This window comes from Pseudocercospora fijiensis (genome assembly GCF_000340215.1).
Source record: "Pseudocercospora fijiensis CIRAD86 unplaced genomic scaffold MYCFIscaffold_17, whole genome shotgun sequence".
Lineage (NCBI taxonomy): Eukaryota > Fungi > Ascomycota > Dothideomycetes > Mycosphaerellales > Mycosphaerellaceae > Pseudocercospora > Pseudocercospora fijiensis.
In genome coordinates this window covers 540,155-611,603 of record NW_006921548.1, presented here as the reverse complement: position 1 = coordinate 611,603, position 71,449 = coordinate 540,155, and the positions used below count along the sequence as shown (strand labels likewise).

Genomic DNA, 71,449 nt, shown 5'->3' with positions numbered 1-71,449 from the left:
CTGCAGTATAGCATTAGTGCATTGTTCGCTTGAACCACGACAAACAACACCGACAGCCCCTTTGAGTGATAGTCGCTCTGCGTAGTTGGCTCATGCTTCCTGCAGTTGAGCACACAAAGAGCTGCTGGGAACTACCCCCTCGCGAGATACTGCTTTTTGGTTCTTGACAATGGAATCTCAGGCTCATCGCCACAAGCTGTCGCAAGTCGAGTACACAGGTCAATGACTTCAGATACACTGAAACTATTGCAACCACCTGCGAATATGGCCCTGAGGAAGTTGCGCTCGATTGGCTCTGCTGATCCTGGCCCTAGCGACGATGAAGAGCGGTGCCACCTACAACTCCCCGTCGAATCATGTCCTGCTCAAGCTATTCTCATTCCTGTAGCCGACACCCAATGATACATATTGCGAAACATGTAGGCGCATGCCCAATTCAAAGGCTCATACTCTTGAACGGCCACAGATTTTCCCCAAGGAACGCAACAGCGCAATCATACCGGCATAACGCTCGCTTCCGAACATGTCAACCAGCACTAGTGAGAGCTTACCGAGCAAGTCCTTCTGCTTAGTGCAATCGATCTCAAAATTTGGGTCCACTTGCCGAAGAATGCACTTGACGCATCATTTCTGTAGTACGAGTCGGAGTCAGAGAGGCTGAACCACTTTGTAGCTGACAAGGAATCTAAGGTCCATACACTCATAAGCTGCGGATGTCGACGGCGGATGATACCAAATGATCTATCAGGGAGTAAAAAGGGTTGCTGACTCGCACACACAGGATTGGACAGAAGTGCCACCGCGCGCAGCAATCACCATTGCTAATGGAATCAACGGACGTCACATCTGCAGCACATACATGGAAGTAGTCGCACCAAGCACGCAAGCGGAACCGCAAACCACCGCAGCGAAGGCGAGAATGATGCCACGAACGCGGACAATCCGGTAAAAGATGTTTCCGGAATAATTTTAGAATCGGTTAGGGTACTTAGATAGTAAGATTCTATTAGGGAGAATAGTATAAGTGCTCTAATAGTATACTAAAATTAAGGTTTTAAAACTTATCCCTAACCCTATCGCCCTTAGTAAGCGGTCTAGGTCGCTCGGGCGGACAATCCGGTAAAAGATATTTCCGGAATAATTTTAGAATCGTTTAGGGTACTTAGATAGTAAGTTTCTATTAAGGAAAATAGTATAAGTGCCCTAGTAGTATACTAGATTAAACTTTTAGTACTTAGCCTTAACCCTATACGACTAATTCCGCCGTTCTAATATCGTAGATACTTTAAATAAATCTCTCCGGTCCTACCCTATCTATTAACCTTACTAGATAGTAAGGACTAATATCCTAGAATTTCCGACTTATTTCTATAGGCACTTAGTACTAGATCTAGTAGTAGAACTATACCCTACTACCCGATTGCGTACTTAGAACGTAGAAATAATACTATCGTCTCCGAGAGCCTTCATTTCTTTACCTAGAGATTTTAATCGAATTACTTAGAACCCCTAGCTAATTTAGATAAAAGCTAAGTACTAAATATAGTACTAGGGTACTTAGAACCTTAGTATTACTAGTATAATACTCCTAGGTCGTAGTAGAACGCGTAGTACCCCGAGTCGGCTTCTAGAACTCTAAATACTATATCGGCCGTAATACCCCCGATATCTACGTAAGGCTTATACTTATTTATACTTTTTATATAAATTCGACCTAATAGAATCTAATACGACCTAGAATAGTCGAGAAAACTAGCTAATACTAGCTAGAACCTCAAATATTCTAATGCAAATATTTTAATGTCCCTGTTTAAGATTTAAGTAACGTACGGCCGCGCCTACGCTATATACGCGAACATTGTAATACTAGAATGTTTAGCTCTAGGGTCTAGAACGCGTAGTACCCCGAGTCGGCTTCTAGAACTCTAAATACTATATCGGCCGTAATACCCCCGATATCTACGTAAGCCTTATACTTATTTATACTTTTTATATAAATTCAACCTAATAGAATCTAATACGACCTAGAATAGTCGAGAAAACTAGCTAATACTAGCTAGAACCTTAAACATTCTAATATAAATATTTTGATGTCCCTATTTAAGATTTAAGTAACGCACGGCCGCGCCTACGCTATATACGCGAACATTGTAATTTGTAATACTAGAATATTTGGCTCTAGGGTCTAGGTCGCTCGGGCAGACAATCCGGTAAAAGATGTTTCTAGAATAATTTTAGAATCGACTTGCTAGGCCTAGATCGTAGGTTACTAGTAAGTAAAATAATAGGATAGCTCTAATAGTATACTCGATTATAGTTTCTAAATCTATCCCTAACCCTATCGCCCTTATTAAGCCGTCTAGGTCGCTCGGGCGGACAATCCGGTAAAAGATGTTTCCGGAATAATTTTAGAATCGGTTAGGGTACTTAGATAGTAAGTTTCTATTAGGGAGAATAGTATAAGTGCTCTAATAGTATACTAAAATTAAGGTTTTAAAACTTATCCCTAACCCTATCGCCCTTAGTAAGCGGTCTAGGTCGCTCGGGCGGACAATCCGGTAAAAGATATTTCCGGAATAATTTTAGAATCGTTTAGGGTACTATTGGCTGGTAACCGGCCCCACACCTATAGGGCAGTTTTAAGCCTATATAAGAGGCCTCCTTCTACAGAGTAGACAGATTATTAACCTCGTATAGCACATTGTTTATATTACACTTCTACAATGCCTATATTGTAGGGCTCTAGTTATTAGCCTAAGCGACAGTCTCGTTATCCTATCTTACTAAATATAGCTGCCTATATTGCTATGGGTTATGTTACCCTCGGTAGCCTATACTATTGCTATAAGTAGTAGTAGTAGTATTAGTTTCCGTCCTTTATTAGAGCCGAAGGTAGGGCTATCTCTTTATATCTAACAGGTTCGGGTATATTAAAGGTGGTCTCTAGGCACGAATAGCTATAACCGAAGCGAGGGCACGATAAGAGCCTACGATACGGACGATACTAAAGTATCTTAAGGGGCCGTTACGACAAGCAGAGAAACCTCTTAACGAGGGCATCGCTTTAACCCCGAAAAGCTGCAAACCCTTAGGACTATTACAGCTTAGGGCCTAGTCTATAACTATAGCTAGCTTCTAAGGACTCGGCTCCGGGTCGAAGACCCATTTAGCACCGCTTGCTCGAGATAAGCCCCGCCTAAGGAGGAGATAGATTAATTACCTATCGGCCTTACTTGGTTTGCTAAGACTATCTATACGATAGCAATTTCTAGATTACAGGTCGGATGCCTAGACAGTTCCCCTATTAACCGGGTAGATTACTTCGGGATTCGCTGCCTCGTTCGGATAGTACTTAGCCTTCTACTAGAAAAAGAAGGTCCCCGCCCCCTCCGCCTAGCTAAAGGAGATAACGATAGTTAGTAAAGTAGCTAGTTTCTAGGATCTAGGTGTGAATAGAGATTGCAGTTCCTTCCTCCGAGCGGCTTTTATCTAAATTTACTAAATTAAAGCTCCTAGGGGTATCTAGGCGACCCCTAGGAGGCTAAACTCTAATACTACCCTAGGGGTAACATTAGAGTAAAAACAGCCTAGTATACTATTTTCTCGTATAGCAATATCGAACCAAACCTACAATATATACTAAAAACACTTTCCTATAGCATTTCATTTTAACTACTTTATAACAATCGAATAAGCTCTAGCGAAAGCGAGTATTACGAATTAGCGGAATCTTCGGAATCTAATAACCTACCGGACCCTATTAACGAAGAAATTAGGCGACGACTAGTTGTTATAAGCGCCGTCGACCTAGGGGCTATCGAGCCTTCTACGCCCGAGGCTCTCTATAATATCGTTATAAAGATAATTTAAGGGCAAACTAACCTTCTCCGTTAGAACAGGCGTCGCCCGCTAGAGCTAGGAAGCAGTAGGAACCCTTTGTTCGAAGGGTAGAACGCTACGGCGCACGTAGAACGCTTTAAGGACAACTTAGCCGAGTATAGACTCGAAGAGGAGTCGGACTAGTATAAGGTCCGGTCCCTTACGAGGACTACTATTACTAAGCTTTACCGAACCCTTAGAACCCTAGTTAGCTACCTAGAAAAGGACGACAAGTCTAATGCCGACTAGGAGGTCTTTAAGCAGGCCTTTATAAGGGAGTATCGGGATCGCGATAGCCGTCGTATTAAAGGTAGTCGTACGTAGCTTAAGAACCTCTATATAGAGAGGCGCACCAAAGATAACGACCTAAAGGAGTACGTCCGCGAGTTTGTTAAGTTAGCGGACAGTATCGACTAGTAGGACTTCGAGAATTCTTAGAGAACGAGGCTGCTCCTTAAAGGGTTGCCGTAGTCTACGGCTAAGCGTGTCTTCCGTCGCTATAAGCTTAGCGAAGCTAATCCCGAGACCTTTAGGAAGTATAAAGAGGTTCTAGAGGCTATTAAGGACGACATTAACAGCTCCGCCGATGCGAAGAAGTTTATTTACGGCGAGGATAGGAATAACCTAGCCTAGGTAAGGAACGATACCTCGGGAACTAGAGGGCCTAAGTTTCTTCCTAAATCGCAAAGTAGTCCTAGTACCGTAACTCCTACTATTACTAAGTATTCTTAGGACGTTACGGACTTAGCTAAATCCCTAGCCTAGCTCAACCTTAATACGAAAGCACTATAGCGAGTTAGGGAGGTCCTTAATACTAGTATACTAAAGGATATACTACTAGTCTACTAGGTCTCCGATCCTAACTACCCTAAGGCCCCTTTAGTTAACGTCTACGCTATACGGAAGATCTATTCGAACTTGGATAGCAAGTGCTAGATATACGGCGGTTTTAAATATATTCAATTAGACTGCCCTATCTAGAAGGAGCTTCTTAAGAGGAAGCTCGTTATATAAGTAAATAGTCGGTTCTACTATACCGATACTAGCGATAAGATTAACTTCGAGTAGGATCGTAGAGCCCCGAAGCTGCCTTAACTTAGGAGTCTTCTAGAGAAGAAGTATAGTAGTAAGATCGAGTTTAAGGACACTAAGAACAGTACCCTCGCCGCTATTGCTAAACGAGAGACTTAGAAGGTTAGGGCAAAACAGGTTAAGGAGCGGAGTAGTAACGGTACTACTAAGCCTATTAAAGTCAACTTTGTATCTTAGGACCCGGACGCAGTTACTAATGTTTACGCGGTTACTAAGAATAGTATAGATGTCTACGCTGCTATAAGGTCCCAAACTCAGTCGTCCTAAACCTAGTCCTAGGGCAAGGGTAAGAGCCCGTAGAACCCTACCCGCCCTAGTGCGGCAGCCCCTACTAGGATACTTAAGAAGCAGGTAGCTAATAAGGCTAAGAAACAGCGAGAATTAGTCGCTAAGACTAAGACACTCTAGACAGCCGAAGACCGTGTAACCCGAGCTAGTATAGCCTCTTTAGAGGTCCTAGAGACTCCGGATATCGATATAGAGGATACTACTACCGACCTTAGTAGTACCCTAGGCCTAGCTAACCCGCCGGCCTATAAACGAAAGTTAGCCGACCTAAAGAGCTTTCGCTTTAATAGGTATATAAAGAAGTATAGTGCCGGGCCTACTAACTCTTACGATATAAAGGCAAATGCTCTCTTCTAGGCTTTATAGTTCCTAGACCTTAAGTCTAACGTATCTATAGGGGAGCTTCTAGCATACGGTTTGCCTACTAACCTATTCTAGAGCCGGATTCCTAACGATACTACCTTTATAAAAGACCTTATAGCCCTCCGACGTAAATAGGGGCGAGAGGACTATATCGACGTCTCTTCCCTATAGTTCCTTCCTAAATTTTTAGGGGCCTAGGAGTTAGTAGAAGGCGAATTAGTAACCTACGAGAGCTAGGAGACTATCGATAATGCTAACGAAGAGGGGATTAAGGAGATAGGCCGAGGGGATAATAATAATGCCGACCCTACTTCGGTTTTAGTTTCTATTAAGGCTGTCCGATTTACTAGCTAACAAATCGGTCGAGTAGGACCTCCTCGACCTAAGGAACTTTACTCTATCCCTAATAATATAGACCTTTCCGTAGTCACCCGTTCCTTTATAATCGTTCCCGCTATCTATATTTAAGTTACTATCGGAAGCTATAGTTAGTAGTTGCTAGCAATGCTTAATAATAGTTTAGAGTTACTTATTATAAGTAAGCGCTAGGCTAAACAGCTCCGACTGCCAATAAACAGAGATATTTCCCTTAGTATACAGGGAGTAAATAGGGAGGTTACGCTAGTAGGTGCCTGCTATAATGTTATAGTAGACGCTTTCGGCATATGCTTTTCCTTTACCTTCTAGATTGCCGCTAACCCGAACACGCTAATTATTCTAGGTCGTCTATAGTCTCGCATAACCCGGGGTGTCTAGCGCAACTGCGACGATAGCTCCTAGGAAGGAACTATCGCTAACTAGAAGGGTAACCGAGTCGTGTTTACTAGTTATATCGGAAACACTAGCTACAAGTCCTACGAGGATATCCTTACTGCTTCTAAGCGCTCTTCGGGAAACGCTATAGCGCGGTTATAAGACCGGCAATCTGCGTTATAAGTTAGTATAGCTTAAATAGGTTATATCTAGAGGTACGCCGCTCCGTACGTTAAGGCAAGTTTCTAGGCTCTATACTAAGGAGGCGAATACTCGAAGCGATAGCGAGTATAACAACCCGGCAACGACAACCTAGTATACGAATCTCGGTAATAATGCTGTCGTAGGTATCGCCGCCGGAAGCGGATCTACCCGAGCCCGAATCCGAACTAACTAATTAGAGCGCCGAGCTAATGCTACCCCGGGGGTATTATTAGGAATCTAACGTTTTCGCTAGAATTATAAATTAGGATTACTAGCTATATACCTACCGACTTAAGGAGACTTCTAATAAAGTTTACGCGCTATTCTATTGCGCTAATCTCCGGGCCTAACGTTAAAGAGAGAGGGCTCGGGTATTACGAGCGGTTAGTATATATGCCCTATATAAGAGGGTAGCTAACAAGATTAAGCCTATAAAGGGCAGCGTATATATAACCGATAGGTCTAATCCTAGCGGAAATCCTAACTAGCGATAAAAGTGCCTTAACCGCGAAGCGATATTAATACCTAGGGATAGCCTATACGACTAGAGGTACATTACTAAAAAGTTCTCCGCTATTCCTAGGGGATCGCGGCTAACGCCGGAGAGACTAGCGAACATTAAACCTAGCATCGAGCTTTCGGATCTTGAACTAGATTTACTATACGAGCTTCTATACAACCGCGAAGCCGTATTAGCATATAACTTTACGTATCTAGGCAGGATCAACCCGGAGGTTGCCCCTCTATAGAGGATCCGAACGATCGAGTATAAGCCTTAGGCTTACCTAGGGTTTAAGCTAAACCCGAGCCTAAGAGGTATAGTTAAGGACATAATACGGTAGCGTATAAAGGCTGGCACCTTAGAGCCTTCCTATGCCTCGTATCGCAACCTATACTTCCTAGTTTAGAAGAAGACAGCTCCTAGGGAACTAAAGAAGTACCGTCTAATTAACGCTATATAAAAGTTTAACGCAGTTACGATTAGAGATGCTAACCTCCCTCCGGAGACTAATAGGTTCTCGGAAGCTTTTGCTAACTATGTTATAGCCTTACTAGTTAATGTTTTCTCGGGCTACGACTAGATCCCTCTCTATCCTAATAGCCGCGACCTTACTAGTTTTAAGACACCTCTTAGGCTATACAGACAAACCACCCTTCTATAAGGGGCAACTAACTCCGTAGCCTAGTTCGTTCGTATTATAAACCAAGTCCTCGCGGCCTATATCTCCTATATAGCGATGCCCTTCCTTAACGACATCGGCATTAAGGGCCCTAAGACTAGGTACGATAATAAAGAAGTAGAGCCTAGTATCCGTAGGTTCTTTCTCGAATATATTTAGAATCTCGATAGTGTCCTCTACGACCTAGAGCGAGCTAACCTAACGGTATATAGGGAGAAGCTTTAGCTCCTATATAAACGAATAAACATTGTCGGGTTTGTAACTAATAAGAACGGCCGCTATCCTAATAATGTACGGGTCCTAAAGATTGTGTCCTAGCCCGACCCTACCTATTAGAAAGATGTCCGGATCTAGCTTAGAGTAGTCTCCTACTTCCGTATCTAGGTCGAAAACTTTGCGTTAGTATACAAGCCTCTATACGCCTTACTTAAGAAGGATACAGAGTTTAAATAGACCTCCGTTTACTAGGCCGCTAAGGACAAGGTTACTAAGGCACTTATTAGCGCGCCTACGCTTACCTCTATTAACTACTCGGAAGGCGCAGGTCTGCTAATTATTGCTGTCGACTCGAGCGGGGAAGGCTACGGCGAGATACTAATATAGTATAATCGTAAGGAGCCCTCCTTACGTTACCCTATCCGGTACGAGTCCGGTCTATAGAAATCTATCGAGGCCCGATACGATACTAGCAAGCGAGAGTGCCTTAGTGTCTATAAGGCTCTTAAGAAGTTCCGACCTTAGCTCTTTAGAGTGTTCTTTCGCCTAGAAGTCGACGCTTAGACGCTAGTCTATTAACTTAACCGTATAGCCTCCGACCTGCCTAACTCTATAATAGCTCGGTAGGTTGCCTAAATCTATTTGTTTGATTTCGACGTCTTCTATGTTCCTAGTAAGAAGCATACTAGACCGGATAGCCTTTCTAGAAGGCCTGCTATAGAAGAAGACATCGCCGAGATAATAGAAGAAGAGGATGTCGACGCGGTTATTAACCGTACCTTCTTTACTGCCTTCTATATTAACGCTATACCGGTAATTACTAGGTCCACTGCCGACGAGTAACCTAGTAACTAGCCTAACGAAGACCCTACTGCTAACGGCGAGGACTAGGACGATGCTAAGGCGAGCGAACTAGGTAGGGATAATATCCTTAATAGGGTCTACTCCGACGATTCCTATAATATCGCCTACTTCCTTACCTATACGAAGAGAGCTCCTAGTCTATTAAAGAGTTAATACCGTCGTGTTATTCGCTATTCTCGGAGGTTCCTTATTAAGGATCGCATCCTTTAGCGATAGGCTATAGTTAATGCACCGCTCTAGTGTATTATTAACGATCTAGTAGCCTGATAAGAAATCCTTCGTTCCGTTTACGATAAGCTCGGCTACCGGGCGGCGGAGGGCACCTTCGATATCCTTCGTCGACGCTACTAGTAGGACGGCGTATAGGCTAATGTCTCTCGCTACTATAAGAGCTGTCCTAAGTGCAACTTTAGGAACAGCTACCGGCGTCTAGGAGAGCTACGTATCCCTACTACCTAGTTAGTTAGGGAGCGGTAGTATAGCGATAGGGTCTATCTTAGCCGCAATAATAGCCTATATATTATTCGAGAGGGTCTTTCTCGATAGCCGGAGGCCTATTATTTCTATAAAGGTTGCGGTGCTATTAATGCCCGTAATATAGCTACCTTCCTGTTTAAGGATCTGTTTTACCGCTAGGGAATACCTTACGAGGTTATCTTAGACAACGCTACGAACAATATAGCTAAGGAGGTTTAAGCGCTGCTTGTTTCGTACGGGGCGAAGAACGTTCGTATCTCCCCGTACTATCCCTAGTCGAATACTATTGTTAAGCGCGGCTATCGGTCGTTAATTAATGCCCTATCTAAGATAACTAATAGTAGCGATAGATTAGTTCCTATTTCTACCCGCGTCCTAGCCCTTCTCTAGGCGGACCGAACTACTATTATCGATACGACTAGACTCACACTAGCGGAACTTATAATTAGGAGGGACGCCGTTCTTCCTATTGAGTTGTCCTATCGCACGTACGGCGTTTACGATTAGGGGTCTGTTCGTACTAGGGTAGACCTTCTTGCCCTACGGGCTAAGGCTCTTAAGGATATAACTACGACTTCTTAAGAGGGTCTTGCTCGACAACGTCGGCTTCGGGAAGAGGCTAAGCAGTATTTTAATGACTATAATACTATTAATTGGGAGCCTCTAAAGGTTAGCGATATAGTCCTTCTATACCGGTCCGAACTAGAGTATAGTTACTCCTATAAGCTAGCCTTTAAGTAGAAGGGTCCTTATAGAGTGAAGGAGGTCCTTTACTCGGGTTCCGTATACCTTCTTTAGGAGCTAGATAGTGCCACCTTAAAGCACTCTTACCCTCGGGCTAATCTAAAGAAGATCGTTAAGTTACGCGAACCTACCCGCCCTCCGCCGACCGAGGAGGAAGTTAGTGCCTCTATAGACCCTCTACCGTCCTTAGATACCTATCGGGAGGAGGATCCTACCGCTATTATAGATCCTGTTCTGCCTAAGAACTATACCTATCCCTAGATTCGTCTTAGTAAGCTATTAGGAATAACTTAAGAACAAAGGGAGGGTTATATACGGATTAACTATATATAGAGCGTTTCCGATATTGATTCCGATTCTAATAGTAAACTAGACTTCTAGCTATCTAACTCTAACTCCGAGGAACCTAACTAGTCTAGCGATAAAGACCGCCTAGAATTATAGCTAGACGACCCCGAGACTAAATAATCGTATATCCTTTCCTACCTCTACTACGTTGCTTTCCTTGCCTCTATTAACTATTCTCCGCGCTGTTAATATAGCGCTACCCTTTACCTTTAGTCCTTACTACCTGTTCCTAGTTCCTACGGATGTTAATGCTCTTAGTTGTTGCCCTCCTTTGCTTCTACCTTGTCTATTGTTTTGCTCTTTTGTCTTTTGCCTTCGATTAATATTGCTATAGCTTTACTCTTTTTATGTTTCCTTAGAAAAGAACTATACGAGGTATAACTTCCGAATAACACCCTAGGGGTAGCATTCGGAAGCTAGCCGAACCTAACCTCCCGCCCTTCTAGGACTACTTCCCTCTAGTTTCCTAGTCTCTAGCAACCGCCCTTAGGTAGCAACGACAACAAGATACTCCGCTAGAGAAGATTGTTCCTGCCCTAATTAGCATTAGTTACGTAGGACACTAAGAAAGGGAGGATCCCTCTCCCTTCCTAGCTCTTAGATAGACGTAGCAACCTAGGCCTATAGCCTCTAAGAATAGGGACCTTAGGCCGCTAAGCTTAGTGTCTAGAAGAAAGAAGAACGCACGGGCTACGTTTATATACCTGCTACTATAAAAGGTAATGCTATATCTATAACGATAGTGCTATAGGCTAATACAAGCTACGCTAGGCCTAGGCGATTTGCTCCTAGTTGCCGAGCATCTCTAGAGAAAAGCTAATACTACCCCGGGGGTGTTATTAGTCCCGCTAGCCTTACTACTATAGATTACTACTAGGTACTCGAACTGACTAGTTACATTTCGAGTACGCGGGAATCTACGAAAGCTAGAGGTTAACAAAGGCGCGTAGTCGCTACTAGCAATTAGCTAGATCGATTGTTAAACTTTAGCCGCCCTACTAATAAAGGAGTCTCGTATATAGCTTTACTTTTTAGGGTCTATATATAATCGTTAGCCGTTTGCTTTACCGGAATATACGGACTACGCTACCTTCGTACCCTATTTAAGGCGAGCCTTCTAAGCTCTTTCTTCCACTCGAATACTAACTAACTTACTACCGCCTACCTCCCCCCCTCTCTTCTATTTAAATCCTTTAATTATTATTAACAAGCTACGAACGTTTTTGCAAGCTCGTTACTAACTCCTTTCCGCTCCGGTCGACTAAGATGTCTTCCGGCGCCCTAAATCCGCTAGGCGCTAGTAGTAGTAGCAACCTACTAGCCCTAAACCTAGGCGTACTAGTCCCGATCGAAGCCCCCTCCGACAGCGCCTTAGCTACTGCAACTAGCCTCGAGTACTGCTTCTAGATCGTTACCGCCCTTAAAGACCCTTAAGAGAAGATCTAGAACGCTCGCACCCTACTACGCGTTATTAATAGGAATATTAAGAAGGCTGCTATCTTAGTTACGTACGGTATAAACAACTTGCATTAGTCTATCGGTAAGCGTATCTTTAAGCGCGAGGTTCTTAACGATATAGATATCGAACAAGCCTTTCCTATCGTCTATAGCCTCGAGACGGCCGGTACCTAGATTCGTTTGCGCTTTAAGACCCTCGACTAGGCCTTCGAACATTAGGGAGGACTAAGTAGTCTTCCTAAGAGCCTTATTAACTTCGCCTATAGTAGATAAGAGCGTGCTAAGCAGGTCTCTTCGTTCGTTAACAAGTATAAGGTCCGTCGTTAAGGCGCCGAGTATCTTTCCCGCACTATAATCTATCGTATATCTACCGCTAGTAAGAAGGTAGGCAAGTAGTTACTTAACTTGTCCTTTACGCTTAACGACTTTACGACGGCCTACTAGAAGAAACACTACGATGCGATTGTCTAGGTCGATCTTAACGTACAGACAACTAAGAATCTACTAAAAGAGAAGGGCTATCGCATCGATAGTATAGGCTTTATTATTGAAGGTTAAGAGGCTCCTATCGTTAATGTCCTTAAGCGTAAGGCTCTTTGCCTAGAAACCGAGGCCGATACGGCTACTAGTCTTGCGCTCGCTATAGAAATACAGGCTAAAGATCGTCGCTCGACCCGTAACCGCAAGGTCTCTTAAGAAGTTTAAGACGAGCGCGCTAAGGCCGAAGCAGCGCGTAAGAAGGTATTGCATGCTCGCTAGGCCCTCCGTAAGGCTACTAAGAAGTATAGCACTCCTTCTAGTACCGACTATAGTACTAACTATAGTACTAACTATAGTAACTCGGATGTTAATATACTAGATATACTACTAGAAGATGTCTCCTCCGAAGGCTCCTTTAGCGAGCGTAGAGATAGAGGCCTCTCGCCGATCCTATTAACTAAGAATATCTGTAGTTCTTGTAAGGGCGACTCTATTACGCACCTTATTACCGAGATCGATATAGTTCCTAAAGCCGATATAGGCAAAGCTCCTACCGCCCTGTCTATCTATTAATAGCTCGACGACCTTAGTAAGCTAGGTAAAGAGCGGTTTACTATATATACTAACTATATTAAGAAGGCTGCTAAGGTCTATAGTCTCTATGCTAGTGCTAAGACGAGTATCCTTATTAGCCGCCTATTAAAGATTAGACGTAATGTCGCTAATTAAGATGCCTTCGCTGCCCTTAAGGCTAATTAGGCCTATACGGACTAGTTTCCTAGACGCCCTGTTACCGCCCCGACCTCTCTAGGACTCTACGCGTTCAAACCTACTAGTACTGTTACTCGCGCCCTTACGCCGACGGATCGCTAGAGCAAGTTCGTTACCGGCATCCTTAGCTAAGGCACCTCCTTCGACCGCTTTCGCTAGACTAGTAATGCTATCTTCCCTTAAGTCTTTAGTTAGTTATAAGAGCCTCGTAGAGTACATCTTCCTTTCCTTATCGATCTAATATAGGAGGAGTTTAAAATATACCTTTAGTATATACGTACGATGCCTAAGTCTAAGCAAGAAGGCCGCAATGCCCTCTAAACTTATAGTGTAAGCAACTAAATCGTCCGCTAGTACCCTGCCCTATAGCTCTTAGCTGTCGCCCTTCGACCTAATTACGTATACGAGCTTATCTCCGTCCCTAAGCCTGCTAAGTTCTTTAAGGTTAGCGGTACTTATAAAAACTGTCCTTCTAAGGAGTCTGCTCGTCTCGGATAAGATATAGTTAAGCTCGCAGCTAGCGAGGGTGCTAGTTACCTACGTATTAAGGTCTGCCTTATATCTAAGGATAAGACTAGCTACTCTACTATTGTCGAAGGTATATATTAGCCCGAGGTCTTTGCGAACTAGGTTGAGAAGCTTAAGGCTCGTAGCCTAGTCCTACTAAGCAAGATCGGCAAGCTTACTAATAAGCACCTTACCGACAACGACCTCGACTATATGTTCGATAGTTAGCCTAATAGTAAGAGGCGTAAAGCGGAGTAGATCCTTAACCCTCTAAAGGAGTGCGAGGTCTCTATTTAGATGCTATACCTACTATACAATAATCTAAAGACTAAGAGCAACCGTATATTAATTAACCTAGGCTACTCTCGCGTTATTAACGGCACTAAGGTTAAGGGCTACGAGAACTTAATAGTCTCTTAGGTTGCTAAAGCGCACCGCAATCTAACCGCCCTCCCGGCCTTTAACTCCTTCGTACTATTCGCTTTCCCTACGGCGATCTCGGTCGAAGGCCTCGGCTATATCTCCGACGCTCTAGTTAGTAGGATTCCTTAGTTAAGTTACGTTGTTTAGAACGAAGTTGAATAGATCCTCTAGCTTAATAACGAGGGACTTAAGGAATATCTATATAATTAGGAGAATGCTGCGACGGAAAAGGCTACTAACCTCCTCGTTAATTAAGCTTTCTACGAGGGACAGTACTTCGGTACTAATAGCTTTAACGTATGCGGAGGAGATTTCGAGAGCCGACTAGCAGATAAGGTTATTGCTAGTAAGGATTACGGCGCGTTGAAGCAATAGTAGGTCTATATAGTATTGCTTAGGAAGTTGTTTTTGTATAATTATAGTATCTAGGATTAATGCTACCCCGGGGGTATTATTGCGGAGTTCTAAAAATAGCCTTAGCTAAGAACGCTAAGGATGCATATATGTTTGTTTTAAGCGCGCAATGTAAAGCGTATCTAGTTAGACACGAAGAAAGGGAGGGATATTGGCTAGTAACCGGCCCTATACCTATAGGGCAGTTTTAAGCCTATATAAGAGGCCTCCTTCTATAGAGTAGACAGATTATTAACCTCGTATAGCACATTGTTTATATCACACTTCTACAATGCCTATGTTGTAGGGCTCTAGTTATTAGCCTAAGCGATAGTCTCGTTATCCTATCTTGCTAAATATAGCTACCTATATTGCTATAGGTCATATTACCCTCGGTAGCCTATACTATTGCTACAAGTAGTAGTAGTAGTGTTGGTTTCCGTCCTTCAGTACTTAGATAGTAAGTTGCTATTAAGGAAAATAGTATAAGTGCCCTAGTAGTATACTAGATTAAACTTTTAGTACTTAGCCTTAACCCTATACGACTAATTCCGCCGTTCTAATATCGTAGATACTTTAAATAAATCTCTCCGGTCCTACCCTATCTATTAACCTTACTAGATAGTAAGGACTAATATCCTAGAATTTCCGACTTATTTCTATAGGCACTTAGTACTAGATCTAGTAGTAGAACTATACCCCACTACCCGATTGCGTACTTAGAACGTAGAAATAATACTCTCGTCTCTGAGACCCTTTATTTCTTTACCTAGAGATTTTAATCGAATTACTTAGAAACCCTAGCTAATTTAGATAAAAGCTAAGTATTAAATATAGTACTAGGGTACTTAGAACCTTAGTATTACTAGTATAATACTCCTAGGTCGTAGTAGAACGCGGTATCGACGCGCTATTCCGCGCCCTCCTACTTCTTAAGTATATTATAGAGTAGGATATCGACTTGTAAGGATCTATAGATGTCTCTAGTCGAGTGCTTAGTAGTAACAAGCTTACTCTTCGTATTAAGATCCTTATCTAGTTCGTAGGCGGCAAAGTCTCCGGTACTATAACCGAGATCGGTAATTAGAATACTATTACCTTACTTTAGCGGTTTGTCTAGTCGCTCTCTTTTTTGTTACTACTTATCGACTTAGAAGGATAGGGCGTATTATTACTCGTAGGCGAGTACTACGAATTTTAGTCTAGTATTCTTTATAGTAGCCTATATACGTCTTCTTACCTTTAGGCTCTAGCTAGTCCTCTATAAATTCCGCAATCCTAGTTAGCTAGTATTACGATAGCCCCTCGATCTAGGTAACGCGAAGCCGGTTACGTACCCTTATAAGAGAATGCCTAAGAAGATTCGACCCCTAATCGCCTATATAGTCTAGAGTATTATAGGGAAGGAATCTAATACCTCTTACCCTATCGTAGTTTATATATACGAGGGTTGTCGTCCTAGTCTCTATAAAAGCGTTAAGTAGGGGTAGATTGCTTTCGAACTTAGGTATATTTATCTTATTATAGATGTGTAGCCTCTAAGCCTCCTACTATACCGGGTCCCTATTAATAGCCGTAAGAAGGCTAGGGTCCTATACTAGCGGACGAAGAGCACTAGCCGAAGTAGCCTATTCGAAGAGGTCGTGCCTCCTATATAGGAGAGCTAGCTATCCGAATTAGTAGTACTAAGCGGATGCCTACCGCTTTCTATAAAACATAAACCGAGTAGGGTAGCTAGGGGCAAGATAGCCGCTAGGTTCCTTTAGACTATTAAAGAAGAAGTACCTAGGCGTATAGTCTTCTATAAGGGGGACACTAAGCATTTCTCGCGTAAGGTTGTCGAGCTAGGAGGTAGGGTCGGTTTTAGGGTCTATACAATATATAGTAAGAGTAAAGGCTCGATATTTAGCCTCCTAGGCCTCCGAAACCTACGAGGTTAGGGCGAAAGTACCTCTCCCTTCTACTTCCTTACCGTTAGAACCTTCCGATTCCTCGTAGTCGACGTCCTAATCCCCTCCGTTATTAGAATCCTCTTTAGGTGTCTCCTCCTCTTTAGATTTATTACTATCCTCTAACGATCTATCTAGTCTAAAGGGCGGTATAGGTTTTAGCCTATTACGAGGGTGCGGTATAGTAATACGGGTACTATTAAGCTCTAAAAGGAAGTAGGAGGTCCCTCCGTACGCTACTCGAATAATACGATATAGCCTATTCTACCGGAAGGTAAGTTTCTTTAAGAAGCTCGCTTTATCGTAGCTCCGAGCTACTATTACTAGGGAGCTAACCTCTAAAGGGGTATTCGATATAGTACTACGTATATTATACTACTAGGCGTTCTCTTCCCTCGTCCGTTTAAGCCGAAGTGTCGCTTCTTTATTATCGCGAGGGACTATAGCTAGCTATATAGCCCTATAGGTAAGGAGCGAACTAGTATCCTAAATAGCCTCCTATTCGATCGTTTAAAAGGTCCTATATATCGTCTCGATAGGAAGTATTACATCGGCACTACTATATATAACCTCCGTAGGGGTTCTTCTAGTTATCCTTCGATAGGTAGTTCGGTCGGCCTAAAGAATAGGGTAGAAGTGTTTCCGCTAGCCCTTTATTTTCCCGTTCGTTAATTTCGATAGGGCCGTAAGGATAGGGCGATGTCTAACCTCGATCTGTCTATTAGACTTCGGGTAATAGGGGGAAATTATAATCCGGTACGTAGTTATTCGCTCTAGGAGGGTACTAGTATCCTTCCGGTTCTTAGTACTATTATCTATAACGATCTTATCGGGGCATCTATGTCTATAGTAAACCTCCTTATATAGGAATTTCGATATCTATACCGAGTTTACTTTCTTCTTAGCGTAATTAAATATCCTCCCCTTAACCTAGCTACTTACTACCTCCCTAGTAAGGGCGACAGATCCCTTCCTATTAATATATAAAACATTAGCGACCTAACGCCTCCTAACGACTCGAAGGTATATAGGGTAAAGCACCCTAGCAACCTTATATCCCTCCCTCTATTAACAAACTCGATACGATACTACCTACTAAGCTATATCTCTCTATATTCCCTACTAGTAGTATCTCTTCGAGGCGAGGTAAAATACTAATTCCCTTCCCTTATAGCTATAATTCTTATAAAGGGCCTAGAGGACTTCCTTCTAGACTTTAGGGCTATTAATTACTCGCTAAAGTAGGTAGTTTTTATACCTCTAGAAGAAGAGTAGCCCGTTCTTAACGATATACTTCTAAGATATCTTCCGAATTCGTCGTCCCTCGGAACGAGATACGGTACTCGGAAGCTAAAGAGAGGTCTTAAAGTAGGTAATAAGGAGTAATTCTCGGCTCTAGTATTCCCTCTCGTCTAGGACTCTAGTTTTAAGTAGGGCTTCGATAGAGTTAGATTATAAGGCATAGTAGAAGAACTAGCTATCGATTATCTCGTTGTTATCGACCTAAGCATCTCGTTCGGTAATTTCTAGATTAGTAGGGTCCTTCCGAGACAGGCTATCGGCTACAGAGCGTTTCTTTCTAGGTATATATTTAACCTCGAAGTTAAAGAGTCTAATCTAGGCTACCTAGCGAGCTGTAGCTAGGTTCGGGAGGTTGGAAGCCGGCCGGTTAGGCTAGTAGATAAGAGTGGCCGGCTAAGCTAACAGACAAGAGTAGTAGTATCGACTTCAATCCGGAAGTACTAGCTAATTAGGTACTTCCTAAGTTTCCTAAGGAGCTTAAGTATAGCGAGGCATTCTTTCTTCTTAGTATCGTATCTTGCCTTAGCCTCGGTCTATAGCCTACTCTCGTACCTAATAGGGTGCCTCTTCTTCGTATTGTCTCTTTTATTTTAATTAAGGCATCCTCTATATCCTATTCCGCTTATATTAGAGGTAAGAATAATTAATCCCGCCCCCGGGGTATAATCGATTCTAACTAGGGCTAGGGTAGTAGTAAGAGCACTCTTAAGCTTATCTATAGCCTCCTATTAGGCTAGTCCCTAGACAAAGTCTACCTTATTCTTAAGTAGGTGAAAGAGAGGCCTCGCGATGTTAGTAAAGCCTTCGATCTAGATCCGATAGTAGATATATACTCCGATAAAGGTACGCACTCCTTTCTAGTTAGTAGGTATAGGCTATATAGTAATCTTTACTACCTTATCTTTATCTAGGTGTCGCCTATTAATGTCGACGATATAGCTAACGTACTTTATCCTTTTATAAAGGAACTAAGATTTCAGACCGGATATAGTATAGCCGGCTCGCTCGATATCTTTAAGTACCCCGTCTATCTAGATAATATACTTAGTAATAAACCTTCGGATTCTAGGCTCGATTTCTTTATTACCGTATCTAGTCTTCGGTCCTTTTACCGCGATATTATCTATAAAGGGGCGGTAGCGATAGGAGATATAGTCTATAAGAATCCTTACTATCCCTCGAATAAACTAGGTAATAGAATTCGTAGCTCCTATAGGGAGAGAGGTTTAGCGAACCGCTCTAAGAGGAGTATTAATAGCGGTTATATCCCTATCTACTTTATAGAGAGGGAACTAGTCGTATCTAGAGAAGAAATTAATAAGCGAGGCGATAGTACAGTTAGCGAACTCCTTAGTAAAGCTATCCGTATCTAGGGGTAGGTTTCTATCTCGTATCGTATACCTATTTAGTTTAGTAACCGAGTTAATAAGCCGGTATTTCGTAGTCCCTTTCTTCTAGACGAGGAACTAGAGGTTTCGGTAAGCTCCCTTATAGGGCTTAAGTACACTATTATTTGGCCTTTCCCTAATTATCTCTTCTACTACCGGAATAAGGCTCGAGGGGAGCTTAAAGCTCTGCTTTCGCTATAGCTTGTAGGGCACAGTTCGGATTCGCTAAGGCGGTACTATATCCGGGTCTACCCTTCTAATCTTATCGAAGCTCTAGGCGAGGGCTTTTTCTCGGTTATATAGTATTTCGTGAAAAAGGTTAAGTTCCCTCGGCTAGAGCTCGATCCCGATATATAGCTTCTTTTTCCGTTCCTTAGTAAGTCGGGATCCTCGGGGAATATTAGAGAACTTTTTAATAAGATATCTCTAGTCGTATAGCCTAGTACCTAGAGGAAGGAGAGCTTTACAAGTAAGCCGCTTCTATTTCTACTAAGGATCGAACCCGGTTAGGATACTACCTGTTTTAGCTATACTAGTATCTATAGGTTTAATCTTTACCGCCTTCCTCTTATATATACCGAATACTAAAACAACGCGGCCTTCTTTACCCGTATCTACGATTTTAGGGAGTTCCTTCTTTTCTATAAGTTTGTCGTACGTAAGGAGCTAAGTCGGTAACCTCCTATATCCCTAGAAACTATAGTATCTCTCGAATCGCTCGTATATCTTATTCGCTTCGGATTGTTAAAGGATAGATGCCTAGTCGTCCCGGTTTAAGGGCTCTAGTACTAAATTAGTATACCTAACTCGTATAAGGTTAAACCGTAGTCCCTATCTTATATCCGTATTTTCTAGGTCTCGGAGCTAAGGGTCTTCTACCGGGGCCTAAAGGGCTTAAAGGGAGGACGGGCGCTAAATAGTATATACCGAGGCATAGCTAGGACGTAATTTTATCGGTACCTACGGGTTAGGCTTCGTACTCGGAGCGGGAGTACGTAAAAGTCTAATAATTCTAGGATTTCTAAGGAAGAAGTAAGGTCGAAACGGAAGCGGGAGCGGGCCGCTCGCCGGGCTAATTAGTATATAGTAGCTAGCTAGCTAGTATACCTTCTTCTCCTTCCTAGCTTTACTATCTACTATACTATCCGCTACCCTCTTTAAATAGAACGTCGCGACCGTACGCGCTATCCCTATTCCTAGCTCGATTTTTCCTTAAGCGGACGCGACGCTAGTACCTCGCCCGCTAGCTAGTTTTTTAACGGCTTCGGGACTACCGTATCCTTCTTAAAGAGCTCCTCTACGATAACGTAGTTCTCCGACCTAGTAAGCGTAGTAAAGGTAGTAGAGCGCCCTCTCCGAGTCGAGATCGTTCCTTCTTACGAGCTATCGTCTATATTATAGGTAACAAGCCTATTCTTCCGAGCCTAAGGCCTACTAAGGATAAGAGGGAGATCGTCCTTTCCGCTAGGGGTAATAAGGAAGTTATTGTCGTAGTATATACTAAAGATAGAGATAGGAACACTAGTACTTATACCGATAAACCTATAATCCCCTCTAGTACCTCGTATACTAAGGATAAGGCCCTTAAGGAAACCTAGGCCGGCTTTCTAGAGAAGCGTTACATTTATAATATTTCCCTCCGAGCCTTCGTTAATAAGGCCTCGAATCTTAACCCTATTATTAATAAGTATAGTAATATAGAGGCTAGGTACTAGGGTAAAGGTATCGTCTATCGAAGAAAGCCGCATTTCGGCCGGGTCTAGGTAAAGGAGCTTATTAGGGAGCGATTCTATACTAGCTAAAACGAGCTATACCGCGTAGTAGTTTAAGGTTAATCGCCGCGTTCCTACCTCCTCTATATTCTTAGGAACCTCTCTATCTACCGCTTCCTTAGTATCGCTATTCTTTAAGCTACTTTCCTTAGCCTATCCTTTAAAGAATTTACGGGTACTCGTAAGGATAGTAACCGGTAGGTCCCTCGGGTTAGTACCTTTCGGCTTACCTCTTATAAGAAGGGTTATATTAGCAGGTAGATAGGGTAGTAGTGAATTAGTGTAGTATTCGATAGAGATCTAAGAGGAGAGGGAGGAAGGCAGGCTAGTTAGCCTAACGCTAAGCGCCAAGCCCTGCCTAAGGCACTAAGACCCTAGCTTCACTCGGCCTAATTATATGCTAATCACGTGTAGCCTCTTTGGCTCTAACATACGCTTCCCTTCTAAAGGCCGCGCCCTCGTAGCCTGTCTATATTCCTATCTAATCTCTATTGCCGCTAACTTAGCAGGTCTAGTAAGCTGCTTAGCCCGCGCTAAATTGAACACTTAGCTACCTAATTATATAACTATATTAAACCTCACTTTTAATACAATGTCTAACTCTAACTGCGCTATCCTTGTATATAATAAGGTAATATATATCTATAAGAATTGAGGACTATCGACTAATTACAATACGAGCGCGTCTTCCCTACTATAATAGGTAGACGTACGAGGTATTATAGCCCTACCTCCGTTCTAAGTAATGTCGTACCGAGTTCTTTGCGTCTACTCTTAAAAGACCTAGCAATGTCCGCTTCCGAGGGTTGTTCTTATTGTTACGAGGGCTATTATTGTTCGTGGTTTCGCTAGCCCTAATTAGTTAGGTTTAGTAGCCTTTAATTGTTAATCTTATCTTATCTTTTAAAAAATACAGCTTGTCTAGTTTCTATAGGTAAAGGCTATTGTAAGTGCAGTAGTAGAGGTTCGCCTCGCTTAAAGGGTTAGATAGATCGAGGAGTAACCTATTGTCCGCAAGATCGACCCCGGCTAGCTTAGCTCTATAGTTTTGCCCTTAGTTAGTCTATTAGTCGCTCAATCTTTTGACTTAGTTAAAGTTTTAACTTGGCCTTAAAGTTTTAATCAAACCTTTGATAGGCTTAAAGCTTTGATTAAAGTTTTGATTAAAGGTGCCTTAGGCTCGTAGTGCAGGTAAGGTTGTGTCTACAGGCGTAGCGACAATAGCAAGTAATGTTAACAATAGCAGCGCTAGTCGTCTTAGCGCCAACTTTACCTTCTTTAACTAATAATAACTCGGCAATACCGTTACTAACATAGCGGTGTCCTTCCTTTCTTAAATAGCAATATACCCCGTAATACTGTTACTAATATAGCCGCGCCGGCTACGCCGGCCGCGCCGATTGCCTAGGCCTCGAGGGAGTAAGGGAATAAGAGGGGGACCTATAGGGCGCGTTAGTAAAGAGATAGAATCCTTAAAAGAGTAGGCAATTAGTTGACGCGTCGTAGCGCGCTTGTTAACACTCGGTGCGCGTTTACTATAGTGGTGTGGTCTTATTATCCTTTGTTACTAACAATTGCTTGCTTCTAATTAGTTAGCTAATAGCACCCCGGGGGTAGCATTAATCCTAGGCCTTAGTAGTAACATTATAAGCTTTTAGCCTTCTTCTTGTTCTTTACGCTAGTCTAATACTTATCTAACAACTCGGTTATGTCTTTAAAGGAGTCTTTAGCTTCCTATAAGTCCTATTCTAGTAAATAGCCTTGCTATCTTAACAGGTACTCCTTCTTGCCTTGTCTAGTCCGATAGTTTAGGATACGTTCTATAGACTATAGTTCTTCGCTATTAGCTAAGACTTCTTCTAACTTAGCAGGCGCTTCATCGCCTTCGCGTTAGTAGTACGGTTTAAGGAGGGAGATATAGAAGGTGTTATAGATAGTGTAATAAGGAGGAAGCTATAACTAATAGGCCTATACGGAGGAGCCCTTAACTTCTCGAATGCGGAATGGACTAATGTATCTTAGTGCGAGCTTGGGCCTTGTTTTGCCGTTAGGTAATAGGTGCTTGCGGATGCGGAGGTTCTTAGTACTTAGCATAACTATATCGCCTTGCTTGAAGGTTATCGGTATATAGTATTTGTCGTAATAGGCCTTCTAATAGGCCTAGGCTTTTGCTAGTTTGTTAGCTATCTTAGCGTAAATCTCTCGCATCTTTTGAACTCTCTTAATAGCCGCTAGTATCTTAGGTGTTAGTACTTAACACGCTTCCCTTTCCTTACGCTCGGCCTCGAGCGAGGTAAATAGGTCTTATAGCAGCGCAGGGTTGCTTCCTATTATAGCGAAATAAGGTAACACCTTAGTAGATAAGTAGACACTATTATTGTATACGAATTCGGCTAGTTGTAGGAGATTGACCTAGTTATTAGGGTTCTTATTAATGTAGCTGCGCAGGTACTGCTATAGGGTGGCATTCTGCCTCTCTATTTAACCGTTAGTCTATAGATAGAAGGCTGTTAATAGCCGATGCTTTAGTCTTAGCTGTAGGTATATCTCGCTCTAATAATAGGATATAAATGTCGTGCCCCGGTTAGAGACTATCCCCTTAGGGGTCCCCTAATAGGTATAGAAGATATTGCTCTATAGAGCCTCTGCTATGTTAATAGCAGTCTAATCCTTCCGTGCCGGGATGTATCGAGCGCCTTTAGTAAACCGATCTACTATAATAAGGATAGCATCGAAGATGTCCTTACTGCCCCTACGTTTAGCAGGTAGAAGGCCTATAATGAAGTCTATTGTAAGCTCTGTAAATGGCTTGTAAGGGATTGGTAATAAGGACAACTCGCTAAAAGGCTAATGTTTTGGTGCCTTAATACGTTAATATACGGCACACGTATTGACGTATTCCTTTATATCCCGCTTACTATTTAGCTAGTAGTATGTACGCGATAGTAGCTCGTGCGACCTCTCTATGCTATAGTAACCGGCAAGCTTACTATTATAGTGTCGCTTAAGAAGCTCTTATCGGATCGAATGTTTAGCGGGGATATAGTATCTGCCCTTAAACTTCAAATAACTTTTGTTATCGATCGACTAGTTGTTACTCTTACTAGATCGAGTCTTTCGCCTACTTACAAGCTTGTCTATACGTTTAGCAGCAAAGGCGTCCCTCTACTAAGCCCGTAATAGCTTATCTATAAACGATTGACTATCCCTATTTGCAAGGTTATTTAATAGCACCCTCGCTATTAAACGAGGTACGCATTGTATGCATCTAATAGCACTAGTAGCCGGATTAACTGTATTAGTGCTATCGCTATTACTATATATTGCGATGTCGACTAGGGAGTTATTATAACTTCTCCTATCTATGTCCTTAGCCCTTGTCTTAATACGCACTATTAATATAGTAAGAGCATTAACATGCTTTAAGCCGTCGCGGAGTCCGGTAAGCCGCTCATCCTACGCTTGCTTATTAATAATACGGGCTATAGCGATCTTATGCTACAGGGTTGGAAACAAAGAATTAATATGCTAGGTCTCGCTATTGTAATTAGGCCGCCTCGATAGGCTATTAGCAGGGTTGCTTACGCCTAACCGATATAATACATCAAAATCGAACCCGGCGAGGTAGACGGCCTATCTAGCCTGTCGACCTATAACCCTAGTAACCTTAGTAATGCTACGGAGGTTGTTATAGTCCGTATAGACCTGTATTGTATATTAAGCCCTATCGAGGTAGTGCCTCTAATGCTTAAAGGCCTCGACAATAGCTAGGAGCTCTTGCTCGTAGGTCTCGTAGCGACGTTTAGCATTAATTATCTTCCTCGAGAAGAAGGCAATCGGGTGCTAGTAATGGTCCTTATCCGACTATTGTAATATAATAGCGGATATAGCAAACTGTAAAGCGTTAGTCTCAATGCGAATTGGTTTGCTTAGTACGAAGTAGTATAATAAGGGGACTTTAGTAAAGCGTTGCTTTAGACCGTCAAAAGCGGCTTAAGCCTTATTAGTCTATCTAAACTCTCTAGTCGGGTTGGCCTTAGTTTTAGTAAGCTTAGTTAGGGGCATTACGTGTCGTAAATAGCCCTTAATAAAGCGACGATAGAAGTTAGCAAAACCTAGGAATAATTGAAGCTCCTTAATACTAGTAGGCGTTAGCTACTTAGTGATGGTCTTAATCTAGTTAGGATCAGCCTTAACACCCTTAGTTAATACGAGGAAGCTAAGGAAGGATACCTCCTTAGTAGCGAAGGTGCATTTAGAAGGCTTGCAATACAGTCTATAGGTCCGTAGGCGGTCGAGGACCTTGCGTACTACGGCCTAGTGTTCTATAATATTAGGTAAATGTATGTAGACTAGGATGTTATCTAGGTAAACTATATAGAGATAGTCTAATAGGCCCGAAAGGGCCCGATTAATGTAGGACTAGAACGTTACAGAGGCATTAGCTAAGCCGAATAGTATAACTAAGTACTCGAAATGCCTATAACGAGTGCGAAAGGCTGTCTTCTATTTATCGCCCTTGCGAATACGGATGCGGTAATAGGCGTCCTTAATGTCCAATATAGTATAGTAATAGGCACTAGAAAGGCGATCGAGGGTCTTATTAATAAGCGGAAGTAGACAGCGGTCTTTGATAGTAATAGCATTAAGCCTACGATAATCGATATAAAGGCGCAGGCTACTATCTTTCTTTAGTACGAACAGGATAGGGGCACCGGCAGGGCTGTTACTATACCGAATTCGACTATTAGCTAGGTTTTCCTCTAGGTACTTACGCAATATAGCAAGCTCTCGTTTACTAAGGTTATAGAGGGGCCTAAAAGGGACCTCTTTGCCCTCTATAATATCAATCTTATAATCCGTCTCTTTGAATATAGGCAATGTCGATGCTAAGTGGTATTTAAACACATTAATATAGGTCTCTCGAATAAGCTCTAGTATACGAGCAAGCTAATTAGGGTCTATGCCATTAGGGGGCACAGGCTTATCGTTATTACTACCGAGTAGGTCGGCAGTTAGATTAGCTAAGGCGGGAGTTAGGTTGCTAATAAATAGGACCCTAATATTATTAGGACACTCGCTAATGTCGATATGTTTAATGTCCTCCTTCCTAGCGATTCTAAATCGCTATTGTTAACTGCCTAAGTCTATAACTATAGCATAGTACTTGAGAACAGGGTTACTAATAACAATATCGGATAGGAGGCTGTCTATATCTACCGCGTAGGCAGTGAAGTTTAGTATGCGTTCATTTCCGAGGTCGTCCTTTAGAGCTATATAGATATAGTAGGCTCCGTAGGTTAAGTGCCGAGCGTTATTAAACCAAGCAAGGGTTAGTAGGTTAGTCCTAGGCAATTGTCGAAGGTCTAATTGCTTAGCTAGGCGATAGCTAATAAGGGCACTAACTGAATTTCCTAGGTCTAGCGTAACCTTAGTTCTATAATTGTTGCTATACGAGTCCGATACGAGACAGGTACGTATAATAGCTAGCACAATGTCGATGGTCTTACGCCGCACAAGGCTAACAGTTAGTGCGGCGCTTACTCTTTTTTCGAATAGTTAGAAGGGCTAACAGGGGTAGCGTTAGCGGCTAAGAGGTGCTTTCGGTATTTAGCGGTAGCACGGTCGACTCGGGCCTAGTCTCGAGGCCTATTACATTAGCCTAGTAAATGAGTGGTGCTATTACAATTGAAGCACTTGTATCTAGTTAGGGCACCGCTAGGTCCGCTCGAATTAGTGCTAGAATTAGATAAACGATTAGGGGTATATAGAAATAAGCCCCTTCCTTGTCCTCTTCCTCGCTAGGGGTTTCTACCGCGGTATCGGCCCCTACCTCTTCTACGTTAGTCGTTACTGTTTCTATTGTTAGCAGTGTTAGTTTAGGGAGTACCTCCTTAGTTTCCACCGCGGCCACGGTTAGTAGATAGTCGTATCTTGGATTCTAACCGTTGCTATAGCTGTACTATACGCTCTATAGTCTCTACTTCAACTATGAATTGAATGCGTATAAGATTAGCCTATTCGAACACACGGCGGCGGTCTAATTTAAGGACTAGTTCCTATCTTAGTTTAGGTCGTATCTTAGATATCTAGATAGAGTCGGTCTTAGGTAGCAAATCGTCCTTAAGGGTCTTTAGATAGGCCTCGAAGGATCGAGAGGTTTAGTCGGCCTTTTGCTTAGCACGTAGGTATTGGTCTTAGGCGTGCTACTAGCGCAATATAGGGTTGCTAAGGGTGTTTAGTATAATAGTCTTGTAATCCTGCTATTGAACAGCGGTCTAGTCGTAAAGGGAATCAAAATAGTTATCCTATATACGCTTAGGGTCACCGTTAATATACTGCATAGCATAGACAACTAAGGAATAGTTATCTAGCAGCGCTCTCGGTGCATTGCGCTAGTTAAGCTTACAGTTACGAATATAGTTATTGTATTGCTTTCGACTAGAGCTATTAAACACGGTGTAGTCCTTGAGTTTAGCATCCTTCTTCTAAACTAGGACTAATAGTAAGGACGGCCCTGCTGTCGGCTTAGTGTTAGTTATTAGGGCCTCCTAAAGGCGACGAATTTTAAGGAGATTATCCTTTAGCTGTTGTTCTTAGCGTAGAGTAGCGAGCCTATTTTAGGTAGCTTCCTAAAGTCTCGCTACTAGCTAGGGCCTAAAGGCTAGTTAGCTATATCGTCGATTGACAATGTTATTAAGAATGTCGTTAACAGGCAATTCTAGATCGTCGCCTAGAACTACAGGTTCTTCGGCAGGCCTAGTAGTAGGCTCTTTAGTAGGTACTTTAGTAGGTGCTTTAGTAGGCACTTTAGCAGGTACTATACTACTAGCGTTGTTATTGCTAGCGCTGCTAGCGGTAGCACGGTTGTTGTTGCTTCGTAATGAACCGGCTATTGTAATAAGGGGTAGCACTAATAATGTATTATAGCCCCTTATAGTGCGGATATAGCGGAATTAGCGAGTATCGGCCTAATGTGCTTAACTTAGTGTAATAGGCCGTATAGAAGGCCTTGCTTAATAATTGGTACGGTTGTTTTAGTAGAATAGTACGTATAGGTCCCGTTCTTCGGGCGCAATATAGTTAAATCGATAGTTTTTCGTAGCTATACCGCTAAAAGCTTAAAACAAGGACTATCTAGCTGCTGCCCTTAAAGGGTGGATCGAATACTATATAAGAAGGGTTATATTAGTAGGTAGATAGGGTGGTAGTGAATTAGTATAGTATTCGATAGAGATCTAAGAGGAGAGGGAGGAAGGCAGGCTAGTTAGCCTAACGCTAAGCGCTAAGCCCTGCCTAAGGCACTAAGACCCTAGCTTCACTCGGCCTAATTATATGCCAATCACGTATAGCCTCTTTAGCTCTAACACCTCTATACCTACTAGCTAGCTACGTAGCTACCTCTATAATCTACTAGGGAATCTTCTTAGCCTCCTCCCTTTCTAGCTCTCGGATCTTACTAGCTAGGGTATTATTATTTAGCTATCTCGCTACTAGCTTTTAGTACTTAGGGATATAAGATAGGACCTCGGCGTTACTTAACTATATTCTATTCCCGTTAAGGAACTTCTTAATTTAGAAATTATCGTCCTTATAGTATTTCTAGAGGTTCTTAACTAGGTTAGTTATCTTAGGCTCCCTCCGCTTCGTAGTAGGGGGGTTTACTCCCTTTAGTCTCTCCTAGTTAACTAGACGAGATATCCCTTCCTTTAGGCGAGGAGCGATTACCTTAGGCCGAGGAGAGGCGTCTTCTATCGATATATCCTTAATATCGAGATCGATTATACTCTTTAGGATAGTTTTAACCCGAGGGGGTTAGTACGCGCCGGAAGGGCCTATAGCTAGACTTTCTCGGCTAACTATCTCCTCCGAGTATACCCGCGGGGCCCCTAAAGAAGTATTACTCTACTCGGTCGTCTCTCGTAGCTCTATTAGCTTTTAGTAGCTCTTCTTAGCCTTAGAAAGGGTCTATCCTTATAGTACGTTCCGGATACTCTTTATCTTCGTAGCCTTCTTCTATTTAGTAGCCGCTTTCCGGATCCGATTAGTATTAGTAGTAGCCGTATTAGGGAGACCCCTACGAAGGGGTTCCTTACCCTAGCTACTATAGGTAGTAGTAAAGGTATTAACCTATAGCTAATTATCCTCCTTAGGAAGGCCTTTATACTCTCTATAGTTAAGACTCTCCTCGATCTCGTTAATTACCTATAGTTCTATATTATATACTCGCTAATTGAATATTACTCTTCTAGTCGTAGTAGGGGGAATAGTAGAGGCGGAAGGGATAGGGGTAGGGGTAGGTAACCCGCTCTAGGTATTATTAGAGGCTATACCTCCGTACGGATTAGTAGTAGGAGGGAATCGCTAAGGAGGAGGGGGTAGTTAAGGGGGTATTATAGGTATAGAGGGGCGGGGAGTGCTCCTATAGGGAGGAGTAGGGGCAAAGGGGATAGTAGGGGCAATAGGGGTAATAGGGGTAGAAGGGGTAGAAGGTCGTAAAGTCGGAGCCGGTAGTTTCGGGTACCTAGAAGCGTAGTTAAACTTAGATCTAAGGGCCTCTATTCTATACTCCGGAGGAAAGGGGATCTTATACTAGTAGTAGTCTTCTATAGGGGGTAGTATTATCGCGAGTTTTAGCCTAATACTATCGTTTCGAAACTTAAGCTATTTCGGTAAGAGGTTGTCTAGAGGGCTAATAAACTAGGTACGCTCGCGAAGGTAGTAGTATCTAGTAGCTTAGATATATCGATATAGCCTATAAGTAGAGCGTATATATCCCTCGCTACTATAGTAGTAATAGAGACCCTTATACCTAGGGGGAGACTAATAGGCGAAGTAGTTAGTAGTATAGCTATAGGCACGATCGTAGGTCTACTAAGCAAGGCGAGGATTATATTTAATAGGAGGGCCGGTAAACCTCTAAAGAGTATAGGAGTCGTTGTTCGTATTAACGGCACTAGTAGGAGGTTTTACCTAGTTCTCCCTCGATATAAGGGACAGCTTTAGGTCCTAGAACTGCCTAACGAGATCCTCGTACTTATTAGAGACAACTAGCTTAATAGCAACCCCTTATCTTTAAGCCTTAAGGGTTAGCTTTATACTCGGCTATCTCTTTTCGATAGTCTTACGAAGCCCCTTTATATAACTACTATTGTCGGTTATTAAGAGAGTGAAGCCCTAGCGAGCTCGGGCTATACTAGATCTAGCTAGAAAGATGCGTTCGAAATCCGTAAACGATTTAGCATCGTAGGGGTAGACGTTATACTTCTTATATATACGAGCTATTATATCTAAGGACACCTTCCCTAAACCCTTTAGGAAGAGGCGGCTTCGGGTTATATTATCGAGGAGTCTCCTCGGTACCTTCTCGGCGATCTAGTAGAACTCGTTATAGAATAGTATAGTATTACTAGTAGGACTCTAGCTATCGTAGAGCTATTTAAGGTATTCTCGGGAGTTAAGCCGTATAGTAATATCCTAGTTAGCAAATTCCTGCTTAAACCTAGTAAGGAAGGTCGTCTAAGACATAAGGGGGTCTCTAGAAATAATCCGGTTAATACGGTATCGAATAGTAAGATTATAGTTAGTAACGAGGAGCTTTATCGCTTTCGGGGTATTATAGCGAGGGTAGTATCTCTCGAGCAGGATCGTAAAACGGTCGGCGAAACTAGTAGCATTCTCTCTAGTAAAATACGGATTCTTAACCGTACTAGGAAGAGGCATTTAGGGTCTTATATCGGAGAAGGCCTATAGAAGGCCTTATAGGATATTCGGAGGGAAAGCGATAGTATTAGTTACCGTCGGTATTAGCCCTTTATCGGGCCTAGTAGTACTATCTACTCCGAGGGCCGTATTACTATCGCTTCTAAGTAAGGTAGTAGCTCTATCCCCTACGGTACTCGAATCTAGGGGTAGAGGAACGCTCGTAGTAAGTAGTAGAGGGGCTTCATCCCTTAGCCTCCTAGTATTAGAAGGACGCTATTCCTCGATCCTAAGTATAGAGGAGGTAGTATTAGTAGGTTGTTAGTACTCTATATCGTCGGTAGAATAGAGGAAGTATAGTAATTAGTATATAGTAAGTAAGAAGGGGAAAGGTATAGTAGTAGTAGAATTAGACAGTTTAATAAATATATATACGTATATATGTTTCGGTAGTAGTAAAGGTTGCTTTAAAGGAAAGGGGCGGTTTCGTAGGTAGGCGGGTAGGTAGGTCGCTATTTAAAGGGTAGTAGCACCCTCGGTATATAGTAGCTAGCTAGCTAGGGTATCGATAGGCCTATTCGTATATAGCTAACTGCTTAGTACATTGTTAAGCCTAAGCGTTTAGCGCTCGGGCTAGTAATTTAGCGGTTCTTATTTTAAATCGTTCCGAAAAGTTTATCCTAATAGTAGGAAACCGGGTTTAGGGAATCGGGGTATAAGGCTAGGGTTTCGGGGTCTTCTATATCCCCCTATTAGTTAAACATAGGTAGCCTCCTCGTCTTCCTATAATTCTAGTATTCGGCTGTAACGTCGTAAGCCCTATCTGCTATAGATAGATAAAGGGTTCGTAATTTCGTAAGTTATCCGCGGATATAGTCGGTATTAGTATTAGTATCGGTATCGGTAACGGTTAGCGGTTTATTACTAGTAGGACGTCTTAATACTAGTAAAGTCGGTAACGGTTAGCGGTTTATTACTAGCGGGACGTCTTAACGCTAGTAAAGTATCTATTCGGGTAAGTATAGGGGTAGAAACCCTTTAGTCCTTCTAGGCTTAGAGTCGGCTAGCGACTCTACTAAAAGACGTTAAGGCCTCCGCTACTACTCCGTTTTATCTATATATATACCTACATCTTTAAAAATAAAGATAGCCCTACCTTCGGCTCTAGAGATATAGTAGTACTAGGGAGGTCGTAGGTATAGGTACATATATAGAGGGCTTTATACTATATGTCTAGGTTCGTTATATGCGGTTTAGAGCTATAAGGGGTCTACGTACGATAGATAGACGAGGTAGGGTAAAGGTATATATAAGAAGAAAAGGTATTAAAGGTATCTAAGAAGTAGTTAGTATAAAGGGAACGTATATATATAGTGTCTATAGTAGTAGTTAGTAGTATATTGTTCTGTATGTCCTATATAGTAAGTAGTATGCAAGTGGGGCTCGGGCTACACCGATGTAGGGCTACTCTACTACAATAGCTAGTAGGTAGTACTCGGCGTTTAGGATAATACTACCTTAGGGGTATTATTAGTATTAGAAGCGAGTAGAAACTAGCGCTTAACTACGGTCTTAAGATACGCCTTATATAACTTCTTATTTGTTTCGAGCGTATTATATAGTGTCTAGTTAGATACCTAGAAAGGGAGGGAATGTTAGCTAGCAACTAGGACCCCCTACCCCCTATAGGGTTAGGGCCTATATAAACAGCTCCTTCTAGAGTAGAGTAGAATTATTAACCTCGTTCAATACACTATCTATACTACACTTCTTAGTATTACTATTATAGGGCTCTAGTTACTACCCTAAGTCTCTAGAACTACTACGTTATTAGCCTAGTACGGCTATCTATTATTAGATAGATCGTACTACTAGCGGTTGCCTACGCTACTACTACCCGGTATAGTAGTAGTATTAGTTTCCGCCTATTACCTCTTAAAGTAATATTAACCTTAGCCCTAAGATATGTTAAACTAGCCTTACGAGGACTTTAATATCCTATTATCCCTAATACCTAGAAGCCGTAATATCCTTACTAGCTAATAGATACTATTATTATCTTAATAAGACTAAAGTTAATCTCTCTTTAATATCTAAGACCTCTTTATATACGATCCTTTAATTCTATATAACGAAATCGACTTTAATAACGTAAGAGACCTTTTCGGCCTAGTATAGACTAGCGAGAACTTACCTCCCCTACTATCTAAGAAGTTCGCTAAGAGAATTAATCCTAGAAAATCTATCGCCAAGAATAATCTAGATACTATACGATCCGGTTAGAAACTTATTAAAGATCCGAGGGACGCTACTACTACTACTACTACTACTACTACTACTACTACTACTACTACTACTACTACTACTACTACTACTACTACTACTACTACTACTACTACTACTACTATAATAAAAACGATATCCTTTAACTCTTATTCTTCTATACTAGCGCCTACGCTATTAAGTAAGAGATAGAAGGTAGGTAAGAAGCCTAGTATAAGGAGGTCGAAGAGGTCCGGAAGGGTAAAGAAGTTTAGTTTACTATTACCGAAGTCTAAAGGTAGGAAGGTTTAAGGAGTATATATCGTATAGATAATAGGAAAAGAGAAAGGAAAGAGAGAGAGAAAAGCGAATAGGGATATAATTAGATTTAAGTATAGTAAGATATATATACTAGAGAGAGAGTAGCGATATCGTTAAGTATATATAGGAGAACATTAAAGTATTAGAATCAAAAATAGGGTTCGTTAAATCCGTCCTTCTATACTTACTATTACTACTACTATAGTAAGTATATATATATTAGTACTTATTATATATTAATCCCTCCTATACTATAACTTTACTTATCTATATATATACCGTCTCCGGCGTAGGCTCGTATATAGTTAAAAGCGTAGGGGAATACGGTCTTAACGGGACTCGCTTACCTTAAATTGTTCTCCGGCTTAGGCTCGTATATAGTTAAAAGTATACCTTTATAGTACCGCTTCGAGGAAAGATACGGCGAGGCGAACGGAGAGAGAACGAGGTAAATAGATATCGTAGGTTAGCTTATCTATATCGCTAGCTATAGCTAATTCGACGGGTCCTATCGCTAGCTATAGCTAATTACTAAGCGAGTAGCGCCGTATCGCTAGTTATAGCTAATTAGCTCGACGCCTACCTTAAGGTCGGACGCCTAACCCTAACCCTAAAGCTCTCTATAGTATACGTAGGGTCGAACTAGCGCTCGAGGGATTTATCTAGAAGTTCTTTTAGCTCTAGAGGTGTAACTAGTTTCGTACGCCGCTAATATTTATCTAGGTCTCGACGTAGTCGACGTTCGATATTCTACTATAAACAATATAGTCGTAGTCTATCTACGTCGACTATAGGGTTATAATTTGCCGCTAGTAGATTAACGATATCGTATACGATTTTACTAACGTTCCGATTATTACCTTTAGTATCTTATTTCTATCGCGCGTATACTCGATTATATACTTACTAGAAAGATAGGGGACAATATACGAGTACTCTAAAAGGATAGATATCGTAGAGCGTAGGAATAAGGATATTATCGATAAAGTAAGCCTATTTATACTTGTTTATATAGTAGCGACGTTACCGGTCGATCTTCCGATCTCGAAGCGTTTTAGGTATAGGAAGGTCGGAGAAGAAATAGTACGTATCGAATCTAGGAGCGTCTAGTCCCGTTACGATACGTATATACTTATAGCGTTAGGGTCGGATCGGAGAGCGGCTAACTAGTATATACTAATTGTAAGTAATAGTCTTTATAAACCGGGGCGTATAGAATAACCGAATACTAGCTCTATACGTAGTAAGAGAGGTTAAAGGAAGGAGAAGTACGTCTATATCCTAGTATCGAGTAATATAGAATAGCGAATTCGTATACGTAGGGTACGACTTCTCTAGTAATAGGACCGAAGTAGGTACCTCGTTAACCTATCTAGCGAGGAGTCTATACTAGTCGACGCCTCGTAGCTACTCGTATATATACGTCGGGAGCTTACTATACTCTACGATATGCGCGAGTATATCCGGAAGCTAGTAAAGTTAACTCTAGGCGAAGGTAGTAGTAGTACCCTCGGCTACGAATTCTACGAGTATTACTTAAGGCCCCGTTAGCTCCTCTCCTTCTATCTCTATATCCTTACTTAAGGAATATTTATAAGAGTAACCGTCTAGCGCGAACGCTCCGTAAAGTATAGACCGACTATAAGGGGTCGACGTAATAGGTAGGTTATCTAGTTCCTTATCCTTATCTATAGTAGCGTAGCTACTAGAAGTACGGCTAAAGTCCGATCGGATTAACCTACTAGTAAGCGACTATACTTAAAGGCTTTCGAGCGTAACGTCGCTGTTAGCGTCTCGATCCTGCCTAGTGGTAGGCCGTCTTCGCTATAGCGTAGGTTATAGCGGTAGTAGAGCTTCCGTTAAGGTAGATCTCGGATTCGGAGCGACGTATAAGCGAGTCTAGCTTAGCTCCTTACCTACCTAGTCGATACGTTATTTCGAAGTTAAATCGGCTAAGGAACTCGCTCTAGCGAGCCTAGCGGCGATTAAATTGTTTAGTAGATATATAGAACTATAGGTTGCGGTAATCCGTAATAGCGCGGATAGGCTCCTCGTTAAAGCGGCAACCTTCTAGCTCGGGTCTCTACGATTTAAAAGCTTTGGTAATAGCGAGAAGTTCTTTATCGTAGATTTTATAGTTACATTCGGCGGGTATTATCTTCTTTAAGAAGTAAGTAACGGGTTTCTATACCCCGTCGGCGTATAGCTAAGATATAATACCGGCGGTAATATAGTCTAAAGCGTCGGTTTCGACTATTACGGGTAGGTCCGGGTTATAGTAAGCTAGTACTAGTACTAAAACGAACGTAGCCTTAAGCTACTCGAACGAATCTTAGTAGGCTACTATCTATACGAAAGGTATATCCTTATACATTAAGAGGACTATAGGCTTTACGATCCGTATAAAGTCGCGGATAAAGCGGCGATAGAAGTTAGTAAAGCCGAGGAAAGACTATATATCTTTTAAGCGGGTATAGGCTAGTCGCGTACGGCTTTAATCTTCTCGTCGTCTATATAGATACCGTCGGTACTAATAACGAGTCCTAAGTATTTAACTAATATTACCTTAAATTCCGACTTCGAGACGTCGGTACGTAGGCCGGCTTTAAGGAGCGCGTCTATTACTTAACGAACGTAATAGCGGTATTCTTTAATAGAGTTAGAGTAGATAAGTACGTTATCTAGGTACGCGGTATAGAATACGTCGAGGAAGAGTCGGAGGGCATTATTAATATATTACTAAAAAGTTAATAGTATATTATAAAGTCCGAATAGTATAACCTTATATTCGAATAGGCCGTAGCGGGTACGGAAGGCTATTTTCTACTCGTAGCCGGGTTCGATACGGAGTTAATTAAATACCGAAATAATATCGAGTTTAGTATATACGACCGCTTTACTTAATCGGTCGAGTGTTTCCTAAATTAAGGGAATCGGGTATCTATTCTTTATAGTAATCTCGTTTAATTTACGATAGTCTATATTAAACCGTAGACCCCCGCCGGGTTTCTTAATAAATATTACGGGTAATAAGTACTATAAGGTAGATACTTAGATAAAGCCTTTATTAAGGTTGTCTTTTAGATAGTCGCGAAGGACTTCTAACTCTTCGTAGGATATACCGTAGAGCGGGCTATACGTAGTCTCTTTACCCTTAATAATATCGATACGATAATTTTATCCGGGTCGATATAGAGGTAATCTCTTTACGTCTTCTTATAAGAACAACGTTAACCTACTATAGTAGTACTAAGGAACTTTATTAGCGGGGTTAATATACTTCTTCCTAGCTATTTCTTTTTCTATATCCTATAGTAACGCGGCGAATACGAATAAATCCTTCTTCTTTGTCTACTAGTTAAAGACCTACGCGCTTACTAAAGCTATAGTTATACTGGCGATATAGATAAGCGGTAGTAGTAACTTCTTCTATACCGGTCGAGACGGCGATAAGAGTAGCAGAGGTAAGAGCGGAGACGAGAACTAAGTCGATACTAAACGGCGCGTAGGGTAGTCGCGTCGTACGTAGTACCTTCGTATTAAGTCGATAAGTCTTACTATATCGGTATTATCTAATAGGTTATAAGCGGGTTGTCGTTATTAATAGTACTACGTTACTATAGGCTCGGTATAAGCTAGTATATCGTTATCCTCGTAATCGGATAGGCCGTAGGTACGAACGATAGTATAGAGTTTATTATAGTGCTCCTTATAATAGTCTAAATTAAATTAAACTCAGTTAAGCTTCTAGTTAACGCGCGGGTTGTATTTACCAAGCTATAGTCGTCCGAGGATAATAGGGTAGTATCCTAGTATAGTAAGGTAGAAGGCCCTATATTCGATATAGCCGTTAATATTAACGGTCGCTCTAGTATGTTAAGTAACGTCGGCTACGAAACTACCGTCGAAAGCGGTTAATCTACGAGGCTCCTTTAAGTTATAAATACGGAGCTAATATTAGTACGCGTAATATAAGTTAATAAAAGATAAGCCGGTATAACCGCAATTAACTATTACTAATAATTAATTGCGAGCGAAGCTCGCCTTACAATAGTAAGGAGGGTACTAATCTAGTTACTAGAATACGCACTCGGCTATACGTAACGCTAAGCCGACCCCGGATTTAAGAATTCTATACGTTTGATTAGCTAGTTTCTATAAGTAGAGACTTTCGGAGCTAGCGCCGGTATCTCCGAACAAGCGCCGGTATCTCCGAACAAGCGCCGACTTCCCGAACAAGCGCCGACTTCCCGAACAAGCGCCGACTTCCCGAACAACCGCCGACTTCCCGAACAACCGCTAGTAAAGCCTTTTGCCTTCCTTCTAATACTTCAAATATATAGTAAAATATATAGTAAAATATATAGTAAAATATACAAACAATTAATAAGAAAATTAATAAGAAAATTAACTAAAACATTAATAAAAGAATTTATAAAACAACTTTTAATAAAAGAACCTATAGAAAAATTAATTTTAATTATAGAAAACATACGATTTAAATTTATAAAATTACCGAAAAATATTAAAGGAACGAGAGCGAGAATAAGAGCGAGGAACCCTAAAATTCGCGGCTCCGCTATACTAGGTATATATAAAATTTAAAAAACTCGCGGGCGCTACCGCTATTACTACGTAAGTAGAAGGAGCAGAAGTACTTACGTACGGGTACTATCCTAGTTAGTAAAACAATTAACAAAACAACAAACAAAACAACTAATAAAACAACTAATAAAACAACTAAAAAAAACTTCTACAATAGCAGCGAACAATTAGAGACGAAGGGAAGACAGTTAAGAAGGAAGGGAGGACGAATAGAAAGCACTATATACTAGGGCAGAGGAGGTGCTAAAGGCGGAAGATAGAAGAACCCCTAAGAGGGTATACAGGATAATAATCTTAGAACTCCTTAGAGGACTGAAAGCAATCTATAGCTAGGCAAGCTACGTAATTATAAAGGTAGCTAATATAGTCGTAGCAAAGATTACGAAGAAACAATAGGAGACAAGCCTAAACTACCGTACCTAGGTAGCAGTAGCTAGTTAGGAGGCGCTAAAACCCCCGAGGACAGTAGTTAGAGTCTATATTACGGACCTATAGGAGCAAAAGGAAATCTAAGGACTTATAGGGAAAGAGATTGTAGAAAGAATTGCAGTTAAAGAGGTAATTAGGGCTAGGAACGAAGGTAAAGGGGTAATTAAGCTATTTACAGCATAAGAGCAGGACAAAAAGAAGCTAGAAATACAAAAAGAATAGATAACTAAGATAGGGAAAACAGCAAAGGTCTCCTAACAGCAATTCATAATTATAGCCTATAGTATAATAAGAAGCTTTAAGGAAGAACAGGATATTAAGAGCCTATAGAGACAAAACTAAGCTACATACCTAGGCCTAAAGATCACAAAAGTAGCATAGATTAAAAGGAAAATCGAAGAGACTAAGAAGCAGTCTTCCCTAATTATCTAGGTAGGGAGTATAGAGCAAGCTAATATAGTACTAGACTAGGGGCTATTCTAGGACTTTAAAAGATTGGAAACAGAGATATATAGAAGCAACTATAGGATAATATAGTGCTTCAAATGTCAATACTATAGACACTTAGCAGCTAAGTATATAAAGACAACTAATACCTACTCCTATTATATAGGGGATTACTAGGTTAAAGAATGCAAAGTATATAAGGGAGAAGCAAGATGTACATACTGCACTAAAAGACACCCCTCTTAGGCGAAGGAATGCCTAGTAAGAATATAGGCAGCTAGGAAGGCAAAGGAAGCTAGAATTAATACACTAAAAAGATATACAACAAGCTAGGGCAGCTAGGTATAGAAGCAACCTAGCTAAGTGCTACAAAAGAGGTCTAGACAAGATAATAGGTTTACATTTAGGGCCTTACTAGCATAAGAGAGTTACTAGCAACTAGGGAGACTAAGATACCTTAACATTGTAGGAAAGGAAGCAGGGTAGACAAAGCTTAGTTAAATGTTAGTCTAAAGTAAGGGAAGACTAAAGGAAAACTTATAGGGAAATAATATAGATAAAACCTAATAAACATTGCAACATTACTAAATATTATATAGTACAATATTAATAAGAGCAAAGACAAGGTACAGAGGAGCTTCCTTTAAGTACTAAACCTAAAAGAACATTATATTATTGCAATCTAAGAGCCCTAGCTCAACCTATATATAAAGAGACTAGCAATAGTTAAAGACCTAAGATACTACCTAATTATCTATAACTAGGGAGCCCTAAGGATATATATCTATATTAGCAAAGAGATAGATATAGAAACCTAGTAGGCTATACTATAGGAGGATAGGGACCTAACATTAGTTTAAGTAGAGACATCCTAAGGTACACTCTAAGTCCACTATATATATAACCTACTACTAGACTTAAGAAGCAGTACCTAACTAAAAACCCTAGAAAGACTACCTAGAGTTATCTAGGGGAACATCTACTAAATCCTACTTAGGGATTTCAACCTCTACTACCCCCTCTAGGGCTTAGACTTTACCCTAGCTTACTACTTCCTAGTAGGAAGACTAATTGATATATTAGAGAGGGAAGGAATAGAAATTGTTACCCTAAAGGGACTAATTACTTAGGAGGTAAGAGGAAGTAGTAGTATACTAGACCTATACTTTATATTACATTAGATTAGGAATAGGATTATAAGATATAGGGTCAACTAGGAACTAGAAGAATTATTAGACTACTTCCCGGTGCAGATTAAGCTAAATATCTAAGCTAATTAGGAAAGGGAACTAGAGGAGAAGCTTAACTAGAAAGGTACCTAATAGGGCAGGATTAGGGAGGAACTAGAAAGGGACCTAAAACTAGAGGAACTCTTAACAAAGCACCTACTAAGGCTAGAGGACATTAACAAGGCAGTAGAAGAACTAATAGGAATCCTAAAACAGGTAGCTAGAAAGCATACTCTAGCAAAGAAACATTCACTATACTAGCAACTATACTAGACCAGTAAGTATATAAGAAAGGTTAAAGTAGCAAGAAAGGCTAGGAGGTAGTAGATACAAACCTATACCTAGGAAGCATAGGACAACTATAACAAAGCCTACTAGGAAAAGAAGATCTAGATTAAGAAAGACAAGATACAAGAATAGAGATCTATAATAGGAATAATTATAAAGAAACTAGAGGAGATATAGAGGATAGCTAAATAGGCAAGGAGACCTAAATAGGACAAGGATATACTACTACAATTCCCGGACATTATAGACTAATAAGGACAAATATAGACTACAATAGAAGGGAAAGTAAGAGCCCTAGGCTAACACTTCTTCTATAGAAAGGTACAAGTAGACCTATTAGATATAAAGGAGAAAGAACAAGAGACCCTACTACTAGGTACACTAAGAGACACCTAGGTTAAACCTAAAACTATTGAAAGGATCCTAAAGAAAATTCTAGGTAATAAGGCACTAGGAGAAGACAAGATCTATAACAAACTTCTAAAAGCATGCAGGAAGGGGCTAGCCCTAGTACTAGCTAATATCTTTTTATAAAGCCTAGCACTAGGACACTACCTAAGACTATTTAGGAAGTCCCTAATAGTAGTGCTAAGGAAGCCCTAGAAGGACGACTATATATAGCTTAAGGCCTATAGACTAATAGCCCTACTTAATACAATAGGCAAGGTGCTAGAAAAAATTGTCGCTAAAAGGCTAATAACCTTTACCGAGGAAAGGAATATCCTTCTTAAAGGCTAGATAGGAGGAAGAAAGAAGAGGTTAATACTAATAGCTATAGAACTAATTATAGAACAGATTAAACATATCTAGTACTATAGTTAAAACTAGGTAGCAACCCTCCTCTCCCTTAACATCTTAGGAGCCTTTAACAATGTCTCCTATAAAAGGCTCCTATATATACTTAAATAGAAAGCTATACTAAACTAGATAGTCCAATTCATCTAGTCCTTCCTATAGGAAAGATCAATATAGCTCATTCTAAGCAAATTCAAATTAGACCTAATGCTAACTAAAAAGGGAATCCCCTAAGGATTAATACTCTCCCTAATCCTCTTCCTTATCTTTATAGTAGACCTACTCCTACTCCTAGAATCAAAGAATACATTAGTATTAGGGTTTATAGATAACACAAACATCCTAGCCTAGTCTAAGACAATAGAAACTAACTATAAGATCCTAGAAGAGAAGTACTAGGAGTATAAAAAATAGGCAAGGAGGCATAGAGCAAAATTCGCCCTAGAAAAGTACTAGCTTATCTACTTTAGCAAGGCTAAATCAACCTATAATATAAAGCAATCAATTACTATCTAAGGCTTTGAAACCCAACTATTAGTAGAGCTTAGGGTACTAGGGATCTAGCTAGATCCAAAACTAAATTAGGGACTATAAGTAAAGAAGGCAAAGTAGAGGGTAGATACTAACATACAATCTATTAATAGGCTTATAGCCTCTATATAGGGGGCTATATTCGAGAAAGCTAAAGTTATATACAAAGCAATTGTTAAGCTAGCAATACTATATAGAGTATAGATATAGATAGCCTAGGAGAAAACACTAAAGAGGATTAAGCAACTAGTTAGTAGGTCCTAAACCTAAAGCCTAAAGAAAATCCTAGGAGTATACAAAACTATACTAATAAGGGTAGTAGAAATAGAATTAGGGATCCTACTAGTTAAACAATACTTTAAGGGACTAAGACACTAATATATAGCAAAGACAATAGAATACTTAGCCTAACAGACTATCTAAAAGGCACTAGACAAGATAAAAGCCTAGTATATTAGGACTAGGAGGCGAGACAGACTATAAATAACTCCCTAGAAAGTCAAAGACCTAGAGCAATATAGAGTCTTAATAAGAGAAATGCTAGAGAAAGAGCTTTAGGGACCAAATATAAGGCTAAAGGAAGATAAGCTAAAGGGAGAGAAACAAAGCCTAGTAGAATCAATTGCTAGATACCTATAGGAGCAGGAATAGAACAAAACATAAGTTAGACTAGGAACCCTAAAGGCACTAATCAAATTTGGTCAATATAACTACTAGCTCTATAAGGACCTAAATAGGGCCGAGGCAAGCCTAGCTATCTAAATCAGATCTAAATATATTAGACTCAGATCTTACCTATTTAGAAGAAACGTCCTAGGAATTAAAAGCAGAGCTTGCTAATATAGCTACCAATCTTAGAACCCTAAGTATATACTGCTAGTCTACCCTTAATAGTTAGAAGCTAGAAGTAATTAGAGACTAAAAGCAATAGAAAGGGAATACGACAAACTAATCTAGAGCAAAGAAGACCTAAAGAGGATAGTAAAGTGGATTATTAAATAGGGATTTGTATAACAATTCGTACTAGTAAGGGAAACTAAGGAGTAGATAAGAAGGAGGGAAGAAGAGGGGGAAAGAAGGGTAGGGCAGCAGGCAAGGTAGTTAGAGGGTAACAACTATAATACTAGTATACCCTAAAGGAAGGAAAACAAGGAAACGAGGAAGATCAACACTTATAAATAGGATAGAAGGGAGGTTTTTACTAACTAAGTTGGTTTCCTACCCAAAACAATATATAGAAACAGACCTGCATAGGCCGAAAGGCACTACAACAGGCAAATGAAATATCTATCTATCTATCTATCTAATAAAACAACTAATAAAACAACTAATAAAACAATTAATAGAACAATTAACAAAACAATTAATAAAACAATTAACAAAACAATTAACAAAACAATTAATAAAACAATTAATAAAACGATAAATAAAACAATTAACAAAACAATTAACAAAACAATTAACAAAACAATTAATAAAACAATTAATAAAACAATAGTAGAACAATTAGTAAGGCAATTAATTAAATAATTAATTAAACAATTAGTAAAGCAATTAGTTAAACAATTAGTTAAACAATTAATAAAATAAATTATATTCTAGTAAATAAATAACTTATAATAAAGTGAAAAAGAAGGTAAATAATAAACTAGAGAAGAAACTAAATAATAAAGCAAATAATAGATGAAATAAAAAACTAGAGAACAAAGTAAATAATAAACTAAATAATGAGCTAATTAATAGACTAAATAATAAGCTAGTACTAAACTAAGTAGTAAGATAGAAAACAAGTAATAAATAAGGATATAAATATGAGGACTTAGACGTATTAGAAAAAAGAAAACATATAATAAAAATAAATAAGAAAATATAAAATGGGTAAGTAAAACAAGTAAGATACTAAATAGAAAAACTGTAAAACATTAAAGAAAAAAAATTAAAAATAGTTTTTTTAATAATATAAAAAGTAGTAATAGATATAAAAAATTAGAGAAAACTAGAATAAAAGTAAGTAATATATATAAAGTTAAAAATAATAAAGTAGTATCTAAAATACTAGAAAAGAAAAATAGTAATACAAAAATATAAAAATACTTATTCCTAATAAACTATTCTAATAGAACTAAATCGTATAATAATAGTAATAGCTTCGAGGTCTAGCTTCGAGGTCTAAAGAACCGAATTAGCTTAGTATATATAAGGCGAAAGCTTCGCTCGCACTCCTCTAGGCACGCGCTAGCCGCCTAGGAGCACATTTTATTCGATATCCTACCCTATATCTAGTATACTAGACTAAGGTTTATTATAAGCCGTTAATATATAATATAAGACGAGATATTAACCTTCTAAATGTTAGAAGTTATTTATAAGAGAATATAGCATTAATCTACTAACAAATTACTATAATATAGACGGTCTTAGCTCTCTACCTACAAATCGAGCCGGGATTTCGTATATACTACAATTACTACCTTTTATTCTACTAACTCCGCCGGCATTGTTAGACTATATTTATATAGCTTCTTAAGCACTTTATAGTAATTGAATTAAGCTACATAGTTAATATTGTTACCCTATCGTTTATATACTAATTCTAGGTACGCCTAGAAGTCTATTTACTAGTTTAGTAACCTATATTTAGGCATTGTCTACTAGTGCTTCTTAATCTAATGCTTCAGATATTTAAAGCTTAGTTTAATAGCATTATAATTAGGTAAATAGGGTAGAAGGAATAGTAGATATACGCCCTTAGCTAAGTGCAACTTCTTTAGAATAAGCCTTAAATAGGTACTATAGTTATCTAGTAATATAACTAATAGTAGACCTAGATAAGGTATATAGCGTAGAAGTACTCGATAGCGTACGAATACTATAAAGTCATTACTATTAATACTACCTTATTATATTAATAGCTCCGGAAGATAGCCGTTAATCGTATAGGCCGTTAGGATCGTATATCGCTAAGAATAGTATAGATACTAAATATCCCTTACTAGTATGCCTTTTAGTAACTAGCTACGCCTTCTAAGAGCGGTCTTGTTAGAGGTATAAGACTCGTCGAGGCATACAATCTAGAAGGCCGCAAATAACTATAACTTAGCCTTAAATAGAGCCCTTACTATAGGGTCTCTTTAAGAGGCCGTACGAGATAGCAACTTATATATAAAGTTACTACTTAATAAGTAACGACTAATAGTCGATTGTAACACCTATTCTTTATAGTTTTCTAGTAATATAACCTATAGCTCTTCTAATTAGTATATACTTCTTCTTATTAAGAAGTCTAGTAGGTTGTCTCGTATAGCCGGACTAATTATATATAGTCTACCGCCCTTTACTAGAAATATAGTAGTAGTCCTATTCTACCCAGTTATTCGAGCCTAAATAGTAGTACGAGAGCTACGCCCTTAGCTAAGTAATAGCTATATAATATCTCTACTCTTCTAACCCTCGTCTAATGCCTATTATATAAGGTTATCGTCTTATTTAGTAAGTAGAGCTATAGTAGTAGGGTAGGTTAGTATAGAGGGGTGCGGCTCTAGGCAAATAGGTGCTAAAAATACGGCTTTTAGGCAGATACGCTACGAATAGTACTATTATAGGTATTAGACATACATTAGAGGACTTATAATACAAGTTAACATAACATATAACGACTTCCGAGCGTACAATAGGTATATTTAGTGAGATGTGGTAGTATTGCCACTAAAGGAGGTATATAGCAGTAGCCCTCGTTCCCCGCGAAAAACAGTCCGGGCCCTTTTACAAGGCACTAATAAGGCGTCCATAATGCGATAGCTGGTTCAGCTTTCTCCAACCAACGAAAGAAATCTCCAGCAGATTATACGCGCACATCCATGAGCCATCGCCGGTGCATTAAAAGCTTTCTATTACGACGCTTCACATTCAACGAGACATTGTATAGTACACTGCTTTTGGGGCGCCGAAAGGGCCAGAGTACGCAGCAAATCCTGACCGCGAACAGCTGAAAATCAGCAGCGATACAGTAGCTTCCCCAATTTTGCAGACGACATCCGGATATGTAAAGAAGTGGCCAAAACAGGACGCAGCTTTGCCGTCGTTCGTCGACTTCACACGTGTCGCCACATCAAGATCCCGGGCCCACTCGTTCGCATGCTGTTACGCAGCATTCAATAATAATAATCCAGTCCATTTCAGTGGTTCGCAGCTGGACCTGCGCCCACGCTCTTGGGTCCGGAGATTGCCAAGCCTGTGAAGCCGCCAATGCTGTTGGTTTCGTCTGTGCCTTCCGCGTCGCATCATCTTCAAAAAGTTTCATTCTGCAAACGCCTTCGGCCTATTGCTCCAAAGAATGATTCTCACAGCAGTCATCATCACGTTTTGCAGCTCCACTCCTACGGATGGTGGGTCGTGGGTGTTGGATTCCCGCCAGAAATCTACGGCCTTGTTCCGCAAGACCAACCAGATAGTCGCAGTTGGCCTACATATTGGCATGCTCCCGAGATCAATGCACTGTCTTACCGTCGGCATGGAGATTGAGACTGATGGGTAACTTGGCGGAGCTTGATTAGATAGATCTTGCATCTCTGCGAGATACATATTTCGCGTATCCCATCTGCGCCGGTCGAACGGAATTTTGATCCAAGTGAGAGTCGTCCTCTCCCTCTTCTCGTAATGGGCATGAACACCGGCATAGATTCCAGCCTCGAGCATGGCAGTTCGACCATCGGTAGCATCGATACGATTTCCAACAACAGCAGTCCTTTCTTATACACCGACGACAGCGACATCTTCCTTGACCTGTTTCATCCCAACCGTAAGCTCTTTCTTTGTCCATCTACCAAAACCGATTGTCGCAAGCGCTAACCTCCACTCGTTGTCACTAGACTTATGGCCCACATCCCTCCCCAAGCTCCCAGTCGTTCCCAGTCAACCCACAATCCCAAGCCAAGCCGACGTCTCCTCACGCTTCCTTCGCATCGCCGAACTCTACTCTTACTCCCCGGACACGCTCGTTACCGACATCGATATGGACGACGCCGTCTCTTTCTTCGGCCCAGATTGGAACGGCGAAGGCCTCCCGGATCCACCTCCACCTGCCAAGCCACATAGCAAGAAGACAGGACACCAAGTTTTCGTCGGAAAAGATGACAAGTGGGCGAAGTGGAGCAATGCGAGATTTCAGGGATCCTTGAAGAATGCGAGTGATAGCTTCGGCGGTGAAGGAGGAGGAGGCGTTCCTCCTGCTGCGGATTCTACGGCTATAATGGCTACACCGACTCCGACGAGCAAGACGTGGAAAGTTGTGAAGAGACCGCGTGCGCGTAGGGGTGGGACGGATGGCGGGCAGAGGAAGGGTTCTGCTGATAGTAAGGTGGGAGTGAGGTCGCAATCTGGGCGCAAGTATCAGAATCTGATGCCGAAACCAGCTTAGCGTTTGCTGCATTCAATAGTCGTTCCAATTACGTATGGATCTCACATGCCAGACTAGGGTGGTACTGGGTTTCTCGGGTTACGTGAGAATGCCAAGAATAGCAGAGCCTTAGCAACTTCCCTTGTAATTTACTAGGTAGAATGCTCCTCTTCTGCTAGTAGAGACCTTAAATCGTATCCTTATACCGCTCTATACCGCTACAATAATTGTTATATAGCTAACGCCTTAGCTAGTAGGTATAGTTATTCTTTATAGCGCTAGCTACCTCCTAAAGTAGTATTTCGAGATGCCGCGAGGCAAGAAGTTAACTACCGAAGACGCGGTTTAGCGTACGACGCGATCGAGGAAGCAAGTCGATAAGAAGCTACCGGCTTATAAGGAGGCTATTATAAGGCGTAAGTCGCCTTAGAAGGGCGGTAGCTTAAGAGCGAAGACGAAGACTAAAGCGTAGGCGCTTCGAGAGTTTATAAAGCGCCCTGCCTTTAAAGTTAATGCCGAAGATTAGAGGCGCTACGCGGAGTAGTAGAAGGAGAATAAGGACGCTTCGACGGCGGTAGAAGGTAATAGACAAGTTAACGGTAGTAGAAAAGTTAATATTAGTAGATAAGTTAAAGAAGGTAAATTAACGCAAATAGGCGAGGCTTTACCTACAAAGCAGTTAGCGCTACGCCTATACTAGCGTAAGATTAATAGTATTTAGATAGATAAAGACGATATAGAAACTAAGTCTAGCGACGAGCATAACGTCTTCTAATATAAGCAAACCTAGCGCCTCTTTATAGGCAAGACTCTTACCTCCTCGTTTAACGAGGATCGCACTAGCTAGTCTACTCGCTATAGCGATAATGCTTATCGCTAGGCTATCGATAAAGCTTAGAAGAAGGGGCTGTTTATAGGTAATCGCTTTGTTATTATTACTACTAAGACAACGACGAAGAAGACTAAGTTTAGAGAGAATTTTAACTCGGCCGACACCTACGAGAAGGGCCTTAAGGCCGCCTTCGAGTACGCTAAGGATACAAAGAACTAGGGGACTGTCCGTATAGATATAGAGTTCTTTACTACTATAAAGGACTCGCCTCCTATTACTCCGCTAAAGCAGTTAAAGTTAAAGCTAAACGACTAGCAACTTATCGAGAGTAACGCTTTTATTGCTAAGAAGCGCTTAACTAGTAGCGACTAGACAGCTAAGATTAAAGCTAATAATATATGCCTTATAGTAGGCTGTCCTAATATTAATAAGTAGTACTATTAACCGCCTTACTTACCGGAGACCTAGAGGCATTATTTATAGCTATCTAACTACTTATTTAAGCTATAGAGCGAAGCCTATATTGCTAGTAAGGAAGGTATTACACCAAAGAACCCTCCTTAGAAGGCAATCGACTAGATGAAGTTGTTTACTAAGAATAGGCGAGACAAGAAGAAGGAGCCTGCTTTACCACAACCTCTAAATCTATATACTCCTTATCGTAGTCTACCTCCTTCAGCACCGGTTAATTACTTAAAGCTCTTCGAGACAGCGTAGACGCTTGCTACTAGCTTTGCTAATTAAGAGCTAGGTTCAACTTCTATAGGTTCAACTTCTACTACTTTAGCTTCTTAGTCTTAGTAAGAGTTACCTATTCTAACTCGAGTTGCTATAATACTTAGTACGCCGCTACGAAGCCTTCTACGCTAGTTCTTCGAGTAGGCGGCAAAGCAACCGGAATAGCTAGAAGCGGAAGACAATAAGCAGCTAAGGAAGATAGAAGATTACTTTATAAAGGAACGATATAACTATAATTAAATATATAGACTGTCGATAAAGATATAGAAGGAGCTAGGCTTCTTTAAAGGCGACTACAGCTCTATACGAGATAGCCTAAAGCGCTTTTAGAAGCAGAAGTTAGCTAAGAGGAATAGTTAGCTTACAAGACAATTACGATATTTGTAACGGAGAAACGGCTGCTTTGATTTAGTAAGATTATATAGGAGTTTACTAGCAAATTGGTGCTTTGACGGCTTAATTCTATCTCCGCTAGAAGTATTGTAATCGTCGTCGTTGCCTTTAGTTCTCTACTAAAATCTTAATATATATAAAGCGGGACTATCCGCCTTACCTCTTATAGCCTCCTTCGTGTTCTTATACTACTATATTACAATATTATATTATTAAAATTGATACGGAGCTTCAGATGTATATTCTTAAGGAGCTCGCTAATTTTAGTATTGTATTATAGACGTAGTATAGTGCTATATAAGCAACTCGTCGAAGCCGAGTAGTATATTATCTAGCTTAGCTCTATTAACGTTATAACCGCTATATTCGAAGAGCTTACGCACGTCTATGCTAGCAATATAATCTAGCGCCTGTGTGAGGAAGTTAGTAAAGTTAGCGTATTCCTTCTATCGGTCCTTATTCTTCTTTATCTATATCTTAAGCACGTTAAAGGTCTGTTCTATCGGATTCAAATCTAGTAAGTATAGCGGCAAATACTCGAGTCTGTAGCTAGCTAAAGTAATAATAGCTTCTACGTTATCGCTATAGTAGATTAAGCAGTTGTCTATAATAAAGATTATCTCAAGACCTTTAAGAAGAGGCAAAACCTAATTCTCGAGCTAGTCGTCGAATGTAACTTAATCTACGGCGCCTTCGATATATAGAGTGCAAGGTAGGTATCTATTTATCGTTAAGGCTAGTAAGACTAACATTCTCTTCTACCGCTGCGTATACTAGAAGTCGTAGCAATCTATACCCTTTAGAGACTATCTATATTTACGGTATATAGTCTTCTTATTTAAGGCAGTCTTATCTATAAACACTAGCTTCTCGATAGGCTATTCTTTACACTTCTCGCTCTAAACTGCCCTATTCTTCGTATTACGCTCTAAGGCTATCTTGCGCGAGGTTTTACGGCTCTATTTCATTACCTTTGTAAGAGTACGGTAGATAGTCTTCGGCGACACTATTATACTAAAGTTATCGTATAGCTCGAGAGCTATTTCTTCTAGGTATGCCTCGGGTCGGTCGGTTAAGTAGTCTTCTAACTACTATACAACTTAGCAAAAACACTAACTTTCTATTAGTTTGCTTACCTCTCGCATCTCCGCCGTTATCGCTAATTGCGGACCCGGTTTGCCTCGAATTAGGCAATAATACTCGCTAAATAGGTTATAATTAATACGCTACCGATATAACGTCGAAACCGCGACTTCGGATATCTTATTAATGTCCTAGATACTAAACCCGCCTTCGAATAGGTGCTTTACCTTTACCTTAGTTTTTAGCGGCATTTTAGTACTATAGCTATTACGACGCGCCGGCGGCGCCTTGCCTTGCGACTTCCTACGTATTACTATTGCTATAGTATTAAGAGATGGACAAACAACACCTTAGAGGGCTCTATACTATTAAAATAGCGACAATACGATATTTAGTGGTAGGCGGTGTGAGGCTCTGCGCGAGAGTCTTGGCATTCTCACGTAACCCGAGAAACCCAGTACACGGTCGCGCTGGGGAAGGGGTTGGTGTGGCACCACATGCTATTGAGAGGGAGGTGTTGCAAGCTCCTGAACTACACATGGTCCTTTACCGTCTTCAACAATACAAATCACGAGGCCGCTACGTGCTCATGCAGCATGGCAGCGGAATCCAATGCACGATCGGTCTGAGATGATCACGCCACGAATGTCGATGCAGAGAAACCTTACCATGCAGGGTCATCGCCCAGAGGTACAGTGTACATCCTCAACCGGCAGTATACATATTGTCCTCCAGCAGCGCAGCATCGGCCGGCACATTATTGCCGGTTCCAGATGCACACGTTATTGTACTCCGACGTACCTGTTTGAGGAGGAGGATGCTGGAACTCATTGCCGTATTCATTGCCCACTACTACAAAAGATCTATCCTGCACTAGCCTTAATGACCAGCTCGATTCGGCCCTGCACTAGTCATTCCATCCAAATCCAGGAGCAGCATATAGCCGTTCTTCCCCGACATGTATCAACGGCGACTTTATCACAACCAAACTTGTATCTCTCTCCACAAGGCCCCAGCATCCCGGATGAATTTCCCGAAAATCAACCCGTCACTTCTACCCATGTCCCTGTACAAGCTCTTCCCTCCCAACCTGCCGCCAACCAGTCGTAATCGCGGCCCCCGCCTGCTGCCGCTTCTGCACCACACAAACCAATGTCCGCCGACAAATCAGCTCCTCGTACATCTTCGTCTTCTCCTTCTCCGTCTTCTCCTCTTCGTCTTCATGGAAATCCGTGCAGATGCCTGTGACGATTTGGGGTGGGGAGTTTTTGCATGAGATTTCTTCTTCTTCGGAGAACTCGGGGGTTGTTGGGCTGTTGATCCATAGGTATGCGGGGATGATGATGATGATGATGATGATGATGATGATGATGATGATGATGATGATGATGACGAGGACGATTGCTGGCCACCACTTGCGGAGGTGATGGGTGAGTTTGGATTTCGATTTCTTTGCTGTTTCTGGTGCTTGTGCAGAGGAGGAGGTTGTTGTTGTTGCTGACGCTGATATCTTGACGGAATCGTTATTCTTTGTCGCAAGGGCAAGCTTGTTGGGAGGAGGCGGTTTGGTGTTCTTCTTCTCCTCGCAGTACGACGAAGGGGGTTTGCTGTCCACGCACGCTGATGCTTCGTTTGCAGCCTTTTCCCTACGCCGCTGTCGGAGACGGGTGTTCATGATGTTGTCTTTTGAAATGTCGGACGAACGCTGCACATTCATGGAGTCATTCAAGTCCATAACTTATGGACTCTTTGACTGAGGGCTGTCCGTCTGTCTGATGCTGTGGGCGGAAGCGGTCGAGAACTTGGATTTCGAAAATTTCGATAGATCTCCTGAGACACGTCACGGAAGGAAATCTGCATCTGAAATATGCGGGTCTCCGGACTTTGGGAAGCGGTGTGCGTTCGCCTTTGTGTACAAGTTTCGTGTGGTCAGTCAGACACGAGCTTTTTCCATCTTTCTATGCTCTACCAGAAAAGAACTACTGATAACAAGTCACTACCATGGGTGGCAAGGGTGGAAAGAACCACAAATACAACTACGCTACCATCGCGAGGTTCTACTGCGAGAAGCGCCTCACTCCTGGTCTAGCTCTGAACGCGCAAACATGGAGCGAACTTCAGAAGCTGGAGCCAGTGGTGGTGTCGGGTAGGAAAACGGAGAAGACGGACAAGTTGAAAGGTTTGGTAAGTGACTGCTTAGCAATGCCGTGTTCCTCGTAGGCTAATCTTCCGTGTGATCTACCTAGGTCGAGAGCCGCGTTTCGGCCAACATGATGCCCAATCAGATTCCTTTGGCATTCGACGAATCTGGTGGATGGAGTGCCAATGCTTTGAAGATGCTGACGGATCATATTGGAGAGTTGTCGGAAAAAGATGTTGCTTTTCCCTCGAAAGTCTTATTGTGTTGGAAGGACACTGGTCTCGGCTACGAAGACGACGACGAAGATGACGACGACGAAGAGTACGAACACGACGATGATCACAACGATGACAACGACAGCGGCGATCCAGCTAGCTCCGGTCCTCGTGCTAGTAACAACGAAGACAGAGTCAAAGTCGAAGCCGCGCAGCTTCGTAGGAGGGTTGATGATGAGACGGCAAACAACCGTAAGCTGAGGAAGAAGTTGAAGGAGTCTGAAGAGATGCGGACAAGTCTCGAACAGAAGCTAGAGGGCGACAAAGCAAAGATATGGGATCTCGAGTGCAGATTGCAGAAGCAGCAGGAGGAGACGACTGAAGAGCAACGTCAGATGCAACGTCAGATACAGGCTGTAGAGGCGAAGGCACGAAAGTCTGAGGAGCTGCAGGAACAGGTAGAAGCTGAAAAGCAGGATTTGGAGAAGAAAGTCAGTGATCTCCAAGACCAAGCCAAGCGGACAAGTCAGCAGGTGAAGACGAAAGATCAATACGTACAGCAGATGTTCCAAGATCGGGAAACACTCCGACAAGAGAACACCAAGCTCGCCTTAGCCCAAGGCTCCTCCGACCTCCAGAAGCGAGACCTCGAAGCAATGTGTAACCAGGTCAAGCATCTCCAAGCTCAATCCCAGACCCTGGCAAACGACAAGTCGACTCTCGAGCAGCGTCTCCACACCAGTCAACAAGAGATCGGTGCTCTTTCTCAGAAGCTCGACGACGACAAGCGTGAATACGACACACAAATCCAAACCCTCGAGACCGAAAACGAACAATTCCGAACCCGTACCGAGACCCTCCAAGAAGAACTCGACTCTATCTCCCAACATGCGAAGCTCCATACCCTCGCCCAAGAATTCCAAGCCCGCAACGAAGACCTCGAGCAAACCCTCTTATACCTCGAACGCCAGCTCCCCAAGTATCGGAATCTCATTACCCAGCTCTCAATTTCATACATCGAAACTTTGTACCGGAACCTCCAGGCCGGATCCGAAGTCCTGTTGCCCGATCGACGGACGTTAGAGGTTTTGATAGAGTGCTTGCTCTTTAGAGAGAGGGTGGAGTTGGCGGAAATATATTTTGGTAAAGCGAGGGAAGACGTGCAGGGAGAGGGGAAGAGATGGTGGGCTGTGGGTGTCGGCTGTGTTTTGTTGGAGGAGGGGCTGGTTGAGTAGAGAGAGAGCTGAGTTTTCGTCCTAGGACGTAGACTGACGCAATAAGGGAGAGATGGAGTGGTCTTAGAAGCATTGGGGTTGATTCTTACAATTCCATTAGCTGGTACGCGTCTTTTGCCACTGATGAGTAGATAGCCTCGCCCAAAAAGTTTCCCCCTTCGCTGATACCCGCAATCACTGATATGAGTATCACTACCGTCAGAACCGAAGCATCATCATAGTAGGTTCTTCTACGCGAGACCAAAGAATTCTTCAAGTCGCAGGTCGTGCTTGGACACACGTATTCCAAGCCTTCGCTTCTTCTTAGCATCGTTCTCCCGCTGATTATCGTTGGCCGCTGCTGCGGAGAGCTTGTACTTGGTAAAATGACATGGCCAGCGCAAGCCATCGGAACAGTCCAGTGTACCACCGTAAGTCGTCATCGACAACCGATAGCAGTAGCATATGGTTTTCAATGCGAATGCGGACCCTTTGCTGCCTTGATGCCTCACCGTGCGGAAGAGGGTCTGACTCGCGGCCACAACCGATCCTCTCCCGCTCCCGCTCCCGCTGCCGCTGCCTTTCCTCTTTCCATCCCACAAATCCTCGAATGTCGATGGATCAGCCGAAGCTGGCAGCATCGCCACTTCCACCAGCCTCGCCGAATCCAGCCGACTTCCACAACATCCCTCAGGTGGCTCTATCGGAGACACATCGTGCTCAGCAGGCTGTACTTGTGGCATGTTGTAGCGGTGCCACAGAGTCTGTCTGTCTGCAAGGCAGATAGCGACCGCGAAAGGAAACCCGTTGTCTGGCGCATTCTCGACAGCCAATCCCTCCCGTCCTCTTCCTTCGACCTCCTTGCCACTCACTCCTTTACGTTGTCTATTCACATCGACGACCTATGCATAAGTGACCCTTGCTAACAATATGATTTGATCCAGCCAAGAGGACTGAAAGAGGTCGAATGCTCTGGGCAAAAACTTCTCGAGCGTCCTCAAGAGTTTTGAATCAAGCCGCAAGCATCGAAATGTAGCTCGGGCCTCGTGCAGATCAACGAGGATCGAGATCCGCCGCAGAAGCAATGGTTGTCTGCAAGGATATGTGAAATCGGATGAAACCTGGTTTTGCAAGATACCAAAAGTACTGTACGAGCTTTGAAGGAGTAATCGGACGGCTCGAGCCAAGATTCTTAAGAGCAAGGCCTGGTCACGTTTGTTCGTGTGCTTGCCTGTATAGCGTTCGAGATGTTTGCTTCTATCGAAGCTGCTCTGGCACTGCAGGATTCGCCACTCTCTCTCACTTAGCAGTGATGGGGCTTGCGGTCTCTCCGAGGCCGCGTAACGAGTATGCATGCCGTCTACCACTTCGAAGGGTTTCGTTTCGTAGGGGATGTGACAGCAAAATGGCGGAGCTTGTCTGAATTGTAGGAAGACTACTTTGGTAGACTTTCGCCTTGTTGTTGCCAAGATGCCGCAGATGTGGGACGAAGAAAACCAGTTTTTTTTTTCTCTTTTTTGCTCTAACTCTCTTTTCCCGAGGAATGATCCTTTTTCTTCTCTCATTTCCCGACGCTCCCGCCTAGAGCGAGGTTGATCAGGTCTCGTAGTAGGATGGGAAATCGGGAAAAGAGCGAAGAAAAATTATTCCGAGGGTAGCAGAGAGCAGAGCGCACTCAGAGAGAGTGACAGAGAGAGACTGGTATCGACATTTGAGATTGCGTGAGTGTGAAACAGGGCAAATGGATAAGCTTTGCGTGATTCTTTTTTTTTCGTCCTGTATGTGGCCAGCTCGTCTGTAGTAGCCATAGAGGAGAGGTTTCTTTGTGGCCAGTTCCTTGGTCGGAACAATGTAAGTTGTGCCAGTGGTCTGTCGTAATCCGGGGAGGAATGGCTACTTGGGATGTGAGTAGCATCATGTACTAAGCATCGTCTCGGATAGAGAGCAAAGAATGGATGTGTGGAGAGATCTTCCAGATACCGAAGCCAAGAAGGATGAGAAAAGCAGCTGATATGGCGAGTTAGCATTCATTACTGAGGCCCAGAATCAATGAGCACAAAGCAGCGATAGAAACATACCTTAGGCCACAGGATTGGTCGGAACAATGTAAGTTGTGCCAGTAGTCTGTCGCAATCCGAGGAGGAAAGGCTACTTGGGATGTGAGTAGCATCGTCTCGGATAGAGAGCAAAGGATGGATGTGTAGAGAGATCTTCCAGATACCGAAGCCACGAAGGATGAGAAAAGCAGCTAATATAGCGAGTTAGCATTCATTACTGAGGCCCAGAATCCATGAGCGCAAAGCAGCGATAGAAACATACCTTATGCCACCGGATTAGCAAAGACGCAACATTGCATACAACATACACTCCCGATCGACGATTCCACGGCCACTCGTAATCTCTCCTCCAAGTCCATCTCAAGCTCAGGCGCGCATCTGAGAGGAGGCAGAAGTAGAGGAGAGTTGAGAGGGAACAGCAATAGTCGAAGAGGGATTGGCTGAGGTAGGAGGAGGAAGGAAGATGGCGCGCGATGAGAGCATGTAATAGTGACTGTAATGTATACGCGGACAGCGGTCTTGGGTAGGATGGTGGATCCTGAAACGAAACATGTTCCCCTCTCGCTGCTGCCGGCCGGAAAGAGGGAAAGCTAGAGAGAAGGGTGTCGTGGTGAATGAGATGACTAGCCTTTCGCGGATGGGTTCGCAGATGTCCGGCCATTCGCGTCGCTCCCTTGTAAAGCAACGTTGATATTTGAGGATCGTGGTATCCACTTTCCCGAGGAATGCATGTTCGCAGGTGTTCGCAGGTATAAAAGCAGCCATTCCATTGGCACGAAGACGACTGGTTACGCTTCCTCTGAAGCCCCAATTCGACGGATCTGCCTATTGTAATCTAGAATCGCGAGGCGTATCTGTACCTTCCCAACAAACGGATGTTCGCAGGTGTTCGCAGATATGAAAGCAGCTCTCCCATTGGCGCCCAGACGACCGGTTACGCCATCTCCAAAGGCCCCAATTCGACGGATCTGCCCAATCGCGAGCTCCAACTATACTTTTCATTTGAACAATTTCGCCGTGAATGACCGAGCGCCTCCGAAGCCGTATCGTCGTATAGCCATTGTCAGGTTGATTGATTGGTTCATTCTGATTCCGGCGCGCCGGCATGCGAAGTGCCCACCCACAGAGGTTTTTCACGTGCACACGAGTCGTATACGTGTGTTGCACATGACCTCACTGACTTCTTGACAGTGCCCCAGATGCTGAAAGACAATGCCATTCTCACAAGTCTGCTGCGGACGCTTGCCGTGCCATTCTTTGGCTGTGGCGTGTGGGTGCCTCCAAAACCGTAGCCTTCTCAATCGTATTGGGTCACAGATCAGTCGTTTGGAGGTAGGAATACAAGAGGCTCGAGGCGTGGTAGAGTCAGATACTAGTAGTCAGATCGATACCTGCATTGTCAAGGCCGCCCAACCCGACGCACATGGCACGGGCGCAATTTGCCCTCGTGGGCTCTATCTTCGCTCGGCAACGCCGACGTCGCCGGGCGGACAATTGAAAAACTGCTGTAGAACCCACCTCATTTCTGAACTTGGATCTTGGGCGATGATGTTGTCAAACCAGAGATGACTGGAACAAGAAATGCAGCAATGTTGCCACTGCCCGCTGATCAGCCACTTTCCAGCAAATGTGGACCCGTGTCCAGCAAGAATGGACTGATTTTGAGTCTGTTTCTGCTGGACAGGGGTCCATTCCTGATAGACTTGATGTCACAGGTCTAGTCCAGTCTTGCTGGACGTGACGTCACCACGCTGACATTCAGCTTCAGCTTCAGCTTCAGGTCTCGGCCTCCAGCTACCGTCCCCTGTAATAACTCGTCCGCTCGGAGCGTTCGTCGGCAAAACTGGGATTCTGGTAGAGTTCTCATACAAAACACGTCTGTGCCAACTTATGCAAAGCGGAGTCGACCAACCAGATCTCCCAGATCTTATACAGCGGTTTAGCGGACTTAACCACGGACTTCGTTAAGGGGGTATTATACTGATTGCTCTGAGCGTACATCTACGCTTGGCTGCTACTAAAACTGCAGACTTCACGAGTCGGCCTCCGACAACCGAAAGGCAACTTCCCCCCGACTCCTCCTCTCCTTCGTTGCATTCGCCGCTGGAACCAAAGCCTCCCAGTGCTGCCTCTCCCAGATGACCCATTTGACCTCACCTTTACCCTTCTTCTCCGTACGTTGATCTTCGAGAAATACCTCGTGTGCTCCGTCCCTCCTGTGCCTAATAACCACAACTCCCAGCACGTAATTGCCGAAGTGAGCCAGTCCTGCTGCCAACTGGTCGTAATAGAAGTTCCGATTCGCCGGTGATTGTAGGTCGCTGTCTCCTTTCTCCTTGGAGGAAATCTGGAATTCTCGATAGTCCGCAACAAGCCCTCGAATGGCAGAGACGACACTTGCTTTGGTAATGTCCCGAAGCTGGGACTTGAGAAGATTGTAGACGGCATCAGCACCGCAGAGCAGACCGACCCCTGATGATGGGACTCGGACGAAAGCCCCACTGAAGAGGGACTGGTCAGAATCTGACGAGGCCTTGAAGCGAACGGTATAGGTTTTGGTCGGGGCCTGCGATTTGACATATCGAAGCCGACGCTCTTTCCTCTTTCTGGTCTCTGGCGGTTCTGGAGGAATGCGCTGGTTTCTTAGTGGATCCCGCTGCTGAGATAATGATGGCGAATCGCTTTCCAAGAATGTGACTTTCTTTGAGTGATGGAGCTTAGTGTCTTTGTTCACAGATGCAGTGCTCTTCACTTTTGTTCCAGTTGACGAGCTTTGTTCATTCCTGCTTGCTGGTGTGTTTTCCAAGGACTTGCGATCCTCCTGGTCCGATCCGATTCCGTCACTTCTATGAGCTCTGTCACTATCCTCATCTGATGTATGTGCCGCATCGCTGCCTACAGACTCCAGGCTCTCGGAAGAATGCTGCTCGTCTTTCTCTGCGTCCTTTGCGACAGTTTTGGAATGTGTGGTGTGAGCGTGGCTCTTTGCCGCGTCAGGCACCCAGGTAGGAAGCTTGTCTCCATAACCTTTCCGCTTGATTAAGTATTCATTCCTAGCTTCTTTGCTGTTGGGGCGTAAGACCAGGATCGCAGAGACCTCGCATTCGCGATCTTCAGAGTCACCTCCGCTCTTATCCCTAGAGCTGTATCCACTCTCGTCCTCAGAGCTGTATCCACTCTCGTCCTCAGAGCTGTATCCACTCTCCTCTCCAGAGTCAGAGTCAGCAGTCTCTTCTTCAGAGTCACCTCCGTTCTGTCTCCTAGAGTCATATGAATCTTGGGAGTCATACGCACTTTCAATCTCAGATGCACTCTCTGTTTCAGATTCTCCCTCCTCGTCTGAGCCACTTCCTCTCGCATGCCCAGCTCTCTCTGTCACCCGCGGAGCCCTAGAAGTTCTCCTCCTCAACCAGGCTGGGACAATGCTCGGCTCCGCTTCCGACTCAGTCGCTGAGGACACATGCTCAACATGTCCATCCTCGAACCTCACCATATGGTCACTGTCTTTCCCGCGTCCTGCCGACATACTATGGAGCGCTGGGCAAGCCAAGGCTCGAGAGGTGGCTGGCAATAGGCAACATCATCGCCTCTCGTAGTCACAGCGGGCGTGGGCGGTGAGCAGGTGAGTCATGCGGCAGCGTGCAGATGTTGTTGCACGAGGGCATGGGTGTTGGCAGTGGAGTTGCAGGCGCATTGTTGTTGAGCATCTCAGTGTCTGCACTCTACAGCGGAGCGTATGACTGGTAAAATCGTTGTCGAACTGGGATATCGTCGTTGAGGCAAATGTGATGCCTTGTGAGTCGATGCGAGGGAGGCATTCGGACGCATCGGGATCTTGGTAGGAGGTGGGAGTGAACGGAGAGAAGACACATGCATGCAGATGTATCCAAACTTACCCCGGAAACGGTACGGAGGCCTATACATACCAGAGCGTCAATGCAGCACTTCTTGCCATAGCGATAGTAACGTAATCTTTGCCCGTTTAAGTTCTTTTGCTTAGTAATATAAGACAAAGTTACTATAATTTAGCCTTTTCTTAAAAACTAATAAAATTTCTAGTCGCTATCTACTAAATTTATAAGCTATATGGCCTAAGACTCTAAGTTAGACGTCTAGCAGTTTTAGCGTTTTCTAAAGCCCTAGTATACTATTTTTAGTAATCTAAAGACTAAATCTTATAGTCCTATTAAGTAAAAATCTATTTCTAGACTTTTACTAGAGGATAGCTACTATTAGTAACATAATCTAGAAAGGAGTATTCTTTTCTTACTATATTCTTCCTAGTATATCTTTTTATTTAGAAGAGCTATATTTTAGTAATATAGTATAAAGACACTTAATATTTTATAAATTTTATAAAATAATTAAACTATTATAGGTATCTACTAATATTAGCCTAAACTACCTAAATAGAGATATTAGTAATTTTCCTATCCTAGGGCCTTATTATACTATTTTTAGCAATTTAAAACCTAGACCTAGGAGTTTTATCTAGTATAAACTTAGATTTAGATTCTTATTATAATAAGCTTACTATTAGTCTTAAAATCTAAAACCGAATATTCTAAAGACTTTTAGGCTTAGGAAGCTAAATCCTATTAATCTTAAGAATATTCTTTTCTACGTTATAGAACTATTTATAACTAGATTAAAGGAAAAGCTCTTATATAGACTCCTACTAGCTTAAAATTCTATATCTATATTTTAGATTACTAGAAATAGTCTACTAAGGCTTAGTAAATACTAGAGTCTTAAAAACCTAGCTCTAGAATTTTAGGCTAACCTTAGTAGATATCTATAGTAATTTTAGTTATTTTCTATAATTAGATAAGAAAAAAAAACATCTTTATACTATATTACTAAGCTATAGCTCTCCTAAACAAAAAGATATACTAGGAAGAATCTAGTAAGAGAAAAATACTCTTTTCTAGATTATATTACTAATAGTAGCTATACTATAATAAAAATTAAGAACTAGATTTTGACTAGGTAGGACTATAAGATTTAGTCTTTAGATAACTAAAATTAGTATACTATAGCTTAGAAAAACGCTAAAATTACGAAACGTCCTATATAGCTTATAAATTTAGTAGGTAGCGACTAAAAACTTTATTAGTTTCTAAAGGTAGACTAGGAATAGGGTAACTTTGTCCTATCTTCCTAAGCTATAGCTCCTCTAGATAAAAAGATATATTAAAGAGAACTTAGATAGGCAAAGATTACGGTACGGGGTCTATATTAATACTCTAGTATATATAGAGCTCCGTCTATATACTAAGAAGCTAAACTAAGGTAGGCTTTCTTAGTTAGCTTCTTACCGCTTCTGCTACCTAATCCTATATTTAACCTTCTATAACTTATACTATTTTCGCCACTAACTTATATAGTAGCCCTACGTATTAATTTAGAGCTATAGAGAGCTTGTTTAATCTCTTAAGTCGAGAGGAATACTATAAAGGAAGTAATCCTATAGTACCTTCTATAGGGGACCGGCTATTAGATATCTATACGTACGCTTTTGTAAAGGCTCTAGGAGTAGAATATATAGTATAGCCGGTATGCTAACTAGCGAGTTAACGATATTAAGAAACTAAAAGTTCTAGCTACCTATACCTTCTACGTTCTATAGCAATACGGGCAACTAATAAAGAGGCGGTAAAAATGCTAAAGGTAGATAGATTTAATATTAGCTAGCGGAGGTATTAATAGATACGCTAAGAGCTTAAATTAAAGAAGTTAATAGATATAGTTTTATAAGTAAGAGCGGAAAAGAGGATAGCGGAGGTATTACGAAAGGAGCTCGATAAGTCTCTAGTAGAGTCGTTTAGCCGAAGGTACCTCTATACCTATATTAGGTCTAGATATAATATTATTAGTAGGTATTATAGCCTTATATCCGACTCGCTACTACTAGCTAATCCTATCCTATAGAGATTAGCTATATCGTATAGCTTACTTACTAAATCCTAAAGGGCTACGAGTCCGCCGTAAGCGTACGCGAGAGTACTATAGTACTATTGTAACCCTAGGCCCTAGTTACGTATTATTAATAGATACTTACTATAAATTCGAGGATTAGGTAATATAGATCTACGTAGCTATTACTATCTACTCGCGTTATATTATCTAGGTCTATATAGGAATTTATAGCCGGATAGCTATATCTATACTCGTTTAATATATTACTACGCTCCGGAATAGTAGTATAATACTATAGACTATCCGATCTAACTATAGGATTAAGACGATTCTAGTTATAGACGCTTACTATAAGACTCGTCTTACGACTCGTAGTAAGTCGGAATTAGAACCGCTACCCTCCTTCTAATACTATAAGAGGTAGGTACGACTAAAAAAGGTAGTTACGGTAAACCTAAAAGTATAGCCGGTATATATAGCCGGTAGAAGGGTACGAAGATAAGAGAATATAAAGAAATCGAAGGGCTTACGCCCCGAGAGGAGCTGTTCGCCGGGTAAGCGATTAACCTATATACTAAGTATAAACGCTAATTACTCTACCGTAAACCGACGCCTAACTTTAGCTGAGAGCTATGTGTCTTTTTGCCAGAGAGTAACTCGCTTCGAGTAGATAGCGAGAAGGTAAGATAGCTCTAACTCGGTTATAAGAAAGGCTTCGGCGGCTTCTTAAAGAGTACTAATTATATTAGTAGTAAATCGTATACTAATCTTAAAATCGAACGTAATCTCGCGAACGAGTCGCTAGAAGGGAGTTTTAGGGATTAAAAGCTTAGTCCCTCTCTTCTCTTAGAATTTCCGGATCTCGCGAAGAGTAATAGTACCTAGTTTAAAGCGCCGCTTCTTTCTAGGCGTCGAGGTTTACCTTTTACCCGTCTTTTAAATAGAGGAAAGGCTTTTCCTTACGACCTTCTTCGTCCGCCTACTTTTGTTTACCGCCTAAGCCTTCTACTACGAAGATATAGCCTTCTTATTTTTCGGTACCGTCTTATAAGGAACCCCTTCCTTATTCGATACTACGAATAGTCCTCCCCTTCCGATATCTCGTTTTCGCTATAGTCTCTTTAGCCCGACCTCTCTATACCCTCCGCCTATCCCGACCCTACTATCCCTTTAGCCTTCTCTAAGCCTTAAAGGAACTCGTTTACACGTTCGGGTAACGAAGGTATACCGTAAAGAACTAAACTATTAGTATACGATCGTTATAGATATTAAATATTAAATCGGATTCAATTTATATTTATATTTAATATTAAATATAAATATAAATACGAGGTCACTAAATATTCGAATATTTAGTGTATTTAGTCGGCAATTTAACGGGTTTAACGGTTGTACTACGGCGTACGTAGATCTCTTTAATTATACGAAATTGGGTTGTTTATTACTTGTTTCTTACTAAAAACTAAGCTCTTTCTATAGGCTCGGAGGATAGACCGCTTCGAGGTAGGTAGATAGAACCTAGGCATACGAAGGTCGCTAATTCTACTAGGTTGCTAAGTCGCTAGCGGCCTCTAAAGACGAGGTTATAGTGTTATTACTACCTTGTTTATTCTACTGCTTTCTATCCGAGATATAAGCCTTCCTCGCTCTATAGGACTAAAGGCTTTAATAAGAATAAAAATAGCTAAAGAATATCCGCTCGGTCTATCTACCTCTTATTAATACTAATTAGGTAAATAATTATTAGGCTAATTCGGACGATATTTCGTTTATCGAGTATGTAGAATAGGCGGACTTCGAGTAGTATATTAGGGAGGCGGAAAGGGAGGGCTTATAGTTGCCCTTTCGAAGGATTACGAGGAAGATAACGAAGAGCCTTATCTACGCGGCGGAGATCGTTAAAAGGGCTACTAACTACTAAGAGCGTGTCGCTAATAGCCTTTAAAAGGTGTATAAAGGTATAAAACGGAAGGGTAGGCGGATAGTACTAGGTACTCGTCGTTACCTTAAATTCGGAAGGAGATATATATACTCGGAAGAGTGCTTTCTCGGGCTAAAATCGTAGTGCCCGCTACGGTAGGTATATTTTAAGGCTCTTATCGATAAGGTACTATACCGTCTAATCGATAGCGAGGGTACTAAGGGCGGTAGTAAGGTTGTTATTATTAATTAAGTATATAATAATTAGTCGAAGATTAGTATTTAGCTTTCCGTGCCTACCTCCGAGAGCTCGAGTTTACGTTATAGGGTCTATACTAGGCGTTAATTAGACTCGCTAACCTACATTCTTAGCTTCGGCTAGCCTAACCGAAGCGGGCCGCACTTAGCCTCTAAAGTTAAATTTCTAAATCTATCTATTCTAATTAGAACCTAACTACCTTCTTCCTTATAATAAAGACCCGAGAAAATCGCTAACCGACCTAACGAGCGCTCGAAAATTTCCTAAATACCTAAGATCCCGAACGGGAAAGCTAGAAGCTACGGAAACGTAGGCGTATAGATAGTATAGACGAACTAGTCCCAAATCCGATACTAGACGAGCCCTAAACCTAGCAATCGATATCTTCTTCCTTAGCCTTTCTTCTAATACTAACACTAGTACCGAAGCCTATACTACCGACGCTCGCTTAGTAGAAGAAGCTTTACTATACGAAGAATAAGACGGATCTACTATTATAGTTATACGCTCGAGATCCGTAGGATAGAGAGCCTACTCGGAATAGCTATAGACATAAATACTTCTACTATAAGCACTATCCGGTAGATAGCCTAAAGGTATAGAAATTAGTGTTTAGTAACGCCGTAGACTACCTTCTTAAGATATATAGTATTATCGTATACCCGGAAAGAGATATAACACTATTATAAGGCCGCATTAATATCGACAAAATGTAGGTAGTAAGGGAGGGCAACGAGGTAAGGCGTACGGCTATAATTCTAAGGAATATAGCGGAAGCTAATATCGATAAATTTAGGTAGGTAATAGCTCGCTATACTATAGTATATAGTGTCGCTTATTCTAGCCTTGTTTCTAAGGCCTTTAAAGAGATAATATTAGCAATCAATCTATACGTAGATAAGGCTCTTTTAAAGTCTTATACCTTAATAATAGTACGAGTATAGCACAACTTCGAGAACTAGCGAGAGAGGGTTAAAATAGCGCTTCTTAACGCCCTTAGTTGTCTACACCTTAGCACTAATACTTAGAAGGCTTAGTATAGCTATAAGCACTTCTAAGCTATTAATTATTAGTATATTAATAAGTATAGCAAACTAACTTAAGTCCTTATCGATTTGCCGCCTCCAGAACGAGGCTCTTATACTAGCGAGTTTATAGCTTAGCTATTAATCTCGTCCTTCGAGACCTTCTTAATTACTTATAAGGTTAGCTAGATAACTACTAACAACGCCTCTAACAATAACACCCTCTACGACACGATTAAGCGCTATATATACTAGAAGGGCTTTATATACTAGATAAGGTAGAGCCGCCGCTTACGTTGCTTCGGCTATATTATTAACCTTATAATATAGGCCTTTATGTTTACTTAGTTAACTAAAGCGGCCGAGTTAGCGGACTAAAGGGCTCTTTAAGCACGGCAAGTGCTATTTAATAAGCAACTAGAGAGTAATAGTGATAAGGTCTCTATATCTAAGTAGTTAGATCTCGATACGGAGTGCTTTACTAAGCAAACACTACTATAGCGTCTCTACCGACTAACTAAGGTCCTATAGCGAGAGAACGACTTCTATAACGCCTTTAAGGAGCTATACGAGTAAACACGGAGTTCTACCTGTCCGAAGCCGCCTAGTAAGACTCGCTAGAATAGCTAGTTACTAATAATTAAGGGGGCTATTTAGATAAGACCTATTCTTAACGCCTTGTTTATTAGTATGCTATAGTTAAGTAAATACTAGCTCTTCGAGAGCGACTAGATTGTCCTTAAAGAGATACGGTTATTCCTTATACTATTTAAGGAAGCTACTTAGCGGCTATAAGGCTACGACGTTACCTTCGACCGCTTCTAAGAGACTATAGAATAGCTACTTACTCACTTCGAGCGTACTAAGAAGTAGTATACTAAACGAGAGCCTATAATAAAGGCTATCTATGTCTCTTAGCACCTGTTTAACAAATACTATCGTCTAATTAACGAGAGTAGCATCTACGTTACTATAATACTACTACATCTAACTCGCCGTAAGGTATAGCTTCGTAAGCGGTAGTCTAGTAGTAAGAAGAAGGATTAATAGCTTATTAATAGCCTAGTAAGAGCGAGAGCATTATAGACTAAATACGAGGCGCGTTATAGACCGGCTTCTTCTATAGAGGCTGCTTCTACTACCGCTATAGAAGCTATAGACTTAACGGATATAATAGCGTAGCAATAATAACTCGAGAACAACGTCCTTACGACTAATATTAACCCCTTCGAGTCCTTTATTGCCGCTACGCCTATTTAGCTACTATAGGTTAGTACCGACAAGCGGAAGTAGCTAATCTATATAAGTCTACTTAAATGGTAGTGCCTTCCTATATAGCGGACCGCCTATCTAACGCTCTTATAACTAGCTATCGACTTATTATCCGTATTCGCTATGTCCGTAGAGTCCGAGCGTACCTTTAGTAGTAGTAGAAGGACCGCTTTATAGGACCGTACCTTACTTACTAGTAGTAATATCCGCATAAGCGAGTATAGTAAGTAATAGTAACGCACTAGCGTAGCCGACTTGCTATTAGATATGCTACAATTAGGTGTAGAAGCTAAAGACAACGACGAGTTATATAATTAGCTATTCTATAAGACTGTACCCCTAATCGTTACTAACTAAGCTCCCTATCGCACCGAGGCTATACCAAACATAAATTAAATATAAATATTTACTAACATTTAACAGCAAACACAAATACGAGCGGCAAATCTTAAATATTTAGTATTTAACATCTATAACGATCGTAGAAGTATATTTATATACTACACCTTTCGGATCGAATAACTCTTTACCAAACCGTCTTAGTAGGCTATTAGGGGGTTAACTAGTTATAGCCCCGCTTTCTTCGGATTCGTAGAATACGTTACTTTTATTATAAGAGATATAGCTAGACGGAGAGCCGAATCCTTAAGGTATATTTCTCGATAGAGATATATAAAAAGGAAAGGAGAAGGAGTTAGCAAAAGAAGATTTAGAAATAGGCGGTACGTAGGCGAGGTAGGTTGCTATAGCAACTAACCTATTTATAACTATAAAATATATAAGAAACCTATACTAGGTATATATACCGGCTATATATACCGGCTATATATACCGGCTATATATACCGGCTATATATATCGGAAAAGGAGCCGTTCGCTAACTATACCTACTAGCTATATTGTCTTCTACGTAGTCTCTTCGTTTCCTTTAACGCTTTATCGGCCTAAGGTCGCTTTCGCTTTTTAACCCGTACTTACCTTCGCCCTTAACCTTCCTCCTCTTCCGTATCGCTAATAAAATACTTACTCGGACTAAATTTCGAATTCTCTTCCCGAACCTTAGCTTCTTTAACCTTAAGGCCTTCTAACTCCTTAAGTAGCTCTTTAGGTAAGATCTTCGGTTTCCGGCCTTACCGGCTCTAGTAGAGGAGATAGTACCTAAAGACTATAATAGATTCGAAGGTATTAGGCGAGTATATTCGATTAAAGCGGCCCTAGTAGCGAGCGATACTAAAAGACCTCTCGTAGCCGATACCTATACTCGGAATAGTAAGGACGTCTCGTGCGATCGATACTATAGTTAGAAATCCAAGCTCTAGTCGCTTCTATATAGCGAGAATATCGTCTCTAAAGTCGACTTTAAAGTCGGTAAGATCTATAGAATATTAGTTCTATCTTCGAAGGTATTACTTAAAGACTTACCTATATAGCGATAAATATCGAATTCTTCTTCCGCCGCTTTAGGAATGTTCCTATTATCCTCCTCCTCCTCCTCTTCCTACGAACCCTACGAATCCTACGAACCCTACCTATAGAATAGGTAGGATATCGGCGCCTTCTTAGCCTTCTATTTCTTAAATCGACGGAGGTCCGGGCCGTACTCTTCCCTTCGGTTATCGAATATCTACTTAAGAACGCTCTAGTAGCGCTCCGGCTATTCCTTATTATCCTTCTATTCCTTCCTCTACTAGTATATCTCCTTTTCTACCGGATTTAGTAAGTATATAATACTATAGAGGTCTCCGAACGAGTCGAAGGTAGTACTATAGTATTTTTCTAGCTTAGTAAAGGAAGCGTCTAAAGCCTTCGTTATTACTACTTTCTAGGGTATAGCCTTCTTAGCTAGCTTCTCCGCTAGTTCGTTAAGTTCGTTAAAAAGCTAATTATAGTAGGTAAAGATAAGGTAGATAGTCGGTCCGCGAGCTCTTCTAATCGTAGTAGTAACCTTTACGTAATATTTACTAATATCTATAAGATACTCTACTTATTTCTATTCGGTATTCGAAAGCGCTAGCTCCTCGATCTTCTCCTTCTTCTAATAGATCTCGAGAGTAGTTCGTAAAGTATATCCCCTTAATAGTATATAGAAAGTCGAATCGAATCGGGTCTTTACGTCTTAGGTAAAACGGAGTAACCGCCGAGGGGGCTTCTTTTACTAACGCTTATTCTACGCGATACTCTAGGTATCCGTCTTCGGGGTCTCGATAAGGTCGTTCTAAATCGCCTCGAATCGGTAGTATCTTTATAAGCTTAAGTTCGTATAGATTGCTATATAACGAATCTAAGAATAAGCTATTAGTTAAGTAGTCTAACGCCGGCTATATATACCGGCTCTATTTACCCGCTACGGATAAGAGGTATACCTTATATAAAACGAGAGCGAGGCTTTCTAATTTATCCTTTTTTATTACCGTAATATACTTCTCGATTCTCGACTTTACTTTATCCTCGTTTAGGACCTTTTTTACTCGTCGTTTATTAGTATAATTAAAAGCTTCTCGAATAGTACTCGGATCGCGATTTAAACGATATAGGCGAGGTAGGGAAACTTCTTTAGGGATACGATAGATACTACCGGCTCCGAGTTAATAAGATCGTCGTCGATTAACTTATTTAGATTCTCTATCGGCTACTCGTCTTCCGGATCGTACGTACTCGAAATCGTAGCGAGCTTAATATTCGTAAGATTATACTAGATAACCGAACTTATAATCTCTTCTATATATTCGACCCTATCGATATTATTAGTATCTTCGAAGGGGAACGTATCCGGCGAGGGGATAGTATATATAACGCCTTATATAGTATTCGATTGTTACTAGCGTTATCCGTAGTAATTGAGATAAGTTTCGTAGTTACGTTAACCCTTTCTATTACCGTATAAATAAGCTTTACTATATCCTTACCGGTATAAGAACCTAGGACTTCTAGGAACCCGATTATAAGCTCCTAGAGGGTTTAATTCGAATCGATAAAATATAGTATAATCGAGAGGAAGGAGGCCCTTATAGTCCGGCTTAACTAGCTATCGACTATAATATCTACTCGGCGAACGTTACGAAGGATCTATCGAATATCGTCTAGTATAGCCTCTTTATTCTTTAAAAACATCGTACGCTAGGTAGTAGTACTAAGAAACGGGGGCTTATATTTCGTTAGATATAAGTATATCTTCTATACGTACTCCCTCTTAAAAAAGTCCTCCGGGAGGCTACTCGTAGCGAGTATCTTATTTACTAGTTATTTAAAATCTTCGAAAGAGAAATCGTTAGCCTTTAAAGCGAGAGCTTCTTTTAGGGCGGCCTAAATAAATTAGCTAGATCCTCCTAAAATAGCTATAGCCGGTAGCTGTAGCCGGTAGCCGTACCTAGCAATTTTTTCCGACGTACCTCTTTCTCGAATACTACCCGTATCTCGACGCTCGATTCCCCTTAAGCCCGCCGATAACTTTTAGAAGCTAGATAGGAAGTAGGCGAGGAATTGCTATCCCCGAGCTTCGGATATTTAAGGATTTTATTATATTAGTTATAGACGATTACTAGTTAACCTTTAAGCCGGTTATTATAACTATAGATTAACGCCCCTTTAGTAAAGAATTTCTAGAAAGTATCCGTCCGTCCCTAACTATTCTATTATATCGAATACTTCGCTATTTTATAATCTTTTAATTGTAAGTAGTAAGGATACTATATCTCCCTATTAATTAAACTCTCGGTCGTATTCTTTTTTCTAGAGATATATATCGTTATTCTTTTTAAAGATTTCCGGACTAATACTTAATACTAGTATATCTCCGAATAACTTTCTTTTCGGACTCCGCTAAGGCGAGGACTATAAAGAAGTTCCTTACGATAAGAAGCTACTACTAGTATCCCCTAATATTAATTCTAATATAGTCCGTCCCTTAGTACTCGATAGGTTCGAAGGCGAGTACGTAGTATCGCCTATACGTCGCTTCGATCTAGTCTAGATACTAGCCTATTTCGCCTATCTTCTCGTCGTTACCCTTCCGGGTATAGTACCTAGTATATAAATAATCTCGGCCGGCATTACTTAGAGTTTTATACTAAGAGGTTAAAGGTAGTAGATAGAGACTAGGGATCTAAGGGAAACGAGCTTTATATTACTTATAATAGCGAGCCTACGACTAGCCCGCTATTTCTTTCTAGCTATTTTCTTTCTAGCTATTTTCTTTCTAGCTATTTTCTTTCTAGCTATTTTCTTTCTAGCTATTTTCTTTCTAGCTATTTTCTTTCTAGCTATTTTCTTTCTAGCTATTTTCTTTCTAGCTATTTTCTTTCTAGCTATTTTCTTTCTAGCTATTTTCTTTCTAGATATTTTCTTTCTAACCTTCCTAACCTCCCTAACTACCCTAACTACTAGACTTTTCGTTTTCTTCTACGTACGGTACTCTTCTACTAACGGAACTAGGCTACGAAGTATACCGAGCTAGGTACTAATCTTAATCTACCCTCCTTCGGGGCTAGATATTTAATAAGTAAATGCTTAGGTCGAATTTAACTACGAAATCTAATCTTAACTATCGCCCTCTTTAGCTAATTAGTCTCTAGATCCTCGAGATCCCGCGTATTCTTAACGAAGACGTTATAGAGTAAACGAGCTTCGTCTAGGTTTTACGGCGTAGTCGAGATAAAGCCGTACCGCTAAAGTAGATAACTTACCGGCTAGTATCTAGGAAGTTCGTATAGAGGCGCCGTAAAATCTTTTACGTATTTGCTATCCTAGTAGTTTAGATTCCGGATATAAGCCCTCTCTACTTAGTATAGATTTAGTACGGCAATAGTAGCCTTCCTTTACGAGCTATAGCCTATTATGAAATTAGCGTTTGCCGGCTATAGACGCCGGCTATAGAGTACTTACTAGCACTACTTCTTCCTTTAGTAATACCTCTAATACCTCCGGATAACTAGCTTATACCCTATTAAGCGCCTCTAATTTTTCCTTTAATGTTTTAAAGCTATTGTTCTAGTACTTACAAAGGTACTTCTACTCTATATCGAGGAGTTACTATAGTATGCAGAATGTCGCGCTAACCCGTAGAACAGCCGCTATATACTACACCTAGGCTCTACTGCAAATTTGTTAGTAAATAGTAGGTTAGCGGTAAGCAGACTGCTCCTTCTAGCCTAGTATTGTTTATAGTGTCGATTAGGTTTAAGAAGGAGGCTAATCTCGAGCCTATCGTTCAATCTACGCCGCCTTTAATAAAGCCTCCGGACCGCGACCGACAGCTACCTATACATAATATCGTTAAGCTAAGTTAGATAAAGGAAGCACGTCGCCCTCGCCGCCGTAAGGAGCTAGTAGCATCTACAGAAGACGATATTCTACTCGATGCCGCTACTAGAAGCGATAGTAAGGAAGGCTCTATAGCGGTAAATAAGGAAGGCTCTATAGCGGTAAATAAGGAAGGCTCTATAGCGGTGAATAAGGAAGGCTCTATAGCGACTAACGAGGAAGGCACTGTTACCGCTAATAAAGAAGACTATATAGAAGGCGCTAAAGA

General features: G+C 41.5%; 7 protein-coding genes across 7 annotated transcripts in view; 3 read left to right on the top strand and 4 right to left on the bottom strand.

Moving 5' to 3' along the window:
- The window catches only part of MYCFIDRAFT_180394 (uncharacterized protein), a gene marked incomplete at both ends in the record, with an annotated part of 4,950 nt that extends 4,001 nt beyond the window's left edge, over nt 1-949 (top strand). The window contains 6 exons of the mRNA XM_007934193.1: nt 1-81; nt 111-329; nt 371-525; nt 560-594; nt 637-760; nt 792-949. The exon at nt 1-81 is cut by the window's left edge and continues 440 nt beyond it. Coding sequence (XP_007932384.1) covers nt 1-81; nt 111-329; nt 371-525; nt 560-594; nt 637-760; nt 792-949 — 772 coding nt within the window. The remainder of the gene's footprint in view (nt 82-110; nt 330-370; nt 526-559; nt 595-636; nt 761-791) is intronic.
- A 31,035-nt stretch (nt 950-31,984) lies between these two features.
- On the top strand, nt 31,985-46,963 carry MYCFIDRAFT_180391 (uncharacterized protein; the record flags this gene model as incomplete). Its single annotated transcript, XM_007934192.1, has 9 exons — nt 31,985-31,990; nt 37,378-37,439; nt 45,260-45,332; nt 45,387-45,674; nt 45,701-45,724; nt 45,756-45,991; nt 46,037-46,088; nt 46,140-46,846; nt 46,873-46,963. The coding sequence occupies 9 exons, from the start codon at nt 31,985-31,987 to the stop codon at nt 46,961-46,963; spliced, it is 1,539 nt and encodes a 512-aa protein (XP_007932383.1).
- A 1,079-nt stretch (nt 46,964-48,042) lies between these two features.
- Nucleotides 48,043-50,153, bottom strand: MYCFIDRAFT_84733 (uncharacterized protein; the record flags this gene model as incomplete). The annotated part of the gene is made up of 8 exons (XM_007934191.1): nt 48,043-48,106; nt 48,792-48,824; nt 48,980-49,001; nt 49,199-49,229; nt 49,570-49,629; nt 49,791-49,825; nt 49,956-50,022; nt 50,136-50,153. 8 exons carry the CDS (start codon nt 50,151-50,153, stop codon nt 48,043-48,045), a joined length of 330 nt encoding a protein of 109 aa, XP_007932382.1.
- Nucleotides 50,154-50,293: 140 nt separating this feature from the next.
- MYCFIDRAFT_180390 (uncharacterized protein) lies at nt 50,294-51,637 on the bottom strand (the record flags this gene model as incomplete). Its single annotated transcript, XM_007934190.1, has 10 exons — nt 50,294-50,316; nt 50,343-50,446; nt 50,475-50,488; nt 50,521-50,565; nt 50,604-50,631; nt 50,682-50,754; nt 50,790-50,850; nt 50,885-50,902; nt 50,955-51,034; nt 51,067-51,637. 10 exons carry the CDS (start codon nt 51,635-51,637, stop codon nt 50,294-50,296), a joined length of 1,017 nt encoding a protein of 338 aa, XP_007932381.1.
- Nucleotides 51,638-51,903: 266 nt separating this feature from the next.
- Nucleotides 51,904-53,653, top strand: MYCFIDRAFT_217103 (uncharacterized protein; the record flags this gene model as incomplete). Its single annotated transcript, XM_007934189.1, has 2 exons — nt 51,904-52,086; nt 52,149-53,653. The coding sequence occupies 2 exons, from the start codon at nt 51,904-51,906 to the stop codon at nt 53,490-53,492; spliced, it is 1,527 nt and encodes a 508-aa protein (XP_007932380.1). The 3' UTR covers nt 53,493-53,653.
- A 69-nt stretch (nt 53,654-53,722) lies between these two features.
- MYCFIDRAFT_200827 (uncharacterized protein) lies at nt 53,723-54,214 on the bottom strand (the record flags this gene model as incomplete). The annotated part of the gene is made up of 1 exon (XM_007934188.1): nt 53,723-54,214. One exon carries the CDS (start codon nt 54,212-54,214, stop codon nt 53,723-53,725), a length of 492 nt encoding a protein of 163 aa, XP_007932379.1.
- Nucleotides 54,215-58,567: 4,353 nt separating this feature from the next.
- MYCFIDRAFT_191561 (uncharacterized protein) lies at nt 58,568-58,888 on the bottom strand (the record flags this gene model as incomplete). Its single annotated transcript, XM_007934187.1, has 2 exons — nt 58,568-58,735; nt 58,823-58,888. The coding sequence occupies 2 exons, from the start codon at nt 58,886-58,888 to the stop codon at nt 58,568-58,570; spliced, it is 234 nt and encodes a 77-aa protein (XP_007932378.1).
- Nucleotides 58,889-71,449: the final 12,561 nt, after the last annotated feature.